This window comes from Micromys minutus (assembly GCF_963924665.1).
Source record: "Micromys minutus genome assembly, chromosome: 32".
Classification (NCBI taxonomy): Eukaryota; Metazoa; Chordata; class Mammalia; order Rodentia; family Muridae; genus Micromys; species Micromys minutus.
In genome coordinates this window covers 3,378,613-3,449,262 of record NC_137967.1, presented here as the reverse complement: position 1 = coordinate 3,449,262, position 70,650 = coordinate 3,378,613, and the positions used below count along the sequence as shown (strand labels likewise).

The 70,650-nt window shown below is 46.2% G+C and overlaps 3 protein-coding genes across 4 annotated transcripts; 2 read left to right on the top strand and 1 right to left on the bottom strand.

Annotated features, from left to right (window-relative positions):
- Positions 1 to 4,551: 4,551 nt before the first annotated feature.
- LOC308413755 (serum amyloid A-2 protein) lies at positions 4,552 to 6,320 on the top strand (the record flags this gene model as incomplete). The annotated part of the gene is made up of 3 exons (XM_080908798.1): positions 4,552 to 4,642; positions 5,669 to 5,807; positions 6,182 to 6,320. The coding sequence occupies 3 exons, from the start codon at positions 4,552 to 4,554 to the stop codon at positions 6,318 to 6,320; spliced, it is 369 nt and encodes a 122-aa protein (XP_080764924.1).
- A 5,210-nt stretch (positions 6,321 to 11,530) lies between these two features.
- HPS5 (HPS5 biogenesis of lysosomal organelles complex 2 subunit 2) lies at positions 11,531 to 43,574 on the bottom strand. 2 transcript variants are annotated; one of them, XM_080908499.1, is made up of 23 exons: positions 43,281 to 43,574; positions 39,781 to 39,953; positions 38,473 to 38,583; positions 38,312 to 38,376; positions 37,540 to 37,732; positions 36,112 to 36,245; positions 33,727 to 33,939; positions 33,397 to 33,468; positions 28,956 to 29,044; positions 27,672 to 27,850; positions 26,949 to 27,107; positions 25,919 to 26,105; positions 25,155 to 25,281; positions 23,611 to 23,760; positions 23,115 to 23,186; positions 22,293 to 22,840; positions 19,575 to 19,695; positions 19,238 to 19,393; positions 18,358 to 18,477; positions 17,491 to 17,604; positions 15,212 to 15,318; positions 13,685 to 13,955; positions 11,531 to 12,232 (listed from the first exon to the last, which is right to left on the bottom strand). In XM_080908499.1, the coding sequence occupies exons 2-23, from the start codon at positions 39,886 to 39,888 to the stop codon at positions 12,172 to 12,174; spliced, it is 3,357 nt and encodes a 1,118-aa protein (XP_080764625.1). In that variant the 5' UTR covers positions 39,889 to 39,953; positions 43,281 to 43,574; the 3' UTR covers positions 11,531 to 12,171. The 2 variants fall into 2 exon arrangements, with proteins under 2 accessions (XP_080764625.1, XP_080764626.1); XM_080908500.1 differs by lacking the exons at positions 37,540 to 37,732; positions 39,781 to 39,953; positions 43,281 to 43,574 and having other exon boundaries at positions 38,473 to 38,513.
- A 404-nt stretch (positions 43,575 to 43,978) lies between these two features.
- On the top strand, positions 43,979 to 63,782 carry GTF2H1 (general transcription factor IIH subunit 1). Its single transcript, XM_080908545.1, has 15 exons — positions 43,979 to 44,141; positions 50,385 to 50,553; positions 51,737 to 51,929; positions 52,651 to 52,813; positions 54,424 to 54,517; positions 55,621 to 55,770; positions 55,887 to 55,966; positions 56,868 to 56,995; positions 57,096 to 57,180; positions 58,363 to 58,451; positions 59,153 to 59,270; positions 59,653 to 59,743; positions 60,334 to 60,449; positions 61,972 to 62,064; positions 62,860 to 63,782. Exons 2-15 carry the CDS (start codon positions 50,400 to 50,402, stop codon positions 62,944 to 62,946), a joined length of 1,641 nt encoding a protein of 546 aa, XP_080764671.1. The 5' UTR covers positions 43,979 to 44,141; positions 50,385 to 50,399; the 3' UTR covers positions 62,947 to 63,782.
- The last annotated feature ends 6,868 nt before the right edge of the window (positions 63,783 to 70,650 follow it).

The following is a 70,650-nucleotide window of genomic DNA, read 5'->3' as shown; positions in this document are numbered from 1 at the left end:
ATTAAACAAAAACTGGGTCCCATTCTCTTGAACTCTTCCTGAGATATCATCTTTTTTCTCTTGGACATGGTGTGGTTTCCACAGAGTCCATGCGGGTCAGAGCTGGAGTAATTTAGGTCTCTGAGCCCAGGCAGTTTCCACCTCGAGACTACGTACTAAGTCCAGACATCTGGATCTCAGGCTCTATACTGGGGACTCAGTCAGGGTCATGACCTCTCCTGAGAAGAGCTTCCAGTATTTTGTAACAGGACTTTCTCTTAGATCGGTGTGTTGAGGTGACATGGGACAATGTCCAGGCTTCTGCTACTAGATGCTAGCAATGTTGTGACCCATGGCTTTCTCCCAAACCAAATCATCTACCCTGGAGTTCCCATAAACCCTTTCCAAGGGGCAGATCAGTTACCAGAAAGATCATGGTATGTCCTGGGCGCTGGCTATTGAGAAGCCATCCAGCCCTCTCCAGCTTCCCCATCAGGGTGGAGGGTGGAGGCAGATAATGTTATACCTGAGTAACCGAATCATCCTTAGGAGGAATAACTTGGCTATGACTCCATTCATTTACTCACAAGGAAAGTTCCCTTCTCCTGGAGAAAACCTGAGTTGTGTGTGCAGTAGAGATCTTGAAAGTGGATCTGAGTGCTAGAGAGATGGCTCAGTGGTTAAGAACACGGCTGCTCTTCCAGAGGTCCTGAGTTCAAACCCCAGCACCCACATGGTGGCTCACAACCATCTTTAATGGGATCTGACACCCTCTTCTGGTGTGTGTGAACACAGGCACAGTGTACTCATACACATAAAATAAATAAATCTTTTAAAATATGAAGTCTGTGTGCGTGTGTGTGTTTCATTCGGGAGCATAGACCACTGAGAAGGGCAGTAACCCTGCGCTGGGATCCACTAAAATATAATACAGCACCTAGACCTGTTGACCAGCCTTTCCTCAGCCTCTGGTAACCACATCTACTCCCTACTTCCATGGCTTTAGTGTCTTTACACTGTGCACACGGATGAGATCTCTTGATAACTGTCTTTGTGAGTCTGGCTTGGATCTCACAGGCATGTTAGTTCTGTCTGTGGTGAGGTAATATTCCACTGGCTGTATTCAAACCATTTTTCATTATCCATTCCTCCACTAAGAGCACTTGAGATGTTTTTAATCATAAATTTAAACCATTTCTAATAGATCAGGACCGCCACCAAACCCAAGCACTGTTGCTGATGCCAAGAAGTGCTTACTGGCAGGAACCAGCTATAGATGCCTCCTCAGAGGCTCTGCCAGAGTCATACAGATACAGAGGAGGATGCTTGCAGCTAACCATCAGACTGAACCCAGGCTCCCCAATGAAGGAGCTAGAGAAAGGACTGAAGGAGCTGAAAGGTTTGCAACCCCATGGGAAGAACAACATTATCAACTAACCAAACCCTCCACAGCTCCCAGAGACTAAAACACCAACCACTGAGCACACACAGAGACCCATGGCTCCAGGTGCATAGGTAGGAGAGGATGGCAGTGTCTGGCATCAGTGGGAGGAGAGGCCTTTGGTCCAGTGAAAGTGCGTTTTCCCAGTGTAGGGGAATGCCAAGGCGCTGAGGTGGGAGAGGGTGTGTGTGAGAGGGAGAACCTTCATGGAAGCAGGTAGAGGGGAAAGGGGATTTCCAAAAAAATAATCTGGAAACAAATAACTACATATTAACAGTACCTGCTCTCTTATCTATTTAGCCAGTGCAGAACTTCTAGTTCTAGGTATCTCCATCCTGCTGAAGAGCTGGAAACTCCCAGGCTATGCTTACCACGTCCCTTCCTCCTTCACACGCCTCTCCTTTGACCGTAAGGAACAACAGGACATGTGGCAGAGGCGGGGTGCTGTGTTATGTGATCCACACGGATCATTTGTCAAAAGTCGGCCTGGCTACTGTGTGTGCTCTGGCTGCACTCACCAATGCAAATAGGTCCTCCACGGGGTCAAAGGAGGACTCACAAACACAAAGGGGAGGAGCCACAGGTCCACAGGAGCTAGCTCCCATCTCACAATGCTTCTCTCTTGTCTTTTTCCTCTGTTCTAAAAGAAAAACCGGTTCCCGCTGTACTGTGGTAACCCCACACACAGTAGTGCAGGGCTCCCAGTGCTCCCGGTGCTCCTGGTGCTCCCAATGCTCCCAGTGCTCCTGGTGCTCCCGGTACTCCCGGTGCTCCTAGTGCTCTCGGTGCTCCTAGTGCTCCCGGTGCTCCCAAACTTAGTGTTTATGTTGTGCCTTCTCTTTAGTCACCAATCATTGCTAGCATCCCTCTAGGTCCCAAAATCCTCACTCACGCTTAACGGACCCTTTGACCATTGCATGACTTTATTAATTCAGGAGTTTACCCAGCAGCTATGCCCACCTCCCGAGTCTTTACTCCTCACCATAGCAGCTGAAGGACCTCAAGGGGGAAAAACTCCAGTGCCTAGTCACACTGTAAATTCATGACATTAAACTGCCCCCACAGACCTACCAGGGGTCACAGCTCATAGCTCATTCATCTCCCATCCTCCATCTCTAACTACTCTTCCCTTATTCTTTCCTGACAGGCCAATACTCTTTGACCTTTCTCTCAGCAGACGGTTGTGCTTCCTATTTCAGTGGGGAGAAGGAAGCCATCAGAAATCGCAAAGGCTTCCACCACCACAAGCACCAGCCTGCCCGTGTTTCCTCCCAGGCCCCGCCCACACCACTCCCTCAGGCCCACCCTACCCTGCTGTGGGTGTGGGTTTGGTTCACAGAGGTGAGTGACCCAGTATTCAAGAATGTAGTCAACAGGAGGCATTACAGTCTGTTGGATACTCAAGCATGGTTTCATGTCACAAGGAAAGGCTCCACAAATCAACAGCCCACTTGTATCTGGTGTGAGGATTGAATCACCTCCAGCTTTGGACCCTGGTACACAGGCACCTCTGTGCGACAAACACTGAATAGTCACTTCGCTCTCTCAGTTTCAACAGCAACAAACTCTACATATGCATTTTCTCTTGGACATCTCTGAAATGTATATACATTGGCTGATATTAAAATTGTTTTAAGGACTGGAGAGATGGCTCAGCGGTTAAGAACACTGGCTGCTCTTCTAAAGGTCCTGAGTTCAAATCCCAGCAACCACATGGTGGCTCACAACCATCTGTAATGGAATCTGATGCCCCCTTCTGGTGTGTCTGAACACAGTAACAGTGTACGTATATATAATAAATAAATCATTAAAAAAATTGTTTTAAACTCAGCCAGATATGGTGGCTCGTGAATTTAATACCAGTAGAAGCAGAAACAGAAAGATCTCTGCAAGTATGAGGACAACTGGGTCTACAAAGAGAATTCCAAGACAGCCGAGGCTGTTACACAGAGAAACTGTTTCAAAAAACTAACTAAATGAATGAATAAATAATATGTTTGTTTAGTAGTTGTAGGAATTTGTGAGAATGGTTATGTAATTGGAAGATGGGTTTAGCCCACCTCCATGTTAGTGTGGATTTACACAAAACTTTTCCTAATGAGCTCATTGCTCCATAATGAGATAGTTGGTGTTTTAGTCATTTTATTGTATAAAAATCCAAAACTAACGTACGATAAAAGGGCAACACAGAGACAGACAGAGAGAAACAGACAGACAGACAGACAGAAACATATGTTATAAAATGTCTGTGTTCAAAACAAGCAAATAAACAAGCAAAAAAAAAAAAAAAAGAAAAGAAAAGAAAAGAAAAGCCTACATGACAACCTGAAGCAAGACAGGAAAAGCAGCTTTGTCTGCAGTAAGGATTCTGCTTTCTCAGGAGCCCTGAACCTCTCCTGAGATGTACACTGCCTTCCCCTTGGCACCATTTTCCCCTAAGTACTGACCTATTGAGTCTACTATGCCCCAGAAGAATGCCAGGAACACAGAAAACAGTTGTGTTCACGTTGCACAATTAGGGGAAACACCCTGAAGATGAAGCGCTCACTGGGCACTGGGAAGATTTCTGTCCCAATCTTTACAAGAAATGACCTGCTGGAAGTTTCCCAAGTGTCATGAGCCTCTCCATGCCCCTCACCACAACGGGGAGACTCAGCATAAATACCTGCCTCCTCTCACCTACACACAGACCACCAGCTCTGCCCACAGACAGCAGGTGAGCAACAGATAATGCACAGAAACGAATGATTCCTGGTTATAGCCAGTGTGCTTTCCTCTCAGTGGAGCCTCCTGGCTTCTGTGCACTTGTGGGGTTTGTGCCAGGCTGAGGGGACACATGGGGAATGCTTCCTGCTGAATCAGAGGCTCCTGGAGGAGCTGGCAGCCTGTGTGGTCCCTGCCCTCCAGCATCCTCAGTACTGCCTGGCTGCTTCCTAGACAGTTAGTTGAGCTGGCGGGATGGACCAGAGCTGGGGCCTTGAGCTTCTGAAGAGGGTCCAGCTGAGGTGTGAGGAGGCCCTGCCAGGACACATGAGCAGCAGTGAGAGAAATGACCAGTCCTGTGAGGATGGAGGCCGGGGGATAGCCAGTCTGTGAGCGTCTCCTCCAGCCTCTCCTTTCATTTCAACAGGATGAAGCTGCTCACCAGCCTGTTTCTCTGCTTCCTGCTCCTGGGAGTCTGCAATGGAGGGTTTTTCTCATTTTTTGGTGAGGCTTTCCAAGGTAAGCTGACAGGGCCACCACCACAAGGAGAGTCCTGAACATTTAGGAGGGTGGGACTCACTGTTCTTCTGGCTGAAAGGACCCAGGATTCCTGCAAGTCTTCCTGGTGCATTGCGTGCAGGAGGCAGAACAGGGTCACGGCCCAGATGTGCTCGATGCCAGTCTGCTCTGGCTGACAGCCAGCCTGGAAGTACCTAAACTGATTTGTGAAGAATGTGGGTAGCTGGTGGCATCACCTAGAGATCTGTAAGAGCTCAGAGCTCAGATGGTATTCCCCGCACTTAGAGTCTCAACTGGCCTTGTTCATGGCCTGGCATGTGACGCTCAAGTGTCCCCTCTGAAGATCAGAATTTGCACCCACAGCTGAGATCATGGCTCCAAAGCTTCTGCAAGACAGCACAGGGCCATGCAGTCTACTCAGAGGACAGAGTCAGCAGTGTCATGGTGCTGTGCATATTGTCAGGATAGATTCTTGGGGACCAGAGCAGATGCTTCCTGTGTGCAGCCCTCCTCTCCCTTTGGTCATTGAATTGACTTGATGGGGCTTCCTAGATTTGGTGAGCTACATCCACAAAACTGTTCCTTGTATGGAGACAGTATGATCCCAGGGGACATTTCCATGGCTGAATATCTATTAGGTAACTCTACTATAGGAATGTGAGGTAGGGTCTGTGGTAAAAGCTGGAATGCAAGGAAGTGGTTACACTGTGGTAAAGAGCCCCCCATCCCCCAATGCTGACGCTGACAGGTGTGACATGTAATGACCTGCCCTGCCTCTCTGGTTTGCTTCCCACCCAGGTGAGCAGCACTGTGGGCAGAAAAACAAACACAGGCCAGGTGGATGCCCTCATGGCTCTCCTAAGTTACTGGGAGAAGCCAGAGGAGACCAGGCAACGTTCTTCCCAGTTCCTGCTCTCAGGCTGCTCTGAGCACAGTCTCAAGCCAAGAGGACTTTCAATGCCGTCATCCTCTCAAGGGCATGGGCAGTGTCCTTAGGTTCATGCTCCTGTGGTCTTTCCCACGCAGGTGCTGGGGACATGTGGCGAGCCTACAATGACATGAAGGATGCCAACTGGAAAGAGTCAGACAAATACTTCCATGCTCGGGGGAACTACGATGCTGCCCAAAGGGGTCCTGGAGGAGTCTGGGCAGCTGAGACAATCAGGTAACACAGTTGGCTCAGAGGCAGGCCTTGACTCTTCTGGGGAAAGCCATGCAGGCGAGCTCTAGAGAAGACCATGGCTCATGAGGCTAGTGTCTCCTTATGCCCAGTGTATGCCCTGGGCTGTCTGCAGAGCCAGCACACAGCCATTCCCTGTGAGCATGCTCCCAAAGACAGACAGGAAGTGATGTCAGCCCTGTGTTTCTGGCTGTGGTCATCTAGTGTGAGGTAACCCCCTGGGTGACCACTGTCTCAGCTTCTCCTTCCTGACACTTTCTGGTTCCTCCTGAAGCCATCTGTTGCAAAAGGGGGAGCAGGGAGGGTAGGCTGTGTCCACAAGCTTGGTGAGCGATCTCCTGTGTGTCTGCTTCTCCTAGTGATGCGAGAGAGAATATACAGAAACTCTTCGGCAGTGGACACGAGGACACCATGGCTGACCAGGAGGCCAACAGACATGGCCGCAGTGGCAAGGACCCCAATTACTACCGACCCCCTGGCCTGCCAGACAAATACTGAACATCCTCCTCTTAGCTCAGGAGGCTGTGAGGCCTGTGGACAGGTTCTGGGGTTCCTCCTACCTAGGGCACCAGAGTTGCTTTTTGGGAAAACAGTATATATCTCCCCTGTGCATCAAACAAGTATTTCAGAACCGTGTTACTCTTGCAATTGTAACGACTTGCTTGAGGAGAGGGTAATAAACAGGAACTTGGAAGTGGAGTTGAGCCTGTGTATCTGTCACTGAAGGAGGTTTCTGGGGACCCTCGTGGCCGACTTGAGTCTTTCAGAATCTGACGTGGATCATCACTCCAGCCTGTTCTCTGGGACCCTGTGCCCGTGGCTGTTTGTTGTTCTTTGGGGCCTTTCCCTGTGCAGGCCCTCAGTCCCTGTTGCATGTCTACCACCTGTTCTGGTTCCCCAGCCTTAGTTCTCAGTGGTGCTGTGTCTATAGACCAGGGACACACCCATGGCAGGGTTTGTTCCTGGGTGTGCTGTAGAGGTATTTGTGATTTTGTTCATCTCTCTGCAACACTTACAGTTCTGGACCATACACCTTCTCCATCCTAAGAATTCCTGAGGAGGACTTTCCTCATATCTTAGGATTGCTCTTGCTGTGAGGGAACAGTGACCAAAGCGACTTGTAGAGCCAAGGGTTAATTTGACTTACACATGTCTATTCACTAGTGGGAAAGTTTAGGCAGGACCTTAAGGTCAGGAAGTTGAGACTGAAGCTGATGCAGATGTCACAGAGGAGTGCTACTTACTGCCCGTATCCTCATGGGCTACTCATTCTGCTTGTAATAGAACCAGGGACCACCAGCCAGGGGTGATACCACCCACTGTAGCCTGGGCCCAGAGCAGTCAGCATCCAAGAAAAAATGAGATGATTGACCTATCTCTGCATTGTTTGATGTTCCAGGATATGGGAGGGGACAGGAAAAGGGTGCTCACTCTCTGGAACAGAAGAAGAGCTTTAAATGGGGAGAGAGACCTATGATGGGGACCAGAAAAGGGTCAGTGACCAGGATATTGAATAAATAAATAAATAAATAAATAAATGAATAAATAAATAAATAAATAAATAAAAATTTCAACAACAAAATTTTGCCTTATGGGCCTACATGTGTCAGGAAGGAGGAAGTTGGTTAATTCAGGTTCTTTCTTAGTCAATGACCCTGTTTTCTGTCACACTGAAGCAACACCAGCCAGCACACTTCTCCTTGACTTACAGAGTCTATAGAAATATCTCAGACCAAGCTCTGTCAGGAGATAAACAACTCAGAATCCCAAATTCTGAGATAACCGTATGTCACCACACCAGGTGATTTTTAAATAATTTTATATGTGTATGTTGTTGGAGAGTATTCTGTGCCGGCTACTTTTATGTGGATTCGGCACAAGCTTGTTATCTGAAAGGATGGATACTTGATGGAAACCTTGCCTTAGTGAGACCTGACTGTAAAGCATTTTCCTAAGTAGCAATAGAAGGTGGTGACTGAGGAATCCTGGGTAATAGAAGGTGGTGACTGAGGAATCCTGGGTAATAGAAGGTGGTGACTGAGGAATCCTGGGTAATAGAAGGTGGTGACTGAGGAATCCTGGGTAATAGAAGGTGGTGACTGAGGAATCCTGGGTAATAGAAGGTGGTGACTGAGGAATCCTGGGTAATAGAAGGTGGTGACTGAGGAATCCTGGGTAATAGAAGGTGGTGACTGAGGAATCCTGGGTAGGCCACTGCAGCCCTGGCTGTCTTGGAATTCAGTATGTAATGCAGGCTGGTCTCAAACTTACAGAGATCTGCCTCCTTCTGCCTCTTAGGTACTGAGATTAAAGGCTGCACCACAATCCCTGGCTCATGGTAAAGCTCATGGTCGTCCTTCTGTAGACATGACTTCATCACCAATCTCCTCCCCTTAGGAGTCCTCCCCATCCCACTGGGCAGGTAAACAGCAGTCATCAACTTGTTTGCCTTGAGCCCTGGGCCCTGCGTTATCCAGCTGATTTGCCAGCAGAGGGCGCACTAAGGACAGGCAGAAGGAGACTCACTGTGTACTTTCTGGATGGTGTTGCTGGAACACCCCAGAGTCCCTCATCCTAGATTTGTAGAAAGAACAAAATCAAAGTCTGCTGCACAGATTCGGTGGTCACCCAGCACGGTTCCCAAGGCATTCAGAGTTACCTATCTTACCTTCCCATGGCTGGCTCTCCCTGCCACAGCAAGGCTAGTGCCCTGTGCAGAGGTTGCTGGAACCCTGACTGTTACTGGGTTTAGCTGCATGCTCAGGCACCAGACACTTGACTGACACCCCAGTGAGGGGTCTCCAGTGTGTTGCCTTTGTCTCATGACTCTAACAAGCTTTACCTTCTGACCAGCGGCCTACAGCCACATGCTTGGGACCCTCATCCTCCTGAGGCTTCCCCAAGTCCTGGCTGCTTGGTCTGCCCTGCAGCTGCTCATGTCCTGTCTGGGATTCCTCCCAGTGTAAGTCCTGTCTGCTTCCTCCCTCCTGTCCCTTCACTAACAGGAGGAGTTTCCAGAGCTACCACTTCCCTTGGTCATTGGGAAGCTGGACCCACAGTGTCTCAGCCACTGATAAGATCTCAGGCACTCAAGATCCCCTTGGGTCTTGTCAGAAGTACAAAAACTCGGTCTCCTCACCAGATCTGCTGTCTCACTTAGGGTCACCTAACTTGTGGGTCCCATGAAAACCAGAAATGTGGGTGACTTAGAACAGAAAGTATTTAGACTGTCCAGCCTGAGAAAACAGATTGATAAGCCAAGAGCAGTTGCCTTTCCCAAGCAGGGGTGCACATGGGGCTTCCTAAAGCACAAAGGACATCCACTGAGCCCCAAGGCACTCCCCAACTCCTTCTGATGGGCTCCACAAGGACGCACACACCCATGAAGTGGGAAAGTTTGCACAGCAGCAGGGTTGGAGATACTGTCGACTCAGACCTGGCTACCTAGATGGCCCGAGGAATGCAGACACTTGACAGTGTTCTTGAGAACGAATCTTACCATGTAGCCCAGGCTGGCATGGAATTCATGGTGATATCCCTGCCTCAGGTCCCTACCTAAGTGTGAAGTTTAGAAGCTTGTGCCACCAAACCCCTCCAACATGAATCTTTAGATTGACACTAAGTAGAGTTGCTTGTGATGGTTTTGACTGGGCAAGTCCTCTGCAGTGAAAACATGGTGGTGCTGAACCTCTTTGAAGAACTACCAAGCAGGCCTTTTACATTTCCTTGCTAGGGCAATCTAGGTGAAGCCCAGATTTACCTGTGACCTTGTTGTAAGAGAGATTTCAATTCTCAATAGAGAACCCAGGAGAGAATCCTGACAGAGTGTGAGCTGGTGGCTTTCGAGGTAAAGGACTTGTCAGAGTCGACTAGGAATCTACCCAGGGATGTCAATGTGCTTAACGCACAGAAGCCCTAGAGGACTCGGCTGAGGTCCAGGGCTGGCATCACCGGACCAGGATTCGAGCCGAGCATCTCCTACCAACATCTCCAAGGTTGTCACTCCTCAGGTCCTGGGTTTACTATAAACTAGCCTAATCATAGGAAGCTTCCAGGGAAACTCGTTCAATTTCCAGTACCAACAATCTGGCTCCAAACCTCCTGGAACTCGAGTTACAGGATATCCTGAGGATCCTTTGTACCCCACAAATCCCGTAACACAGATGCTCATGCAGACAAATTACTCAGCCACGTTAATAGTTAATATGTATCTTAAAAAGAAAAAAAAAACCCACCTACGCTGTCTGTGGCGCATACCTTTCTTTCCAGCACTCCGGACTCAGAGGTAAGTGGGTCTTTTTGAGTGAGGACAAGACCAGCCTGGTCTACAGAGCTAGCTCAGGACAGCCAGAGCCACACAGAGAATCTGTCTCCATAAAGCGGCCCTGCAACAGTACTGTGGACTGAGGAACGGTACAGGATGTAAACAGGTGAAAACAAGTTAAATAAGCCCCGAGCACATCTTCCAAGTCAGGACAGCATCAGAGCTGCGTGGGGTGACAGTCCCGTGGCCAGGCTGACACCAAGCTGCCATTCATGTGCAGAGACTGTCTGCTGGCAGAAAGGAGGGCCTTCAAAAGGCCCTGCACTGCCCCAGCGTGTTGGCAGGAAGTAGTGGGGTTGTCCATTAGTAGTAGCAAGAGATAGAAGGGGAGATGACTGAGGAGAGGAGCCCCGGCAGACAGAGGCCTCATCCAATCTCAGCAGAAGGGAGGCTGGGGAAACAGGAGGAACAGGGACAACAAACAAGGCTTTATACAATGGCAAGTCTCACACGTGTAGGACGTCACCCTGAGTTACTCATTTCAGGGTTCCCTAAACACACTTTCTATTGGTCTGGTTACTGCTAGGGCAGGCAATTATACCCCAAACCCCAACGGGAGCCGATATGACCCATCTACCTGTTCTGCGACTATCACCTCTCACTCACGGACGGTGGGTGAAGGCTGTCACACTCAGTGTGAAAACAAGGTGCCAGGCCCTAGGGTAGAGTTACCTTTTAACCCACAAAAATCGGAAACGTAAGCCCGGAACTTCTCAGAAAGCGACAGTGATATTTGAAAAACACCGCCTCATGTTTAGGCTGTTCAAATGGGAATGTTGGGCTGAAGGGGATTTTCCTTTCTGTTGCCTTGGAAGATAAGTCAGGGTGTTGGCTGGGGACACTGTCTGGGAAAAGCACTGTGGCAGCTGCGGTGGGAAGGACTGCCACACTCCCCTGAGCTCCCACCCTGTGAAGCCTGCCGTGCCCAAGACCACGGGGTAATCGCGTCGAATGTGTGGCTTCTCTGATTTGTTATAAACTGGGAAAAAGAAACAGGTCACTCAGTGTATCCAACACTACCCCACAATGGACTTACCTAATACACCCCTTCAAACTGCTCCCAAATAAGTCTCACGCCCATGTTCTGTGTAAAGAAAACCTTCGTTTATTACCAGTATGATAGTGCAAACCCAGTTGCACGGCTTGACCAGTGAAGTCATTTGTTATCATTTATATTAGTATGTGGCTTTCTCTCACTATGGCTTTTTAAAAGTACATTTAAAAAATGTGTGTGACGGCACACACCCTTAATCTTAACAAGTAGATCCTTAAAGTCGAGACGGCCTGGTGTACCTACACGTTCCAGGCTGAGGGTCACAAATTAAGACCCCGTTTCCACAAAAAAAAAAAAAAAAAAAAAAAAAAAAAGGAAGAAAGGAATGAAGGAAAAAGTGCATGACTCAATAAAAAATAAAAATAAAAGAGAGGAAGAGTGTGTGGATCACCAACTCTTTAACAATTACAGTAACATATTTCCAGGGATTAGTTAATATATAGGTTCAGATTAGAAAATATCAAATAAATACTGAAAGGACACTTTAAACTGAGCTCAGACACAATGGTATTTAAAACTCCACTCTGGGTCTTCAGTGTTCATTACACATGCCATCAAGAATGCTGTCACTGCCCCAGGTCCTAACTCAGAAAACCGTGGCCACTTCACACAAGCTGACAGGAAAAAGCACTGAGCTCCAGGTTAGAGCATTTTCTGTCTTCTGACAAGCTCCGCATCCTCCCATCTGCCAGGAGAAAGCAATTCCCTGACTCACTGTGGGCACAGTAACACCACACAGCAGGGAGCACCTCTGTGTTGCCTCCAGCGAGAGACAGCCCTCTGCCTTCAAAAGCATCTTTGGATGAGAAATTCGAGGTCACAGCCACAAAAGCCAGCCAAGGCGGTGATGGGAATCAGCAGCTGCATGGCACATTCTGGTCACGGCATGGTCTGGGGTGTCCTCTCCTTCTGCAGTAATGCCCTCTGAAGGTTCTAGAGCAGGATTCCACTTGGTCAAGGCAGATGTCATACTAGGCCTGCTGCGACCACAGGAACCTGTCACACTTCTCAAGCATGCCCTGTATCAGCGCCCTGAAACCCCAGAAACAAACACGCAAAGTCAGTGTCCTCAGTCATTCTTAATAGCAAATTAAAAAGTCTGCAAACTTAAGACGATTCAAATACTGGTTCTGTGATCAGATGCTACAGGCTGAAACCAGTACAGAGGGTGGGACATCGAGACTCAGGGAACTAAAACGCTGGTCAAACAATGATGAGGCCTCAGGTTCAATGCCCGGTGTTGGGGGCGCGGGGGGGGGGGAATCAACAGAATGGACCAGCAACCTAGAATGGAAGAAAATATACGCACACCCTGCCCGGTAACAGGTATTTATACTTCAAAAAATGGTGGAGTTCCACACTAAAATATCAACCTGACTGTAAAACGGTCAACGAACTTCTCCAAAGATGATAACCAGTAAGCACAAATGTTCATTCCGCATCAATAGTCATTAAGAAAATGCAAACCAGTTAAGCAGCTCTAATGCAAATTTTTAAACTTTTAAATTTAAGTAAATATTCCCAAGTCCAAAACATTCTGAAAGCTGAAATACTTCTGCTCTCAGGTGTATTAGATATGGGATCATCTAGCTAGCCTGCTCTCAGGTGTATTAGATATGGGATCATCTAGCTAGCCTGCTCTCAGGTGTATTAGATATGGGATCATCTAGCTAGCCTGCTCTCAGGTGTATTAGATATGGGATCATCTAGCTAGCCTGTTCTCAGTCTACTTAGAGAAGGCATCTGGGATGTTCAAACACAACAGAAATAGAATGTGGTTGCCAGGGTATGGGACAGAAGGCCCATCCCATAGTTCACAGAAGAGAACACCGTGGAGATTGGACACACAGGCCTGCAGCTGCTGACCCTCCCATCTCAGTGTCCCCAGGGCTGAGATCACAGGTGTGCCAGCATGCTTGGCTGGCTTCTTTGTTTCCATCAACTACTTTACCACGAATGGAAGAAAAACTGGACACACACATACATACATACACACACACACACACACACAGACACACACACACACACACACACACACACACACACACACACACACACACACCTGCTTTGTTTTGTAACTGTATGTTGAACCTAGGGCTTCATGAATGACAAGTAAGCCTTCTGCTATGGAGTTACAGCCCCAGCCATTTTTCACTAAGTCACCCTGCATGGCTTAGAACTCGTGGCTCTGCTACCTTTGCCATCTATGAAGCCGGAGCTCACAGGCTCAACACCAAAGAACTGAGGCCCACAATACTGAGGCCCTCACACTGACTGACCTGCATCGTACCTGGATCATGATCATTAGTAAACGGCACCTCGGCCTCCTCTTTTACACTGCACTCAGCAGATGTATCTGTTTTCTCATGTGCTAGGGAGTCACCAGACTACGTGATCTCTGCACTCCCGTCTATCTCCCTCTGCAAGCCTGTGAGAGTCCATGTGCCCAGGCATCACAGAGCCTGCAGGGCGGGCTGGTATTACCTCTGCCTTCTCTCGGCAATTCTCAGGATGTCACAGGTTCTGGTAAACTTTTCTGACAATTCAAGGGCCAGACCACACTCCTGTAGCAGTGACCAGGCCTTATCTGGGCCCATGGCCTTAGCTAACAGGAGTGCCACATTCTCCACATTGATGGGGGCAGGCCCGTCACTGAGGCTCCCGTTTAGTGACTCCTGAGGAGCTGGCCTTGTGTTCTTGGTCTGTAGTAGATGTAGGAGAAGCTTCCATTCCTCCAAGGTCTCGGGGATCCACCCTGTACACCAAAACAAGCAACAGCGGGTTGGCCACAAAACACGCAGGCTCCATGCATGAAGCATCGGAACCGTAAGAACACTTAAAGCAAACACACTAAGAACAGTCTCTTCACTTCGGCACAGACCTCCGGAACACACACACACACACACACACACACACCGTCAATCTTGTACCAATCAGGTTAGTAAAGGCCTTAAATATATAAACGGATCATTACTGACAGGCCATGTTAAGTATACTAAGGAAAAGAATGAACTAGAGAACTGAGGGCGTCATCCAGAGCATCTGACAAAGGTTCTGTGACAAAGCAACATCTGAGCAAAAGCTAAAGAACGGGCCAGGCAGAGGGCACATGCTTGCGTCCTGCATGACATCCAAACGTGGAGTGGGGGTAAGCAGCGTAAGAGGATTAGACTTAAGACTCAGGAGACTCGGAAGTCAGTGGTGGCAGATGCTCTGAATCCCAGCACTCAGGGGGCAAATAGATCTCTGAGTTCAAGGACAGCCTGGTCTACTGAGCAAGTTCCAGGGCAACCAGGGATGTTACACAGAGAAGCCCTGTCTCAAACAAAACAAAACAAAACAGCCTAGGGTGCGTACGGCAGCGCAGTAGGAATGATACATCACGTCGGGCCACAGGACCAGCTAACTGTGTGAGCTGTGTATGGGTGCAGTGCAAGGGCTTCAGGGAGGGCACCATACTACTCAACTGTTCTAAGATTTACTTCACTGGGGTGTGTGCGTGCGTGTGTGTGTGTGTGTGTGTATACACATGCATTTTTGTGAAAACATGTGCATGGGTGTCCACAGAGGCCAGAAAGGGAGTTAAGAGTTCCTGGAGCTAGAGCTGTAGGCAAGTATGATCCACCCAACATGGGGTGATGGGAACCGAACTCTGGTCTTCCGCAAGAACATCAAGTGTTCTTTCCTGCTGGGCCACCTTGCCGGTCCGTTTGTTTAAGAATCATTCTGGCAGCTGAAACAAAAAGAGCTTTAAAATGGACAAGCATGAAGGCTCACTATGCAGACATGAGAGTGTCTTTCCCAAGCGTTTGTTGTCTCATTTACAACAGCACATGGAAACATGTTTAAGTGGTTGCTAAATAGGAAAAATGCCATAATACGTCAAAGAGCAGGTAAAGCCCCCACAATTATCACGGTTAGGCAGATGAACACTAGAACGTTCAGACTTTTGCGGAAAGTCGGGAGACACTTCCAGAACGGCACGCTGAGTGAGCCGTGGGGTTTACATACCACTGTCTCCTTCCATCAGGCCTATGTCATCCAGACACACGATGTTGGTGACAGCCTCCCGCCTCCTCTCGAGCTCCAGACAGAGGGTGAGATATCCAGGCCAGAAACTGAAGGGACGGAGGTTGATGAAAGAAGGAAGGACAGTGAGCGTGGGGAACGACACACGTGCTCGTTAAAGCTTACAGTAAACGTCAGTAAAAACTAAAACCCAGGCTTCACCTGCCGTTTGGAGATAAGTCTCTTTTCCATGTATATGGCATTTTGCCTACATATATGTCTGTGCACCATATGCATACCTACTGCCCAAGAAGGGGGTAAAATAGGTACCAGACCCCCTCAAACTGCAGTTTAGACAGTTGTGAGTTGCCATGTGAATGCTGGAAATTGAACCTGGGTCCTCTAGAGAGTACTCTCAATCCCTGAGCCATCGCTCCAGCCCTGAGATTTGTCTCTATAGTATATGTATAAATGTGTGTGTGTGTGTGTGTGTGTGTGTGTGTGTATACACATATATAATGTACATGCCTGGTACCCACAAAGGCCAGAAGAGGGCGTCAGACCCCCTGAGACTGAAATCACATCAGCTGTGAACTGCCGTGTAGATGCTTGAACTCGGGTCTTTTGTAATATAAGGATCGTGGAACACGGCAGGTTATATGGAGGTTAGTGGTGGGAAGTGAACTCTTATAAGCTTAGAGTGTCACCTCTGCCCAACTCTAGTGCTTTAAAGACTTGTTATAAATGTAAAGTTCTATATCTTTCATCTGGGAACTAAGGTGGGGTAGAAACGATTAAGTAAGTATTAATTAAATAATTAGTACAACAAGAATTGAAATTTGGTTGCGCTGAGAATCAAATCTGGATCCTCTGGAAAAGTAGCCAGTGCTCTTAACCCCTGAACCAGCCCCCTGCCTTTTTAAGTTTAAACATTCAAAACAAAATCAGATGTGTCTCCAAATCTCATCTCATGGACTTTTCCTTGGTACTGACCCCGCTCACCAATCCAGCATCCTGTAATGATTAACACAACCCTTTCTGCAGCCTTCGCTCTTTCCTGTATGACACTAGATATAATCTCCAAAGAGATGGCTTTGCAGGTCGGGACACTTGCTCTCCAGCTTGACAACCTGAATTCGATCTCTAGGACCAACTAGAAGACTGTTCTCCGACCCCCACACAGATGACAGGACAAGCCCATGTCCTCTCCCCGCCTGCCACCTGTCAGCCTCATCCCTCAAATCAACGAACACGTGAGTACCACATCGTGGCCACTGCATGGATTCCATCTAAGGGAAAAGGAAGACAAAGGTCCCTCTAAGACACTGATTCCGGCGGAGCAGAAGCCAAGATCAGAGTCAGCGACTAATCCCCGCACCTCTAGGGCTGACTCCCAACCTCACTTCCCCCTGAGCCCTGGAAATCTTTTAGCTACTCTAACTAGCATGAAAATGATATGTAACAACCTGAACACTGGCTGCAGCAACTCTGCAAAGGGAAACAGAGCCCACAAGAGCCATTCTCTCCTTAAATACAAAATACAAGAAAAATCAGAACAGATTTCAAAGGAAGCTCATGTTTACTCTCACTTAACACATCGGGATGAAGAGACAGCTTGGAGTTCAGACTACTAGCTGCTTTTACAGAGGACCGGGGTACCATGTTCAATGCCTATGTCATGGTTTACAACTCTGTAAGACCTGATGCCCACTTCTGCTCATTCATGCAGGCAAAAGACAAGACACAAATAAAAATGTTAGTACTTTTATAAAGCTGCATTTACATTTCAGTATTAAACTGAATGCTTGCATAGTGAAGCATGCAACCGCAGGACTTGAACTAGAGGGTTATTTGTGAATTCCAATCTCCACCCCAGTGTCTACAAACACCCTCACTCACCCACCCCAGTGTCTGTAAACACCCTCACTCACCCACCCCAGTGTCTACAAACACCCTCACTCACCCACCCCAATGTCTACAAACACCCTCACTCACCCACCCCAGTGTCTGTAAACACCCTCACTCACCCACCCCAGTGTCTGTAAACACCCTCACTCACCCACCCCAGTGTCTGTAAACACCCTCAGTCACCCACCCCAGTGTCTGTAAACACCCTCACTCACCCACCCCAGTGTCTGTAAACACCCTCAGTCACCCACCCCAGTGTCTGTAAACACCCTCATTCACCCACCCCAGTGTCTGTAAACACCCTCACTCACCCACCCCAGTGTCTGTAAACACCCTCACTCACCCACACAGTGTTTATAAACTTGCTCACTCACCCGTAAGACCTACAGATGTCAATCATTTTCTCTTTGGTTGTAAAGTCTGCAGGAAGTTTAATCAGAAGAAGAATCAGCTGACTGTAACCCCAAGAGAGCAAGTGTGAGTGGGGCCTATGAGATGAAAACATACAGCCAATTACACAGGAAATAAACCCTAGGTGTTTTAGAATCATCTACTAGGTAAGACCTCAGCTGAAGCACATTCCATTATGCCAATGTATTTGTATTTTGCTCTTAAAAATTAAAAAATAGGTAATTTTCTCATAACTTGTTCATCTCGGAGTGAAACAGTGTCAGGTGCCTGCCCAGTATGTCAATCAAAGCCGTGAGCGCATAACTCTCGGCCACTGTGTGTCTCCCGAGGCTTTTTGCCGAGTGAAGAAATGAGACAGGCCTCTGGCCAGGCACTGCTCTTCCCAGGGAAGGTCCAGGGGCCGTCTCCGAGCCACGCACTGCTGGGGTCTGTTTTTGTTTCTTTCAGATTCTGTTTTTTTTCAAATCCTACTGGTACATTTATAAACTAACTAACATGTCTTTTGAAAGAAACATACACACACACACACACACACACACACACACACACACACATTTTCTTTCCTTTAAGATAGGCTAAGCCAGGGTTCACTGTGGGTCTACAAAAGAGCCGCAGGCAGGCCAGTTTAATTCTTTGAAGTTATGTGCGAATTTTTACATGAATGTGCTCTTTCCCGAGTGGAATCATGGGATTCTTACAGGGTAAGCTCACAAGTGCTCAGAACCGCTAGGATTTACCAGGAAATGCGATCTCATTACTCCTGCTACATGGTTAAGGTTTTCTTCTGCTGTTCCTAAAGTGAGCCTGAACGCTCTAAGTGAGATGCTCACCTGGGACGTCCTTCATCATCTGCTGTACTTGTGCTTGGTGGAGCATCATGGGACACTGCCAAAAGCAGCCATTCAAGTCTTAAAGATTCTGGTTGGAGAAGGAACTCAAGGAAAGATGGCCTGGAAAAAACAAACCACTGAGTAATCCTCACGAGAGCAAACAGTGTGGGGATGTAAAGACAACAAGAGGTAGCCTGACGGCTCCTAAACCGCACGCACGCACGCACCCACGCACGCACGCACGCATGAGGTAGGAATGCTGCGGAGAGCAGGCTAGGGGGCGTGAGCACCAAGTCAGTGTGGCAATCGGACAGGACAAGTTTCTGGTGTAATAACAAGATGGGAGTGTACTGCTATGGCGAGAAGAAATGATGGCCCAGCCTGGGACATGAAAAGCAGGAAGAGGCCCACTGAGGAGAGATGGGCCACCACAGTGACAAGCTCTCACTGGCAGGGCGAGGAGAAGCTTGTCTGCGTCTGCTGAAGCCCTGCCATGCCGAGAATTCATTTTCTATTGAGATTATTTTACTTTATGTATGTGTCTCCCACCTGCATGTGCACCACACGTACGCAGTACCCTTGGGTCACTCAGGTCTATAACTGGGTTATACATGCTTGTGAGCTGTCATGTGGGTGCTGGGAATAGAACCGGGGTCCTCTGCAAGAGCAGCAAGTGCTCCTAACTGCTGAGCCATCTCTCCAGCACGAAGGACTTAACTTTCCACAGAGACCTGACTCTCTCAGAGAGGAGGTGGAGTATGTGTGCGTCTGTGGTGTGTGCTGTGGGGAACGGGATTAAAACCGCCCCAATCCTCGTCTTCCGGAGCAGCGGACAATGGAAATGTGACAACTGGCACCGAGACCTCATGCGCCCTCTCACCACTGGTCCTCGGGCCTGGACTTCACCAGACTGTCCAGATAGGCCAGAAGCTGAGCGGGATGATGCCGGCACAGCTGCGTGACGTCGGAAGGCGAGATGGACGGGTAAAACTTGATGAAGGCTCGAAGGGCAGACTCCCCAAATCTATCGTACAACCTGCACTTGGAAACAGAGCACATCAGGCCCAGGTTCAATGCCATGAAACGGCTTGGTTACACGTAGGACTCATTAGAAATAAATCCAAATGTTCTAACAGAAAGAGTGCAGGATACGCAAAGGGGTCAAACAAAAACACTGCTGATGCTTTAGTTCCCACGAACAACACAGGACAACCTACCGGGAGGCGAATGCAATCAACAAGGGGCTATCGGAAGGAACGGAGGCGTCCAGCAACTGGAGCCCCGTGGGCAGGTCTCCTTCGTCCAGCTCCGCATAGGTAGGGTCAGAACTTGCCATTTCTGAAAAGTAAAGCATGGTCACCTCTCTGCTGCAAACACTCACAGGCACGTCCTTTCCACAGCCTTTACCACAGCCTGCCACCCAGCAGCGCGAGACCCCAACATTGGCTTAAGCACTGCAGGAGACAGAAACAAAACCTACCAAGATATAAGCTCAACTTTTAAAGACCATAAAGTTAAACTGGGAAAGAAAACTCAGTAGAATTTGTATTTGTGTGTGTGTGTGTGTGTGTCTGTGTTTCTCACAAAGCTGGAACTACGTCTGTCGTGTGGCCTGGGGACACCACCGCTGGGTATTCATCCTGAGGATCCCAAGTCAACAACACACCAAAGGTACCTGCAGTGTTCACAACAGCTAAGAAACCGAACAAGCTCGTTCCATCAGAGGACGAGCGGATAAAAACGATACGGTACAGATAGAAGATAGAATGTGTGTGATTTTCATAAGATTTCAGAAGATCCTCATAAAGAAAAATGAAACCATGACATGTGTGGGAAAATGGATGAAACTGGGAATCATGTTAAGCAAAACAAGCCAGACTCACAAAGACTCGGAAAAGCTATGTTTTCTATTGCAGGTGCCGAGAAAGTAAGAGAACAGAAGAGAACTGGGGGGAAAGGCATCAGCTGAAGAGAGGGGAAAGAAGGCAGGGGACAAGGAAAAATATGTAGCGTACAAAGATGCCATAACGAAACCCCTGACTTTCTGTTAGTCTAAAAAGAACTCTACTGACTGTCCGTGTGTGTTTGCATGTATGGAGGCAGGAGTAGCTGCAGCATCATGGGTGTGCAGATAAGAAGACAGCTTTGTGGAGAGCGTTCTCATTTCCAGCCTTGCACAACAAATACTTCTACCCTCTGAGCCATCTCTCTGATCCCCAAAATTAATTAAAGACGAACAAAACAATACGTCTCGTACTTGAAACATCTAAAAGCCAGTCTTCAGTTGCCACTTAAAAAGAAGCAGCTGCCCCCTCACAGCTTCCCATTTGACCGTGTCAGGCAAGAACGTAAAGGGGACGAGGAAGGCTTCATGCTGTACCCCCAAACTTCAGTCACCCTGTGTGCCCTAGCCTGTAGCAGCACAGAAAGCACCACAGCGCTCAGACTTTCCTGCCAGTTTCTAGGCATCAAGGTCGAGCACAGTCACAGGAGAAGGAAAGGACAAGTCAAGCTAAAAACAGTCAGACACTCTTATTTCACATGAGACACTTAGGCTTCTAAGCTGCTGTACGTGAGCTGAAGCAGGACTCTGACTGCAGATGCAGTTTCTAGGAAGCCAAAAGGCCTTTAACTTAGATAATATGGGAGACTGTTTACCTGAGGCACTTACACTTTTGGGCAGTGGAAAATAAAGTCTCACTTGCAGGAGACAACATGGCATCTGTTACTCAAGCAGAACTCTGAGGGAAAAACACCACTTCAAAATCAAAGAACAACCCATGTGACCGTGTCGGGGATGGCAGCTAGCGTGAGCGGCAGCCAAGCCTGAGCAGACACTCCTGGATGGCCAACATAAGAGCAGGACAATTCCAGTTCCTCTGCAGTGAGGCAGTGCTGGTGAAGGGATTCTCGCCACTGGGATGTGAAACAGCCACCACCACGCAACGCCCACCACCTGTTCTCCCCGGACACAGCAGCCCACCTTGGCCTCGAGCCTTGGGGAAGGAGAAAGCTGATACAAAAGGCACTTCAAGAGCAGGATTCTGCAGAGAGCTATCCGCAGAAGAACTAAGATATGTTCTGAACGATGCAGTGCAGGTTAGCCTGCCTGCCCAGCCACTGCCTCCGCCTCCATCTACAAAACAGCGAGCCTTCAGCTCCGAGTCAGTCCACGGCACGCAGTATGGCAGTAACACCGTGTTAGCAAGTCACTGAAGGCTTTTCTTACCTTCCCCGTCTGCACTCAGAAGCAGTTTACTTTAACCCCACTGTTCTAACACTGCCATGCCATTTTCTGAATGCCACTTTAAGAAAATGACGTTACGAGTAACAAAGTCAATGTTTGAAGAAATTCTAAAGCTTAATTTAGTAGAAAACAGGACCACTTGGATGGCTCAGTGGAAAAAGATGCTTTACTACCAAGTCTGTCACCTGAGCCCAGTCCTAAGGACACACAGGGTGGAAGGAGAGAACTAACTCCAAAGGTGTCCTCTGACAACTGTGCCATGACACACACATGTATGCAGGTACACAAGTGAATGCACATGAGCTTGAGGACACATGCAGACACATGGACACACACACACACACACACACACACACACACACACACACACACACACAGAAAGTGGAGGGCCAGAGAGATGGCTCAGTAGGTAAATGCACTTGCTGCTCTTGAAGAGGACATAGGTTTGGTTCCTTCCTGTCCATCTTCCAGAGCAGGACCTCACCCGCCTCTAAGGGATGTGATGCTCACTGGTTTAATCACTTGTGTGCGTACGGCACACATATATAGACAGGCACACAGACGACATGTATGTACTTTACGAGAGTGAGTAGAAAACGGAAGGGAGACTGGCCAGACAGGAGAGGTTCTATCCAGGGCACCCACGTTATAAAACACCTCCACGTTTGTAACGCCACCTGACAGTTACCTTTTAGTCCTTCCAGAAATGTGTCCCAAACGCAAGGGCTGCCGTAACTAAGCTTGACACTTTCCTTTGCTCTTTTCAAGTCCAGGAGAAAGAAATAGTTCTTTAGGAAGCGACAAGCCAGGACTTCCGGGGAGAGCGGCTGTAGAGCACAGCCCCCGTGCACACCTCTGCTCTCCAGCGCTGCGGTGAGCACCTTCAGCTCCAAGCACAGCGTTGTCAGCTCCACCAGGTCCTTCTGAAGGCTGCTCGCTATGGCAAATGGAGGACATGCCTGGAAACTGTCGGCTGAGGGCTCACCGAGGCTGCTTCCACAGCCACAGCTTAGCTGCCCTCCAGTTTCTCCAGTGCCTCCGCTCTCTTCACGCAACACCCTCTTTTCTGACTCGCCGAGGAGATGCGCGTCCAAGTCCGATTTCCCGGGTGGGTGACTGGCATTGTCAGCAAAGCCTTTCACGGCAAATGTTTTCTCTAACTGTGAAAGCCACTCCCGTAAAACCGTTCTCAGCAGCTTGGGTTCAAACAAGACCAGAGGGTCCAGTAACTTGGTCCTATATAAAAGAGATCAAGGTAAAGTTGCTTCATTTGTTCTTTTAAAACAATTTAGACAAACTTAACTGCTAGAGCATACTCATCTGGGAAAAACGCTGCTTTTGATCACTTTAAATGGCAATTATCCTGCAAGCCTACAAGACAGACAATGCTGACTCTGGAACATGTTACTGATTACCGAACACCCATTGCAAATGAGGCTGCCTCTGACCTAGACCAGTGCTGACGCAGCCCAAAGGCCAAGCTCACGCACTGCAGACCCTCCACACTCACATTGCTTCTGCCGTTGCTGCTGTGAGTTCTTGAAGCTTGTCTTCTTCAGGAGGTGGGTGAATTTCTTTCTCCCTAGAAAGACATGAGAAAGAAAGAATCCTAACACAGGCAACAGGGGCAACCAAAGCGTTCTGAGACGAGACTTCCGCTACCCACTAAACGGCAGGTGTGCTACATGTTATATGTCATGTTGACTTCAAGAGCCTGTCCCCAGCATCTTCATTATTAGTGGCACGTCCTAGAGCTGACAGGTCAGACAGCATTAAAGATGTAAAGTCACAATAGTCAGAGGAGCTCGGACACAACCTGATCTTAATCATCTCCTTCTAACCTTACACTCCTGTCATTCCAGGAAAGTGACAAAATGACAGAGAAGGAGAAAGGCCAGTGAGGTCCGAGACTGACGCCGCCAACAGTTATTAACCCTTTGTGAACCCCCGATGGCCTCTGCACGCGGGCCCTCGCCCTAGCTTCCTAGACTCAGACACAGGCTTACTCAGTGTCTTCCTCCGGAGCACAGGCGACTGCACTCACTTCCTCTTCATGAGCTTGCTCAGCGTCCTTGGACTCAAATGCCTCTCTCAGCTCTGGGTTTCCGTGAAGGGTGCCGATCTTCTCAGTAGTTTTACGCACAAAGCTAGACACACTGGAAGTCAAATATCGAAAGTCTAACATGAAATTATATCAATGCTGTCAAGGGCAGCACCTTGTTTCTGATGTTTCTATGTTTGCATTGGTACTAGTAAGTCCGCGTCAACTTAGTAACAAGACAGACTCTGCAAATAACAATTTCTCTAATCAATCACATTTCACACTATGATAAAGTGAGTCATAGTGTGCTTATAGAACTTTCCTTACACTGGCTGGTAGTGGCACATGCCTTTAATCCCAGCCTTTAGTCAGGGGGCAGAGGCAGGCAGATCTCTGTGAGTTTGAGACCACGCAGACCTTGGTCTACAGAGCAAGTTCCAGGACAGCCAAGGCTAGACATAGAAACCCTGTCTCAAAAACAAAACGACAACAGCAGCAGCAGCAGCAACCCACTGTCCTGAGACCAGTGAGTCACTGCTGAAGGGACGGTCTCTAATCTAGTTGTCCCTGCAATGTCATCTACAACTCAGGCAAGGTAAACATGTGACCACAGCCACTTCCGAGTCAGAGAGCAAGAATTACTTCATGGAACTTAGCTGCCAACTTCTCACAACAGAAACAGAAGGGCAGACAAAAACCATGTGTATCCAGTAGGACTCAGGCAAGTAGCTGAGCAGAAGATACGTCTTCTCAGGGCCAAACTGGACACAAAATTCAGAAATCTCCTTTCTCCAGGTAGTAGTCTGTACTTTCAACCCAGCATTCGAAAAGCAGAGGCAGGTGGATCTGCCGGGCCTTTCTACAATGGAGTTGCGGGTCAGCTAGAGCTACATAGTGAAGAAGCCTCAAGAAGGGGAAAATCCTCCAGTTCTGACCCGAGTGAGAAAGATCAGGGAGTGAAGGGCCAGCAGGACACACCAGCAGGGCAAAGTCCTTATGCCCTCTCCCGGCACTCACACGAGGCTCACGCACCTGCAGCTCCAGTTCCAGAGGCTCCACCACGGGTGTGCTCCCACAGGCACCGCACACACATGGTGCACACAAAACTCACACGGATACAAATAGATAAATCTTCACATACACACAGACTAATGGGCCAGCAAGAGCTGAAGAGGTAACGGCATCGGCCACCAAGCCTGACAAGATGAGTGAGATCCCTGAGTGATGGGACTCCGTCCTCCACATGGACACTACGGCATTCACCAGAGATGAGACTCGGGCATTTCATTTCGCTGTGTCTGCGGTGGAAGTGGGGGCTTACCTACAACTTAAATACTCAGCTCGGCAAACGAAGAGGAACACTCTGCTCCCCAGGTTAAAAGGAGAAAGCAATAGTTTCTACTCACAGCTTGTTAGGGAAATAACTTCAGAGGCCCTTGCTTCTCAGTATGTCAGGGGACAACTAGAGCCCGTGAGACATGGGCTTAACGGACAAGATGGACTGCTCACCTGTCTTTCACAGCCTGAAGAGACACGAGGGGAGATGGAGAGCGGAACGGCAGTGGGATGCTGAAGGGCAGGAAAGCTTCACTCTTCTCTGTCTCGGACATCACCGGACTGTGGGAAACACTGTCCGCTGAACAGGAGGGAGAGCAAACATCTAATCACATGCAAGATTTCTTTCAAAAACTAAACAAATTCAGAAATGGAGAAACCAAAGAAAATGGAGGATTCGATACCAAAATCATAACTGACTCAGATACAAATGAGCACAGAAGACAGGTTTATGGGATGCATGGGTGGTCCACATCAAACACCGAGCCAGGTACCTTCATCCAACGACTAACCCTGAGTCCCCACAAGCCACAAAGGTAGTTTAGAGTTTCTACTAATCTCTTCTCAACAGTTCAGTCACGGGAGTGCCGGAACATTGAAAAGGAAAGGCAATGGCTCCCAAACCTGGAGCCATCTTTCATTCCTGGTGGAAAATAACGTGGTTAGTGAGGATTAAAAAAAAAAAAAAATCTTCATTATTTTGGCTAATGATCTGTCTTAACCTGTCGAGCATTTTTGATGCATGACCCAAATTAGGCTCTTTACAAATGTGAGTTCAAACAAGAGGTTAAAAGACAACTCAGATATCACCATCTTCTAGTGAGCAGCAGGTCTACAGGCCGCCAGTCTGTAACATGTTAACTTCACTCAGACCTGACGGAAACTCTTCGCATTAGATTATCCTGTCCACCCACAGAGACAAGAGACACACGCATCACCTTCATTTCTGTCTGCAGCACAGCCCTGCTCTGGCTGCTCCTCTCCCGGGTGTGGTGCAAATTCTTTCAGTCTCTCATCTTCCGAGAAGGTCTGGCTATGCAGGGAACAGGAATCTTCGTCGGACTGACTGCCTCTTCTGCTACTGATGACACGGTAGATACCAGAGTCCAAGATGCTAAAACTTTCCTAGAAATGAAGAGAATCCCCCAAACCAAAGTTCTCCTGTGCAGCACGGCTCTGCTTTCCCAAATGACACCAGTGAGAGGAGTCTGGGCACCCTCCACATTGCTCGGCCTGCCCTGCCTTTGGAAAGCAGGCAGTGAGGAAGGGTGTTGGAATGAGACAGTCCTGACACCTCGGGTGACATAAAATATCTGAGCTCACAAACTGAAGACAACCTCACCCAGGAGGAAACTACGTGAAGAGCGTTTGGGAACAGCATGTGGTAAAACAGTGACATGAGCAGACGTAGCTTCAAGGCACACCTGATTTTCCTTCACTGTCCATCATGGAAGAAAACTCCCCTGCTGCATGTTGGATTCTGAATGTGTTCAGATACTGATGCTCAATCTAGGGTGCTACCAGGAGACGGTAAGCCTCTGAAGAGGAGCTCAGTGAAAAATGAGCAATACCAACCGACCACGTACTAAACTGTCTCAAGCCACGTGCCAAAATAACCCTTCCCCTCTTACACACTATTTAGTTTATGACAAACAGGAAAAACCCTGACATCTTCATGCCACTATTGCCCCAAAAAACTACTACAAGGAAAGTGAAAAGATCCTTGGACTCACGTCGCTGTGAGATCCAAAACACTCTTAAATGCGTCACTAAACCAGCAAATGGCTCAGTGGGAGAAGGTGCCCACCGCCAAGTGAGAAGACCCGAGCTCAACCCTCGGAGCCTCCACGGAAGCAGGAGCGACGTGACTGCTGACAGCGACCCCAGTCTCCATCCGTGTCCGCTGGCCTGAGCTGCTCCCCTCCTACCACACACCCCAAATACACACGTTAAAGAGAAGGCACTTACATGTGACGAAATGGAGCTTCTTCTACTGCTGCAAGCTGAGTCCAAAGGCTCGAACTTTAATATCAACTCATCCAGCTGAGAAATTAGTTCACTGGAGGCTGTAAGGTCCAGCTGAGACCTCAAATGCTCCAATTTATCTGCAGACAGTGTTTTTCTTCCCTAACAAAAGGATAAGAAAACCGTGTTTGTAACTGCATCTATATCCCAACAGCCAAAGCACTAAAGGTGCTCTCACAAGAAGAAACCTTCACAGATGCTCGAGAGGCCAAGTAAGAATTTAATTCTACATTGAGTGACTACATGTACAATCAGCCCTCTTAAGACAAGCTCTACGGTTTAAATATATTTCTAAGTCAACCTGATTCTTGTTGTGTTTTTCAAACACAGGTTTCTCTGTGTAGCCCTGTCTGTCTGGGAACTCACTTTGTTGACCAGACTAGCCTCAGACTCACATAGATCCACCTACGTCTGCTTCTTAAGTGCTAGGTATAAAGATGTGTGTGACTACGCCCTGCTCTGACACTTTCTTAAAACCAAACCCACACCATCTTTATTACTCTTCAAGCACCCCGTACATCTGCCGTGCTTTCTTTGGAGACTTGACCTCTACATGTGTAAGTCATATAGAAAGATTAATCAAGACAAGCAACTTTCTAACAATCCCAAAAGCTTGGACAGCTTCACCAACCCATAATTGACATTCACAAGTGAACTCTAACTCACTCTGCTGGTAATAAGAGAATTTTGGAAGAGACAGCACGTGCGAGCAGCCAGGTCCCAAAGGCCTCTCCTTAACAGGCGTTCCACACAGCGCTCCACAGACAACAGGGAAAGATGTGAGATTTTCCCATTAAAGTGCAAACAGAACAATTCATTCTTGTGGACAGCTACATCTTGAATATCTAAAAACAACAAGGGTGAAAAAAAACCACAAGGGTGAACAGACAAGATTTTAAATCAATCAAACACCCCTAACTGTTTTTGTAAGGTCCCATCTGAGATGCAGCTTACATAAGGACTCTTACCTACAATGTACCCAGCCCCACACTTGATTCCCAGCAGGAAAGTCCTACCATTTTGACATGGGTTACAATCATCTTTATAAAGTGGATAAGATCTGGCTCACTGAAATTTATCTCTTTTTCTACTTAAACTTCAATGAAGAAATCAGATTTTTTTCTAAAATTAGAAAAAACCCCACAGTTCTCTGATCTAAAAATCTGAAGTGTAATACACTATTTCCTGTGACAAGGAATGGGGAGTGAAAAAGGAGGTAATCTGCTTTGGGCTAGAGAACATTCCAGAGAGTTACAACCTGGTGTTCACATGAACAGATTTTAACAAATATATAAGTGAGTTTATATACCTTTAAAATATAGTAAATAAATTAATCACATACGAAGAGGGGTCTGTCTTGACTGAACACCTTGAAAGAATTTAACAAACTAGTTTGCAAGGTGCATCTTCAATTGGGGGAAAAAACTTACAGGAAATCAATGAGGATCAATGCCCACCCTCTCCTTAGGAAACCAATGTGGATCAATGCCCACCCTCTCCTTAGGAAATCAATGTGGATCAATGCCCACCCTCTCCTTAGGAAATCAATGTGGATCAATGCCCACCCTCTCCTTAGGAAATCAATGTGGATCAATGCCCACCCTCTCCTTAGGAAATCAATGAGGATCAATGACCACCCTCTCCTTAGGAAATCAATGTGGATCAATGCCCACCCTCTCCTTAGGAAACCAATGTGGATCAATGCCCACCCTCTCCTTTCTCTTTCAAAAAACCCCAAAAGCCAACGTAAGGAACCATCTCAGCAGAAGTGCCAAACTTCGCATGGGTCTGGTTTTAACCAGAAGTACCGGGTCTGATTTTTCTCTGTGTTACTCACACACAATTGTTCCCTGCATTTTCAACTTCTTTCATTATAAAAGAATCATCATACAATTAATTTTCACACATAATTATGACACTAAGTCACCTAAGAAACTAAATTATAATTACCCTTGACTTCACTCCAAAGAAGAACTTGAACATTCTGAGGAATGAAAATATAAATTCCCTTTTCTGTCCAAGTCAGCACACAGTGTTCACTGAAAAGAAAATAAAGGAAGTCAACTAACCAAAATGACAGCAATAAACAAATCCCTCCGGTTTACTAGTGCACAGAACTTTATGATTCCCTGGACTCAGTTTCTCATTGGCTACTAAAGTAAGAGAAAATACATCTGAACAAACCTTACCATCTCCTTTCTAAGCCAAATAAAAATCGCAGCATCAAATGGCACCAAACAGGAAAATTTAGACACAAACAAACAGTTTCTGGAAAAAGAAAGGCTGGTGTCTGGAGAAGGAAACAGCCTTTAAGAGGGACTTCTGTGACAGAGCACAGACACTCATTCAAACAGCCAGGTGACTTTCTGTGAATCACCCCAGGGGTCCCCATCAGGAAAGGTAACATCCTGCCTTCTTGGTGTGTAGATGACAGAGGCTGGGAACACCTGCGCAACGCCACGCCAGGAGTGTTACGGAGGCTCCAGCCATATTCCTAACGCCCCGTCAAGGTACAAGTATCACCTTGTCAGGGAACAAAGCACCATGCCAGGGCCGTTCAGCATGAGGGCAGAAGGCCTCACACTTAGACTGAGGAGTGCAGTTCCTAAGCTGGAGCTTCCCTCTGAACCCCACAGAACCTTTCTCCCTCCTGTGTCCCCAGAAACTCACTCCCTGTTTCCTGGAGTCCTGATTATTCCAATGCACTGAATTCTCAAAAAGTGATGGGCCCCTAACCATCACAACCAACAATCCTTTCTTTACCATTCCCCACTTCCTTGACACCAGGCAAAGACTCACCCTTGCTCATGGTCCTCTCTTCCTACACATCCCTGGTCCTCCCCTCACCTCTCATTTCCTGCCATCTTTCTCTTCCAAGTGTGAATGTATCTCATGTCTGTCAGTCACTGGGTTGTGGCTACAGGTTTCACAGTGCACACACACATCTCCTTTCTCACAGTGCACACACATCCCCTTTCCCACAGTGCACACACATCTCCTTTCTCACAGTGCACACACATCTCCTTTCTCACAGTGCACACACATCTCCTTTCTCACAGTGCACACACATCTCCTTTATCACAGTAAACACACATCTCCTTTCCCACAGTGCACACACATCTTGCACACACATCTCCTTTCTCACAGTGCACACACATCTCCTTTCTCACAGTGCACACACATCTCCTTTCCCACAGTGCACACACATCTCCTTTCTCACAGTGCACACACATCCCCTTTCTCACAGTGCACACACATCCCCTTTCTCACAGCACACACACAACCCTTTTCTCACAGTAAACACACATCTCCTTTCTCACAGTGCACACACATCTCCTTTCTCACAGTGTACACACATCTCCTTTCTCACAGTGCACACACATCCCCTTTCTCACAGCACACACACAACCCTTTTCTCACAGTAAACACACATCCTCTTTCTCACAGTGCACACACATCTCCTTTCTCACAGTGCACACACATCTCCTTTCTCACTGTGCACACATCTCCCCTTTCTCCCGGTCAGAGCCCTGCCCAGCAGCAAACCTCCTACTCTAGGCATCACAAGGAATCAGCAGATCTGCTTCCTCCGGAAGCAAATATCTCTACAAGTCTATAACCCCGAGAACTCAGAGCTTCCTTTGTATATACCCCAGGGCAGTACTAAAACTGGCTCACGTGGATCTGAGAGCCACAGCGATAGTCACGGCATTGGAGTGCTTGTGTACATATTAAACATTCTGTCAATGTCAAGATCTCTCTCCCTAGGAAAGCAATCTACGTGTCAAAGGTGAAGGAACTGATAAAAGTTCAAATTCAAAATCACTAAAATCGAAAAAATACCATTAGAGCCAAACAATCACTGAGTAAAGATAAATATAATTGTGAGTTTGATATTCAACTTGTAAAATTTATTATTTTAATTCCAATTTTTGTTTGTTTTTGTTTTGGGGACAAAGTTTCTGTGTAGTCCTGGATGTCCTGGAACTGAGAGATCTGCTGGTCTCTGTCTCCTAAATGCTGGAATTAAAGGCATGTGCCACCACAAGAAGCTGAAAATTCTATTTTTATTTATTTTGTATCCCTGTGTGCAGGCATGCACGTACCATGAGCATCTGTGGAGATCAGAAGACAGCTTGCAAGACTCTGTTCTCCTCTTTGACCAGACTCAGGCCTTTATGCTTGGCCACAGGTGCCTTTATGCACTGAGCCATTTTAGACACCCAGTTTACAAAATGCCTTAGAAATAACGATCCAGGGACCGAGGGAGGGCTCAGCAGTTAAGAACACTGGCTGCTCTTCCAGAAGCCCCAGGTTCAATTCCCAGTTCACAGGAGCTCACAGCTGTCTCTTACCTCAGTTCCAGGGGATGACACCCTCACACAGACACATATGCAGACAAAACGCAAAAATACACTTAAAAAAATAAGAAAAGAAAAAACGGATGGAAGGAAGGAAGAGAAAAATAACTCAGAGGCTGGAAAGATGGCTCAGTGGATAAGAGCATTCTGTTCTTCCAGAGGTCCCAAATCAGTTCCCAGGACCCATGCCTGGCAGCTTATAACTGCCACCACCTCTAGCAACAGGAGATACAGCAAATACAGCACACAGTCTGCTGACTTCCTCCAGGACCACTACACTCGGGGAGTGTGTGTGTGTGTGTGTGTGTGTGTGTGTGTGTGTGTGTGTGTGTGTGTGTGAGCGCGTGCATCATCTAAGTGAAATGAACATTAAAGAAAGAACAGCCTGGATGAAATGAAGAAGAGACGGAGACGCGACCCATGCTTATACCTCACACATTCTTCATGCTGTCAGCCCCTCGCTGATGAACTGTGACGCCAACGCTGTAAGAATTATTTAAGAAGTCAAATAAAAAGCCAAAGAAACTGGGCAAGACAGCACATGCCTCTGATCACGGCACAAAGGAGACGAAGGCAATCTTAAGCAGTAACAAGAACGAAGTCAGTGAAAGAAAGGGACACATATACACTGTGACATGGGTGTGCATTATTTTAACCTTTGGGGAAAATAAGATCTTTACTAGATTATTCTCAATCCACAAACCCTCTACACAATAAGTCTATAACCAGCAGACAAAGATGTAAACTGCCCATCCAGAAAAGATAAATCAGACCCAGAGAAACCCTTAGAAATGATCATGACAACCTCATCAAGCTAGAGATGCACCGAGAGAAACATACACATCGGCCTCCATGTTGCCTCCAGAATCCCTACCTAAAGCCTCCTCTTCAGCTCCTCCAGCCTCTTTCCCCGCCTACCTCTCCACTGTCCAATCAGGTATCACCTTGACATAAACCTACAAGCAACCACTGAAGCGATGCTAAATCGTTTCTCACTGTGAAGAGGAGCTCAAGCTCAAACCCTCTACATGCAGGACAAGCAGCTGACAGAGGGGAGGGCCACTCTGTGCTGTTCAGTATTTGACTCTGCACTAGTGCAGTGAGGTGGGCTAACCCCTAAGTGAGAAGGAGCTGAGCCAGCCTGGCAATAAACTCTCCTGCTGGTTCAGAAAGAGATCTCTTCGTTTCTCTTACACACCGAATGCTATGTTGACAGAGTCATCTCCAGGCATCCAACGATAGCTTAACAAGATCAACCTTTAAAAGCTGGAAATGAAGCTAGAGGTACAGCTAGCTCAGTGGTTAAAGGCACTAACAGGTCTTCCAGAGGACCCCGGTTCAACTCCTAGCACCTACTTATTGGCTCACAATTGTCTGTGACTCCAGCTCCAGGAGGTCTGATGCTCTCCCATGCCAGTCATGCAAATGGTGTTCAGACATATATGCAGGCAAGACATTCACACGTATAAAATAAGACAAGTTGAAACATTAAAAGAATATACACACACACACACACACACACACACATACACTTAACTTTAAAGTTGAGAATAGTCTAGCTACTTGGGAGACTAAGAAAGGATTACTCAGTCCCAAGAATTTAAGGTTAGCCTGAGCAACACAGCAAGAGTCTGTCTTGATTTCAGCTCAGTGGTGCACTGCTTGCCTAGCATGGATAAGACTCCCAGTTTGATTCCCAGCAACGACAACAACAAATTTAAACTGACCCCTGGAGTTTACTTAGGGGTAGAGGAATAACTTCGCTACATAAGGCCCTGCATCCAAACTCTAGCATCATTTTTTTAAATTGAAAACTAAGCCAGGTGGTGCATGCTATTAATCCTAGCACTCGGGAGGCAGAAGCAGGTGGATTTCTGAGTTCGAGGCCAGCTTGGTCTACAAAATGAATTCCAGGACAGCCAGGTCTACATAGAGACCCTTTTCTTAAAAAGCAAACAACAAAAGTTGAAAACTAAATATAAATGCAAATCATCTCTGAATGAAGAGAAAGGGGCAAGGGAGAAACTTACCTAAGATGCAAGAGTTTGGGGAATGACAAAGACTGGGCGGATCCAAGTGTATGATCATACTGAGGCTCCGATCTAGAAGGCAAACACACTGCTACCGATTTAATCACAACTTAAAAGCATACCTTCTGCAATAGAAAGGGTCAACTTGACAAATTCTCACCACTACTTATTCATGTTACTCTAATCACTTGGAAGATAGTGGTTCTGGTTTCTCTGAATCTTTTAATAAAAATTCTACCTCACTCTTAAAAGGTAGCATCAAATCTTGACCATCCCACAATACCACAGATTTTAACCCAATGTCTCCAGGAAGTCCCAAGTGGTGTCTACCTTGCAGTGATCACAGGGAGGGGCGGCACTGACAGGAGCTTCTTGAACTGGTGTGTACTGAGCACTTCCCCATCAAAGCTCACTTCCCACATCCTGGAGCCTGGGCGGGCGCAGTAGACCAGAGGCTGCTGGGCCCCAGCACACCTTCCAGGAAAGAAGCAAGCCCCATATTCTCCATCTCTTTCCTTATTTCCAATTTTCCAGAACTTTTCCCTAATTTCCAGAAACAAAGACAGGGCTTACTTACAGAAAAGAAACATTAAAGCACTCACAGCCTGGCTATACAGCCCCACCCACAACGCACCATCCCTCTTTCTGCTCCTACTACACTAGGAAACAATGGCATGGGTGGGTCCACCCCTGGCTGGTTACCAGTGACCGAGTTGACCACGCTGGAACAGGAAGCCAAGCGCTTCACACCTCTACTGTTCACTAGCCACAGAAAGAGGAAGGCCTGTTTTAGATCCATTACTGCTAAAACCACCGTTCACCAGGACTCAACCGACTGCTTTCCACAACACTAGTAAATGATTCTGGACATTCTGTGCAAGCTGTTCTTTTCCAACTGGTCCAAGGGCCTCTCCCACCTCAAAGATCCAATGAACTCTTCCTTTTCCTAAACTCCATCCAGTTCCTTTGAAATTCTGTGTCTTGGGACATTCCATTCTCTTAGCAGGACAGCTAGGTGTGAGAGCTTCACGGGGCCAAGGGGGAAACAGCCAGCTTGCTTTTCTAAGAACTCCTCTTACTTATTCTGTTTGTTACCTGTCTGTTTGGTTTTTGGTTTTCTGCAGCCCAGGCTAACCTAGAACTTATTATGTAAGCCGGGCTGGACTTGAACTCTCAGGAGTTCTCTTGCCTCAACCTCCCAAATGCTGAGACGCGGACTTTACTGGCAGTTGCCTCCCCATCACCCTTACACCTCCCCAACCTTCACATCTCCTCTCCTACCTGATCCCTTCCCCATCTCTTAGACATGCAGTTAAACAAATGCATATACAAGCTTGTTATATATACACATCTATATAGAGTTGCAGAATCTACAAGACAGAGAACCTACAGGGTTGGTTCCTTCCCCCCCTCTAACAGTGCCCCAGTTCCAGGTCCTTTGTATGTGTGTTTTTATTCAAATGCAGATTCTGCATATGAAAGAAAATGTGATAACTGTCTCCCAAAGAGTCTTCTTCAAGTGGTGGCTGCACCATTCTTTGAGAAATGCTGTTACCCGTGTCTTATACTCAGCTTTCACAGAAAGCGCCACATTACACACTGTGTCTACTTAAATGGTGGATTATGAATTTTCTCCTTATCAGTTGTATTCCTACTACAGTGTTTCGTATGGAAAACACTCAAGACAGGGTCTCACTATGCAGCCCAGGCTAGCTCCAAACTCAGTCCACTAGTCCCCACCTCGTCCTCAAGTGCTGGGACTGCAGGCAAGCGCCAGCTCACTCAGTTCAGTGTGAGTCTGCTAGGAATCACAAATATTCTCCCACTGTTTGCTTTGTAAAAATGCTTTGAAATAGCCAGGCGTGGGGGCACACGCCTTTGCTCACTTGGGAGGTGAGGCGGGCAGGGGCGGGGACAGGAGGAAGCTCTAAGGGGCGGGACAGGAGGAAGCTCTAAGTGTGTTGTATTTGCTGCTTATCTCTTACATTGTCACAATAACCTTCTGTGTCCATCATTTCAGATGCCGGAGTTACAGAACGTGCCACCAAGGCTAACTTAGGAGTCCCAACTACAGAATGCTGTTTTTTGGAACAGAATGGAGGTCAAAACTAAACAAACGAACCTGTGTGAGCTTTTCGGTTATTGTGCTGTCCATGGCCCCAACCTGAATGCAGCCAACCTCGGACAGTTTACGTGCTGTTTCCACAGCGGGTTCTACGCTACAGCAGTTCAACTCCGGCTGCTCCCCCATAAAATGCACTTAAGGCCTGGTTTGTGGTAGAACGCTCACGTTTTAGAGCAAGCTTGAAGTTTTGCAAAACAAATCTTTAAAGAAGGGGCAGTCAGAGCCAGCATGAAACAAAGTCCACGGGCCACTCCCAAGTACGGAGTGGCTGACAAGATAATACTCATTTAAGCAGTACCTCGCACACACCTCGTCACAGTCCTGGGCCGTCCCTGCACCTGCATCTCCACCCTTCAGACTTTAGTGCAGCCTCAGACTACACCCTGAAGCAGGTGCTCAGGCTCTCCCGTACTCAGGTGAGGCCACTAGGTAAGGTTCACTGAAGGCTTGTCCTAGCCACCCACAGAGAGAGCGAGGTCTTCTCTACTGAGGTCAATTTGCATTAAAATGGTTCCCCATTAACATCTACAAGATTATTCAAAGGGGTTTGGCTCTGGGACAGCTAAAGGTTGTAGTCAGCTAATAGATACCTCTCAGTGTCACACAGGAAGGACCGAGTCAGTGAAGACACAAGCAATCTTCCATCCAGATAGTCTAACTGGACAACACACGAATCGACCGTTATTATTGTCTGGACAGGAAACATCACAAAGGCAGCAGCTGCCTAAAAGGGATGTGAGAAGGAAATACATTTAAAACACACACAATCTTTTCTGCCTGACCTGTTGAAATGAGCCAAAATACACCAGGAGAGGCAGCACACACTTGTATTCCCAGTACTCAGGAAACCGAGCAGAGGACTCCTGGGAGATCAAAGCCAGTGTGCTGTGATTAACAAAAACCAAAAACACAGGGTAGGGTGGAGCACACCTTTAACCCTGCACTTGGGAGCAGAGGCAAGCTGATCCTTTGAGGCCAGCCTGGGCTACATAGTAAGTTCCAGAAAAAATCAGGGCTAAGAGATCTGGAGTGATGGCTAAGTAAGGCTAACAGAGTGTCTGTTCCAAGAGCCTACATAGTTCTTCACAACTGTCCATAACTCCAGTGTCAAAATGTGCAAAACAAAGAAATACATTTGATAAAATATTCACGCATATACAATAAATTAAATAAATGTAAAAACATGTGAAATAAAATAAGTCAGGACTTAATTTGTCTACAAGAATATAAGTTTCCATCACTTAAACTTTGTGAGACTGGACATGGTGGCACACACCTTTAATCCCAGCACTCAGAAGAGGCTGGAGGATCTCTAGGAACTCCAGGCCAGCCTGATCTATGTAGCAAGTTCCAGGACTTCAGGGAGAGTCCCTGTCTCAATAAAGGAAGGAAGGAAGGAAGGAAGGAAGGAAGGAAGGAAGGAAGGAAGAAAACTATGAAATAATTTGATATCCAACTACAATTATTTCTCAAAGTTCTGTTTGTAACTATGTTTATGAAGTTGGAATGAAGGAAATGTATTGTATCTAATACACACAAGAGGGTCTCACCTATCAACAGCATTTCTCCTTCTGAGGAGGGTTGCAATTCTACTTTTCTTTTTGGTTTTTCAAGACAGGGTTTCTCAGTGGAGCCCTGGCTGTCCTGGAATTCACTCTGTAGTCCACCAGGCAGACCTGGAACTCAGAGACCCGCCTGCCTCTGGCTCCTAAGTGCTGGGATTAAAGGCGTGCTCCACCATGTCCAGCTTACCTGTGCTCTGAACCAAACTTGTATCACAAATCAAATAACTTTGGTGAGTCATTATGGACAAACCAGAACATTCTGGAATGTCCATTAGAGTAACTTAGACAACACACGCCATGTTTCTTCTCCCAGGAGTCTACACTACAGCAAGTCAACACCATGGATTCGCCAAGGCTTCTGTGAAATACAGCAGCCAAACCTGTGTCCTTCATTCGAAGCTCCAGTTAACCCTGACACCTCAGGTCACACAAGGAGCTGGAGCCTTTCCTCACCTTTGCTTGCTTCAAAGTGTTCAGTTTGATGGCAGACACTTTGCCCACATTGTCACCTACAAAGACTCTCAGAACAGCTGTGTCCCAACAGAGGGCAGTAACTTGTCGGCCTTTGTGTTCTGAGGACACATGAATTCGATCTGGTTTCCCACGACGCTCTTGATTTAATTCCCAAACAACTACAAGGCCTTGACTGTAGACAAGTTACAAGCAAATCAAGTTACCACAAAAAAACTTACGGCAATGACAAAAAAGAAAACTTAACTGCAAGATAATATTAGTCATATTAAAGACTCTTATTCTTAGGGGAAAGAGTTATAAATCAAAGTGTTCACTTCCTTGTTTTGGCCATCAAATCAATAAATTAGGAGGACCTACATATTCGAAATTCTATGTTCCCATTCTCTCTCTCAGTGAGACTGGAGATAGTACAGGCTTAAGCATGAAGATTAGAAGGAGGTCCTGAGAGGGCAACAAGACGGGTCCCCATCTGTCCCTCAGGGAGAGGTGACTCTTCCCTTTCTCTTTAGGCTTTTTAGACGTTGCCTCAGGTCAGCATTTCCCACAAACACCAGGATGACCAACTGCCCCTCTCTGATGATTTGGAACCCCAGGATGTGACTGGGACAGTGCCAGGTAAGAGGAGATGGCTGGTCGCCCTGGCAAGCACACACACACACACACACACACACACACACACACACACACACACACACACACACACACGTCAGCGTCGCGCACATTTGAAAGGTCCGCTTTAAGCGTTTCTTACCTGGTAGCTACAGCAACATAGTCATCATCATGAGCGCAGCAGGCAATCTGGGAGACTGCCCCTTCCTAGAACAGCAGACAAAGAACACTTTGTTTCCATTCTTTTACTCTAAATGACTGACCACAGTGGGGGGAAAAATGGGTGAACATCCTTTATCTTACCCTGTGGGAGAGAAACAGCCTCTGCTTCCAGCCGTCTTTCTGAATGAGATTGAGTCCTCCTCCGGAGCTGCCTAACGCCAGCCATTTCCGAGACACGGCTATGCTGGTACACTAAGAGGAGACAGCTGTGAGACCAGCTGTGCACTGGGGACGCATCTCATTACAGGACACCTGTCTGGATGCACAAGCACCTAGGCTGCATTCCCAACACTTAAATTACCTATCCACTGGAAATAAGTACTGCAGGTCTGCGCCCACCTCCTGCTCCCTCTCCCCTGACCACAGGGACACAATGTAACAGCTCTCCGTTATAACCCTAGAGTATGAAATATGCCCCAGAGATTTTAAACTTCTAGCTGCATCTCTAAAAGCTGAATAGGTTCAATTGTATAAATGTGGTTTTCCTTTGCTACAACCAGTTATTAAAGGGTCATAATTTGACCAGGTCGTTCGAGGTTACCACCAACGTTCTGCCCACGCTGTACACATCTGTGCCAAATGTGGCAGCAGACTGATCAAAAACCATCCCAACTCTCTTTAGCTTTTGTAGGTTCCTTTGCTGGCAGCACTGGCCAAGGGCCTCAGTCCCAGCCAACAGACTCAGCTTGCTAAAACTTCCTGGGAAGCACTGTCCTCTGTAATGAAAGGCAGAGTCAAGACGATGTCCAAACCTTTGTTCCTGGCCCCTCATTCCTGCTAGAGTTGTTAAGGTAGACAGGATATTACAGTACTATGACTGTATTAAGCTGGCATATGTGATGGTAGAAGAAAGATGGGAGAATCCTGTGTCCCCAGTTTCCTTCCTTCCCTTTCCTCACTACAGCCCAGACTTGGAAACTCACTGTGCAGCCTAGGCTGGCCCAGCTCTCACAGTGGCATGCCTGCCTCGCCCCTCTCAGTGCTGGGACTGCAGGCCTGATGCCTGTCCTCTGAGAAAAAGGATATAACAGCTAGGCTAGTGCCAACAGTGGCCAAGGCCAATATCGGAAGTGTTTTCAGCTGCAAGTCACAGCACACCTTACTGTCACAACACTAATTAATCAATAATGTAGTCATGTGAGAATTCTCAGTGCTTGTGAAGAAACTCCCAAGAAAACAACTTGTGACCTCCCTCAGTTTCCTCAAAGTACAGATTTATTCCGGGAATGTGTTTTCACAATCCTCCCAGGTGCAGTTGTTTCCATGTGAGGCACAACAGGCAGGAGCCCGAGAACCCACAAAACAAGGGGCTAGTGCAGGGCAAGAAGAGCAGAGCACGACACATGGACGTGAAGACATAAGTCAGGGCTACAAGAGACGGAAGCTCACCTTCAGACGACTGGAGTCCAGCCGCAGGGCTGTAAGCAATGGATCCATGGACTCAAACTCTGCAAGAACATGGCTGTAGACTTCTGGTATCACTGGTACAAAAGTCATTTAGCCAGAAAGATGAAGGGTGTTCTATAAGAGACACAGGATTTCTCTCTGTGGGGGGAGGGGACCTGCAAAAATACAATTTTAAAATTCTAACATAGAATAATGCACTATTTCCATGTAAAGTACAGAAGGCAGAAGCCCCAAGAGCCCACAAAACAAGGAACTAGTGTATATTCTAAATTTAATCCCTAGATCACACCTGGTAGGAAAATTAACTTGCAAATGTTCTCTGAATCACACCCACACACGCACGCGCGAGCGCGCACACACACACATAAGTTCAGTGGCATTCACATTCATATGCACACCCTAAATCTTAATTAATTAATTAAGAATAAAGGCTTTCACAAAAGAAACCACAGAGGAATGAGTTAAACAAAGAATGTAAGACAGTAAACGCCAAGTGAAACATTTTATCCCTTCAGCTACTCTCAAGTACATGTTTATTGGGAGGCAGGGTGGTCAAATGTCACCAATTTTCATGAAAAAGGTGCAAAGAAGTTGGTGATCTTGCTGGTCTTTGTCAGACTCACAGATGTTCAAGTCATCTTTCGTATGAGCAAAAACCATACGCTTGCCATCCAGGGAGCCTTGGCAGGGCACATGACAAACAAGGCACTTGGTGTTCGGTCCAGCTTTTTCCGTGGCCATGATGCTAGGACCAGCGGGCTTCAAGCTGAGGTTCCCTTATCCCATCATCTACTCCACAGACGGACTCGTCACAAGGGCTGGGATGCTATAGGATGGCACCACTCAAGGCACACGAGTCTTGGTTTAACTCTGTGAACGCAGGAAGCCTTATAATCCAATCACTTCAGTGACCAGAAGCCTGCCATCTTTTGAACTTTGAGCACAGCTCGAAAGAACTGGACCCAGGAAGGTCTTGCCCTCAATGGCAAGGAACAGATCGGAGTCGACCATAGCCCATATCAAGCTGCTTCACACCTTCTACTCATTAATTTTACTTCCCAGTCTTCTGCTACCAAGTTGGTGAAGAGGAGAAGGAGGAGGAGGAGGAGCAGGGACACAGCACAGTGGGTAAAGAGCTTGATGTATAAACATGGGGTCTGTGTTTGCACCTCCAACAGCCACAGAAAAGCCAGGCTTGGAAGGACATCAAGGAAGACATGTGACGATCTCCTTCCTGGTCTCCACATGCACATGGGCATAGGTGCCTCTTCCCTGTCCCCACACACACACATCTACCACATGCACACACAGATAAAACAATTAAAAGTTCTAAAGCAAACAGATACCATGAAAGAAATTCAGAAGCATCTGATTTCATTTTTTTTCTAAGATTTGTGTTATTGACACTGTTTTAGAAGCACAATCATTCAGCAAATATTCACTGAGTATCGTTCATGTGCTGGGCATTGTTCTAGAGATAGCAACAGAGGACAAAACAGAGCCCTAATCTTCTCAGAGCACACCTTCCAGTGGTAAAGCACACAGAAACATGTGGAGGTTTGTTTTTCTTATTGTTGTGGTGTTAGAGAGCAAAACCCTGGGCATGTGTTCTATCTCTGAATGTGTCCCTGCCCTTCATTGTGACTTTTTTTATTATATACATATAACACAGCTTTATTCTCTGCTAGTAGTAATATATTCTTAGTACAACTTGACCTGTGTAAGAAGTGTATTCCAAAACAAGTCAAAAATGAAACAAAAATCTTAGCATGACTACATTCAAAATATTTAGCAACTCCTTGTCCAAGAAAACTATTTCTTGGTCACTGATTTTACTGAGTAGTTGGTAAAATAATAAGCATAGTCATGAGGATGTGATAAGTAAAAGAATTCCAGAAGGGCTGGAGGGATGGCCCAGTGGTTAGAACACCGACTGCTCTTCCAGAAGTCCTGAGTTCAAATCCCAGCAACCACATGGTGGCTCACAACCATCTGTGATGGGATCTGATGCCCTCTTCTGGTGTGTCTGAGGACAGCGACAGTGTGCTCATATATAAGAAATAAATCTTAAAAAAAAAAATTCCGGAAATCAATTCTAGTCAAAAAGAAAGTCCCAAATACCACACACACACACAAACACACACACACACACACACACACACACAATTTTCATGAAAGAGAACAGTGAGTCAAAGAAAACTTCCTGAAAGAAGAACCTCTGCCCCCAGGTCAGCTTTCATCAGGAAGAAAGGGGAAAAGGTAGCAGGCAGAGCTGAAACAGCAGAAACAGCCAAGTGCTGAATGTGGTCTGAGAATCAGTCCTCAGAGTTTAGTCCTCGGTTAAATATAAAATGCAAATTTGGGCTCAAGGTACAAGACACTTCTAACTCTAAACCAAGGAACCTAAACTCAAGTTGGTAGGTCAGAGAGAGAAGGGTTTCGTGCCGAGAGTTTGTACAAATCCTGTAGGTATGGGCAGATGCTAGGAGACACAGATTTTAAGTAAGGGGTAATAAATCAGTGAAGGTCTAGCCTTCCCACTACCCAGGAAATCTGTGGGAAGAAAGCCTCTCTACTGACATTCAGAATAGAGGAGACTTAAAACTGACTTCTAACTAGTAGTAGCGAAAAGAAAGACTAGCTTCCTTTTCCATATACTGTGATCTCATCTCAACTTCCTTTTTAAGCTTCATTTCCCTTCTTACCCTTCTCCTGTTATTAAGCTATCCTTAATTCTTCCCTCCCTCTTTCCGTCCATAAATGTGAACTTCTGTAGTTTTAATGGTGCGGTTTATTAAATAGTCTCAAACTAATAAGCCCTGCTTTTCTACAAAGCTGAGTTTAAACATTACCTCTGCATGCTGTCAGGAAAAACAATTTAACGGTAGCCTCTTCGAAGATGGCAGATCAGTGGACATCTACCATCTTTTTAAAAGATTGGTTTTCCCAAGAGTCACAATGCTCACAAAGTCTTAAAATAGAATACACAAAAGAAAACGTAAAGGAAAAAGAAAAAAAAAAAAGGCCCAAGAGATAGTTTATTGCTACGCCTGGTGACCCGACTTAGGACCCAAGAGCTCACAGAAAGATGGAAGGAGAGAAACAATTACAAAAAAAAAAAAAAAAAAAAAATGCCACCTCCTCCCCCAATAATAAATGAAAGTGAAATACACGTAAGATCGTAATTTTTTTCACTTCCTAAGATTATTTTTATGATAATTCAAGACTGGTAGACAGTGACTGCTGTTCACAAAGCCAAAGCAAACCACAGTCTATCTAGTCATACAAGGAGTATGAAAGGAAAGACTCAAAAGACACAAAGTAACAAAAACTGAAGAAGTTATGCAAAGAGGACTTAATAGACTTTATTTCCAAAATAAAATCTTCCTTATCCAAGAAATAATGATCAGGAAACTCTACCTCAAAAAGCTTAACGACTCGCTCATACATTCATTCATTCATTCAACGTTCCGAGTGCCTACCTTGTCTTAAGCCTTGAAGGCTCTGCTGGAGATGAGAATGAGCAAAACAAGTCCCTGAACACAATAAGCTCCCGTCAATCACAACTAACTTTTAAACCGCCCTAACTTTAAACCGCAGCTGTCGCTCTGGAGGAGAAGTCCAGGAAGCAGGTTTTCCAAACCAGGCTCATAAAGCCGCAGGCTAACTAGCCGGCCTAGAGGCCCACGAAAGACTAGTGATCGCTTCCCTTAGCAGGCTCCACAGACACTCAACACGCCTTGACAGCGGAGCCTCAACTTCAGACTCGCTATCGCTCCGCCCCTCCCCTGCTGACGTCATCCAGAGGCGCCAGAGACCAGGGGAAAGCGCTGTTAACGGCACTTCCTTGTCACGTGACGGTCACGCCCCTCCCCGCGCGTGCTCCCTCCCCCTCCGGCCGCGGTCGCGATTTCGCTCCCTGCGGCCTGCAGTCAAGAGAGCCGCCTCGGACCAAGGACGCACCACCGATCCGGACCGGATGCTCTCTAGGGAGAAAGGCGAGCCAAACTGAATCCCAAAACTCTCCGCCACTCGAGACCGGAGAGGGGAAACAAAACAGGCGGGAATCGGTGGGGGAGGGCGGGAGCTAGCGGAAGGTGTCATGGCGGCCGCAGTGGTGGTCACGTGCCCCGGCGGCCCGCCCCGTCATTTCCGGTCACGTGCCTTCAGCGCCCTCGCAGCCAGCGATGGAGGCGAGACCCCCCGGCAACAGAGGCGGTGGCGACGGCTGTGGCCGCAGGGTTTCAGCCTCGTCCGTGCAGCGGCTGTGAGAAGCGCGGCGGAGCCAGATCGGACCGGACGCCGTTAACCCACCCCAGGCCGGAGACAGTAGCTCCCACCTTGTAAGTTCAGACCGAAGAATGGGGTTGGGCGGGCGGTGAGGGTCTGACAGGCCCCGGGGGGCGCGGGGCAGCGCGGATTAAGACTTTCGCCGTAGTAGTCTCCACGACCCTACGAGCTGGCTGTGAGGTTTGCCCTTCCTATCCTGAAATGGGAAGGAGGTGCCCTGACCCTTAATCCACTGCCTAAAGGCATTCCGTTCTTCGGCGGGGAGGGACTGGTAGGATCAGACTCACCTGAGAGCGAAGGAAGTGAGGGTTCTCCGAGACACCGAGGCCCTTCCCGTTAGGAAGTCTGCCCGGGCTAGTCTTTGGATTCCTGTAAAAGAAGCCCTCTCACCTTGGTGGCCTCGTGCATTTTGCTTCCACCTGTCATTCTGCTCTTCAAACTGTTATTAAAACTTGACCCACACGCCCAGTTTTAGTTATGACCAGTTTGACAGTAATGTAATGTAAAGTGGACACAATACATGGGAATATGTGATTATTTTCCTAAGTTCTCCAGTGTTCTTAGAAGCGAAGTTAACGTGAACTTGACGTTTACATGCCCGTTTTACCATCTGTAAAACAAGGGTGGGAGAGAGATGCTAAGACTTCTGCCCAGGGCTACAGTGAGATGGCTCAACTGATAAAGGTGCTTGCTGCCAAACCTGAGTTCCATCTCTGGGACCCACGTGGTGGAAAGAGAGAACCAGTTTCCGGAAGTTGTGTCCTCACATATACAGTTTAGTTTGGGGTTTTGTTTGGTTGGTTTTGATTTGGTTTTGGTTTTGGTTTGGCTTTCTGTCTTTTGCTGTTGCTCATTTGAAGATTTCAGTTTAAAATACGGTAAAACAGGTTTGTGAGTCAGGAATGCAACTCAAAGCTAAGCATTCTTGCTAGGCACCTATAAGATCCTGGGTTTTATTTCCAGAACTGACTGTAGGTACAGCTCAGTGTAGATTGGTTGGTAAGCATGCAGGCCTGGGTACGGAAAACTGGTTTGAAACACACTAAAGGCTTGGCTCCAATCAATATTCTCAATATCCGGACTTGTGACTTCCTTTTCCTTCCTTTCATTCCTCTCCAAACCCTCTACTCCTCCACACAGGTTTTCTCTGTGCAACAGCCCTTGACTGTCCTGGAACTTTTTTTGTAGGCCAGGCTGACCTTGAACTCACAGGGATCAATTGCCTCTCAAATGCTAAGATTAAAGGTGTGCACTACCACACCTAGCCCCAGGCTTGTGATTGCCTTTCTTTTTTTTTAAGTTGGTTAATTTTATTAATGTAGACAGTGTTCTGCCTGCCTGTATGTTTGGGTGAAGTTGTCAGATCTAGAACTGGAATTAGTTGTGAACTGCCATGAGGGTGCTGGAAATTGAACCTTGGGTCCTATGGGAGAGTAGCCAGTGCCCTTTACTGCTGAGTCATCTCTCCAGCCCCATTAGTTTCTCAAACATTTTAAAGAAGCCAAATATTTCTCCCATGAATTTTTGCCTGGAATTCCAACATAAAAAAGTGATGTGGAGACTGGGAGTTGCTGGCATGTGCCTTTAATCCCAGCACTGGGGTGGCAGAGGAAGGCTCATCCCTGGATTGAGTGAGCTCCAGAGCAAGCAGCAGTCAGCATGCTCCAGTGAAGCACAGTTTGGGTAGGTCTGCTTCCTCTCTTCTAAGGACACCACTAAGCTAAAATTTATCCACCTTAAAACTCTTTCTCTTGTTTCCTGTTTTGTTGTTGTTTGGGGGCTTTCTCTGCTTTAGGAGAAGGTTTCTGTGTGCAGCCTTGGCTCAGTCTTGACCTCAATCTGTAGACCAGACTCTCCTGGAACTCACCGGGATCCACCTGCCTCTGCCTTCCAAGTACTCCTTTCAGAGGTCATTTATTTCTATAATTCATTACCCTTTAGGATAAAGACCAGAACTAGAGTAGTACATTAAGAGACAGCAGTACAGGCAGTATAACCTCTAGTGACATCCTAGTGGCTTACGAAGACAACTCTAGAAAGAATTTCCAGCCTATTAGCGGGTTTTTTATGGGGGGGATTGTTTTTTGTGAGGGGGTTGAGGTGTGGGGGTCCCCCAGTTGAGCAAAAACTGGCCTTGAACTCATGGTAGCATCTGCCTCTACCTCCCAAGCTCTGGGATTGCCCAGCTTAAATCACTTCATCCAGACGGAGAGACCGTCTGCTGTGTTTACCTGACCAACTGAGCAGTTGTGACAGGTTGAATCTGAGTCTCTTGTAACTATAGCCGTCCAGATGTGGAAAAGCTGGGCTTGGTGGCACATACCATTAGTCCCTGCACTTTGGAGACAGAATCAGGTGAATCTCTTGAGCTTCAGGTTAGCCTGGTCCACAAAGTAAGTTCCAAGCTAGCTAAGGCAACATGGTGAGACCTTATTTTAGAAAAGAAAAGTAATTAAGTGATTACAGAGGTGTTCTGGGTTCTTTAAAAATACTTGGAAGATTGTTACAGTCAAAAAGAAAAAGTCCGCTAAAAGTAGTAAAAACTTTGGGTGTGGTGGTGGGTGCCTTTAGATCCCAGCATTATTCAGGATGCAGTCTTTATTAGTGGACAGGGGCTTATTTCCTTTACAGTGCACTCACTATTTTCCTTAGAGCTTTAGTGTGGAACAATAACAGCAGTAACAGTACATTTCCGTTTCCTTTTCATTCTTGTTTGTGTGTGTGTGGGTGGGTGTCCCATACACCGCTATGTGCCTGGTGCCTGAGAAGACCAGAAAGGAGTATCAGACCCCCTGGAACTGGGGTTCCAGCCTCCATATGGGTGTTGGCAATGAAACCCAGAGCCTCATCAAGAAAAGTGCTCTTAAGTGATAAGCCATCTATCCAGCCCCATTTTGACTCTTTTTAATATACTTTTCAAGGTTTTATTCCCGGTATTATTGCACTGATAAAACATTTTGGATTGCTTGATAGCAAGTAGCATTCTAGAGCTCTTTTTACTGTTTTATTTAAGGTAGAGTCTTAGCATATATCTTAGACTGCCCTTGAACTTGGCACTTCTGCCTGCTGCCTTTGATATCCTAGTCAGATCCATGTTTTGTGCCAGTACATAAAGGTCACTTTTGCAAACCTCCTTTCCAGGAGGTGAGAGTAAAAAGGAGTTTATCTTTCTATATTCTTTTGGTAAAGAAAGATAGGTAAAGCGAATTCAGAAACAGTAAACAAAGGTTTCTGTCCAGCTGTTGTAAAGTTTTCCTAACATTTCTTTCTAGGGCAGGATCCAACTTGGGGAATCTTTGTGAGAAATATTCTGGTCTATGAATGAAAAGCTATAGTATCTTTTAGTTCAGTTGAAAATAAATGTGCAAATAATTCCTGTATCTTGGCGAGACCAAATTCCTTTAGTAAAGATTTTATTTAGATATATAGTTGTATTAGACACTTCTGAAGGCTGTGTTGCGTTACTGGGTGCTATATTGTAATGAACACAACACACTGAGTCTTGACCTTTGTGAGGCTTACAAAGGGAGACATACAAGTTTTTTTCACATATATGTTTAAATGCTGGGAGATAAGATACAATGTATCTGATCCAATTGTGTTAGTATGATAGATTTCCTACTATGTTTTCCGGTTTATCAGAAACCTCTGGAAGTTAAAAGAACTATTGGGCTGCTGGTTTCAAGAAACATGTAATAGCAGTGTTAATGAATGTTTCCATTGAACAGTGCCTATTCCAAGGATTTGCTAAGTGCTAGCCTTCACTCTTTGGCTCCATCCCTAAGAGAAACTTGGTACTGTGAACCCAAACTGCATCTGCTATACAGATCTCAAATACCTCTCTAACTTGACTCTGAGACTTTAAAACAAATAATGGTTTGTCTTTGTAAAGTTTTTAGTTATACCATTACATGGTTAAATATTAAGAGATATGTTATGTATAACACGTTTACATATTTTCCTGAAAAGCATTATATTTTTTAATTTTGTAAATTTACTTACAAGTGAGTTTTTTTGGAGAAAAAATTTCCTTTATTATTATTATTAAATGATTTTTTTCCTTTTATTGAAGACAGGTTTTTTTCCTTCACATATAGTATATTCTTAAAAAGTTTTTCCTCCCCTCTGTCCTTCCACCTCTCGTCCAGAACACTCCCTTTCTGTCTCTCATCAGAAAACAGACAGACTTCTAAGGGATAATAGTAAAAAAAATACAAGATAAAACTAACAGAAGGAAAATAGCACACGTTCACACACTCAGGAATTTCATGAAAACACCAAACTGGAAGGCATAATATATTCAGAGGACCTGGTACAGACCTGAGAAGGTCCTGTGCGTGCCGCCTCAGAGAGAACTACTTAAGAAATAAGTACATGCTATGAAGAGAGCATTAGAAAACATTAATGACTTCAGATGTTAAAATCCACTGTAAAAAAATGACTGAGAACCAGTTGAGGGGAGAGAAAATAAAATGTCTGAGAACAAAGACGTACACATGCAACTTTAGGCGAGGCTGTGACTAAAAGAATGCATTCATGCCTTTCCTAGGGCATCTTATTGTTTAAAGAAGTCTTGTGACAGATAATTCATAAAATCATTGACCAGATGAAATTTAAAGTAGCCTACAGCAATATTTTTCATAAAAGAAACACTATATTCTACTGGGAAGAACCCAAGGAAACCCCTCCGAGGAATCTGAAAATCACAGAAACCATTGTCAAGTGGCTCCAATGGATCTCTTAGCGTTCCCAAGTTTGTTCTCTCTACAGTTAACAAAGATAGTACAGAAACTTGGGAAGCAAATTATTTGAGACAATTGACGGTTGTACTCACTGTTCAATATTTTTAAAAAATTTAATGGAGGAGAGGGAGGATTAACCCAGGACCTAGAGAAGGTTGGGCCAGTATTCAGCCTCTAAGCTGCATCTCGGTCCTGCTCTAAATAAGTTTTATGGGAATCTTTTTTGAGTTATGTAGGAAGGGCCATGGTTAAGTACTAAAGGTCAGTTCTATGATGTGCTGAACTGTTCACTTCCCAGGTTCTGTCTTTACCTTCCCTGCTCAGAGCTGCTTCTGTTGTGTTCCTAGTCGGTTCATTGGAAGCCTGTGCTAATGGACACTTGGCTGGGCCATGGGAGATGGGAGGAGCAGCACGCCCTTAATCTCAGCAGTCTGGAGGCAGAGGCAGGCAGATCTCTGAGAGTTCAGGGCCACACAGAGAAACCGTCTCAAGGCTAGGGCGGGGGTATTTAACAGTTCCATAAATATTATAAAGCTAATATTTATAAATTAAATTCTTAAATTTTACTCTTGCAGAATTTTAAGTAACTAATGCTGTTTTCATTCTTACCCAAATGTAATTCTACATTTGGTTTTATAGAGAATCAATCAACTATTGGGAAGGATTTTTTTTCATCCCGTTGAACCAAGGTTTTCCTATATGTAACCCTGACTGTCATAAAACTCACTAAATAGAACAGACTATAACTTGCAGCTCTAGTTTTGCCTCCACCTCCTATGTGTTGGTCATTTATTCAGTCTGTGGATGCTGTGTGCACACAAAACATAGCTTGCCTGGAAACTCATGACAATTTGTCAGAAACAGGTCTCTGTTGTCATCTTATGGGATCCAGGGATTAAACTGAGGTCATCAGCTCATTCAGTGCAAAAATACAAATTTGTTGTAGATAATCAGAGAAGAAAAAAGTCAACTTGTTGCCTGTCCTTCTGTATCACACACTGGCTTTGAGCTCTGATCCTCCCGTCTTACACTCTAAGTGCTGTGATTACAGACATCAGCAGTGCACCATTCTGATTCCTACACTAGAGCTGAGGTAATACAAATCAGGAATTAGTTGCTTGAGAAAAGAAAGAATTGACTGTAAATAAGTCAGCATTCATAGGTAGTAGAAATGTTACAGAAATGTTTGATGTGGTTTGGGTTATGGTGTGTGGGCATACGCTGTTTTTAAAATAGTCGTTATACTTTTTGTTGGTTTGTTAATGATACTTTAAAAAGAATATTTCAGGTGTTTTGTCTGTATGTATGTGTACCACAAGCATGCTATGCCTGCAGAAGCCAGAAGAGGGTGTTTTCTTCCCTCAAACTTGAGTTGCAAATAGTTGTGAACTACCATATAGGTCCTAGAAATGGAGCCTGGGTCCTCAGAAAGAACAGCATGTGCATTTAACTACTAAGCCATCTCTGCAGCCCTGGACATCTGTGTTTGCTTATTTGTTTGAATCCCAGTTGATGTGTTGATTTCTTTCTCCTCCTCTCCCCCTCCCCCATTAGCACCTTACAGCCATCATGGCAACTTCATCAGAAGAAGTATTGCTGATTGTGAAGAAGGTTCGTCAGAAGAAGCAGGATGGTGCACTGTACCTCATGGCAGAAAGAATTGCTTGGGCACCTGAAGGCAAAGACAGATTTACAATCAGCCATATGTATGCAGATATTAAATGTAGGTCATACATACTACATCTAATGTTGGTTTTCTGTTTTATTTTGGAAAAACACATAGTGGTAGTTATAAAACAAGATCTTCAAATATACAACTGCATTGCAGATTTACATGGTGTAAACTAATTTGATCTAAACTATTGGTTTGGAAGCATCATCTTTAAGACTAAACTACCTGTGTAAGGTTTATAAGATATTTCGAGGCAAGCTGGGTAAGGTGGCACATTTCTGTAATCTCAACTTCATTTATAAGAAAATTCTATGTGTGGGCTGGAGAAATGGCTCAGCGGTTAAGGGCACTGACTGCTCTTCCAGAGGTCCTGAGTTCAAATCCCAGCAACCACATGGTGGCTCACAACCATCTATGATGAGATCTGATACCCTCTTCTGGTGTCTAAAGACAGCTACGGTGTACTTACATACATAAAATAATAAATAAATATTTTTTTAAAAAATTCTATGTGTGCTTCAAAAAGTAATGCTCCATTGGGTGGATATAGTCTATGCAACTAATCTCTATTGAAGGACAGATAGGATGTTATTTTAGAATTTGCTACTGCAAATACTTTCACATTATAAAGCTGCTGATATCTTCTTGAGGTTTTGTAGTTGGTTGATAGATGATGCCAGATTGTCCCTTCAACAAAATTTTGCATTTAGGCAAGTTATCTGATGTTTTGTTATATGGCCATTAACTGTTAAGGGGGGAGGGGAGCTCAGCTTTATAACAAAGTAGATGGGAAAAATACAGAACTTTTGGGGAGCACAATAGGGAGTATTGGGAGTCAGACCCAAGGTCTCTTGCAGGAGCCCAAAACGGCAAGGATGAGGCCGTGGTTGTACCCAGATGCATGTATAGTGGGAATTCAGAAAAGTACAGGTGTCTTTAAACATCAAAAGGTAAAGGTCATCTTAATCTACAAATAGAGTTTGAGAGCAGCCTGAACCATACAATAGGTTTCGTTTTGTCAATGTAACTTTTGACAGTGCCACACATGTCTATGGTGTTGTCTGATTACTCGCTCTTATTGCCACTTTTGTGGCAGCGTCTTCTGTATCCTGTGCTAGGCTTAAGCTTGTTATAGCCCAGGATGTCCTTGACATTGTGAGTGTCCTGCTCCAACTCCCAAGTGCAGGATTACGTTATAAATGTCCTTGCCTAATGAGCTTTATACTTCTCTTAGGCCAGAAAATCAGTCCAGAAGGAAAAGCTAAAATACAACTTCAGCTGGTCCTGCATGCAGGGGACACAACAAACTTCCATTTTTCCAATGAAAGCACAGCCGTGAAAGAGCGGGATGCAGTGAAGGACCTCCTCCAGCAGCTGCTGCCCAAGTTCAAGCGGAAAGCCAATAAGGAACTGGAGGAGAAGAACAGGTAAAGTCTAGTGGGCTTGGCAAGTCTCCTGTAGGAAGTGGGCTCTGCTCTCATTGCCTCTGACTCCCATTTTTACCACCTGGTCACTGTATGACGTTAGGCACACAAGACCATGTAACCCCAAAAGTTACTGCAATGGGGCTACCATTTGATTAGGGGGCCTGACATTACAAAGCTCTATGGTTCTGTGCTTTCTTTCTCTGGGTTTTTAATTGCAGAGAAGATACTAAACTATTAGAAGAATGTTTGTGAATAAGAAAAGAATCTGTAGTGTAGGGTTTCAGACTTTTGAGTGTCACCCTGCATTGCAGAGGGTCTCTCACAGGACTCCACCCTGTGAAAGATGGAGATGGAGAAGGGATTCCTAGTGAGAGAGACTATCTCACTAATAAATCTGTCTTGAGTCATTGTTACTTATAGTTCCTTGTGCTTGTCAAAATGATGAATGAATGCTGGGAACTCTGTCAGCCTTTATGTGTTGGAGAAAATAGTACTGTTCAGATTCAAAGTAGACTTCTATCGCAAGGATGCAGAGATGGACAGGACCAGTTCTTTGCCTGAGAACATTTAGTCTGCTTCTTCAGAGTGCCTTCCCTTTGTCTGTGCTCCATCTGTTACTCTAGAAATGGTTTAATGAAATAATTTTTGCAGCCCAGTCATCACAATGTGAGAGTAGTTGTGTGACTATCACGGGAGTTTAATTAAATTTACTCTATCACAGAATGCTCCAAGAAGATCCTGTTTTATTCCAACTCTATAAAGACCTTGTTGTGAGCCAAGTGATCAGTGCTGAGGAATTCTGGGCCAATCGTTTAAATGTGAATGCAACAGATAGTTCTGCATCCAGTCACAAGCAGGATGTTGGCATTTCTGCAGCGTTTCTGGTATGTGACCTTTCTAGATTTCTGAAGGGAAAACTATAAAGACTCCAGTGTTTTTATAACGGGGAAATTTAGGGATTGGGGGATTGACCCTATCTGCAATACAGGCCTTTCGGAAGGTGGGAGGATCAGTGATTCGAGGCCAGGGTCAGTAGCGTAGTTATTTTTCTACAGCTATAATGAAACATCCTGACTAAGGCAACTTATAAGAGTTGAGTTGAGCTTACAGTTCCAGGGGCTGTAGTTTCAGATGGCAGAGCAAAAACGTGGCAGCAGGCTGCTAGAACAACTGCCAGCTGCCATCTGTGGGATTAGTGTGAGCCAGCCACAGGGATTCCAGCAAAGCCATGACTCTGTTTTTATCATTATTATTATTATTATTATTGTAAGTACAGTGTAGCTGTCTTCAGACACACCAGAACAGGGCATCCGATCCCATTACAGATGGTTGTGAGCCACCGTGTGGTTGCTGGGATTTGAACTCAGGACCTGTGGAAGAACTGTCAGTGCTCTAACCACTGAGCCATCTCTCCAGCCCAAAGCCATACCTCTTGGTCCTCCCCAAACAACCACTACTTGGGAACCAAATAATCAAAGCCTGAGACTTGTGGGGCACATCTCATTCAGACCCCCACACTCAGCTGTGTGACAACATGTCTCAAAAGAAGAACACCTCTGGGGGTGGAGGTGCAACACAGACACGTGTCCATGGTGTGTGCGTGGTGTGCATATGGGGGTCAATAACTTGAGGTGTTTGTCCTTGGCTTCTGCTTTGTTTGAGTCAAGTGTCCTGTGGGTTTGGGGGTTTGTTTGACATTTTCAGCTGCATGTGCCAGGCCTGTACTCCACCTCCCATTTACATGTGGCTGTACTGGGGTTACACGTGTGTGCTGCAGCGTACAGCTTGTTTTAAGTAGGTTCTGGGCATTGATACTCAAATCTTCCCTTGCTTTACCCACTGAATTATCATCCCTAGCCAGAATGATTTCTCTTGAAAGTTTTGGCATTTTCTTTGAAGTAAATTAGTGAAACTCGTTGTCATCAAGCATGGTAGGGCAGGTCCTTTTAATCCTAGCACGTAGGAGGCAGAGCAGGTGGATCTTGAGTTCAGGGCCATCCTAGGCTACATAAAACTCCAGCCTAACCTAGCTATATAGAATCCCTGTCTCAAGAGACAAAGTGAAAACTATAAGTAGTTACATAAAGTCAGTAGTTTCTAGGTGATTAATAAATACTAACTTAAATTCATAATGCCTTCCCTAAGGAAACCAGTTAGCTAATAATATCCATTTAACTACTAGCCAAAGTTCACAGGTTTTGGCAAACATAAGAGTTCTGTTTTAAAGCTATAGTTGATTCTGATGTTAGCCACTGTTAAACATGTCTATTTGGTCATTTCATACTTCCAAAGAAGCAGACTTAAACGTCTCCTGACTGTGATAAACAACTCCAAGTTTCTTTGTATCCTGTCTCTGTGTGTGGTTAGCGAGGGGCCTGCTGTATCTGCAGTTTGCTCAGAAAGTCTGTGTCACCTCTGTTATCAGGAACTTAAACACACTCTCAGATAGCTAACAGATGTATGTAAGTACTTATGTGTGTGGTCTTTGTTTTAGGCTGATGTCCGGCCCCAAACAGATGGCTGTAATGGTCTGAGATATAATTTAACTTCTGATATCATTGAATCTATATTTAGGACCTATCCAGCAGGTAAGAGAAATCAGTTACTAATTTTTGACTTTAGTTGATAAAGGGTTTGGGTGAGTTCTATTTATTTATTATTAATGAAAAGTTTTATTCCTGATTAAATACAACAGAAGATGTAAAATTTTTTCGCAGCTCCCATTTACGGGTTCAGTAAATGCTGTATAGCCATTAGTTCATTTCATTAGGAAATTAATTTTTTATAGGAATAGAATGAGAAAAGTATCTACTCATTCAGTAAAACATTGAATAGGAAGGCAGGAATGGCAGCGTGTGCCTGTCCTTGTATATGGGAGGCAGAGCAGCAGGTCTGGTGCATGTGTCCCTCACATGGCTGTGATGGCTGTCGTTCTAATGAAATAACTGCTACAAACCCCGTAAGTGACTGGTTCTACCCTGCTCCACCTTCATCCCTCAGGTGACCTTCCCAGCCCATCCTGTGAGCCTGACGGTTTGTGATAGCCAATGTTTACTCTTCTCACTAAACATTGCTCCTGAGCCAGATACTGCTGTCCAACAAGACTTGCTTGCTACCATTAGAACAGTGGTAATACAATGACCCTTTACTGGAGTTCCTCATGTTGTGACCCCAACCATAAAATTACGTCACTGCTACTTCATAACTCATTTGCTACTGTGACTCTTGTATATGATATGCAGGCTGTCTCTGATACGAGACTCCCCAAAGGGGTCACAATCCACTGCTGTTCTAGAGTGTCAGCACAGTCTGTAGTGTTTGCTATTCTAATTTAATCACCAGAAATACCTTGTGAAGTGGGTACTGTTAATATTTCTCTAAGTGAGGAACCCAGGGGACAAAGAAAACAATGTGCTTCACAGTCACCTGAACAGTAAATGGCAGACCTAGAGTCTGAACACTGGTCACTAGTCAAGAAGCTTCTGGAGAGTGGAGCTGTAGCGTTATAGGTATTAAAAGTTTTAGTCTCCTGCCAGCTAACACTGCCTTGTAAATTTTTTATTTCATATTTATAATTCTATAGTGCGTAAGGAAAGGCTGTCATGAGAGCCTTATTTTTATCCAGTTAGTAAGAACTAGAAATGGGAACTCAGTGTATAAAATATCTTATGTGGACTTTTTCCTCCCACAGTAAAAATGAAATATGCAGAAACTGTACCACACAACATGACAGAAAAGGAATTCTGGACACGCTTTTTCCAGTCCCATTATTTTCACAGGGACCGACTAAATACAGGCTCGAAGGACCTTTTTGCAGAATGTGCCAAAATAGATGAGAAGGGTAAGTGGACACTCGCTCACCTGACGTTCTTGGCTGTTGGAGTTGTTCGTAATGTTTAAATACATCAGAAAGATGTGCCTTAAGCCCATGTTTTTATTGTTTTTTTTATTTCCTAGGATTAAAAACAATGGTTTCATTAGGAGTGAAAAACCCAATGCTAGATTTGACAGCGCTGGAAGATAAGCCGTTAGACGAGGTAAGGGTTAATAAAGGGACATAATGACAAAATTCTCTTCCTGGTTTTCAGTGTTACTTGTGTATATGCCCTAAATTAGATGCGAACCGGTAATATCCGAAAATAAGCAGGATATTGGTATGTTCTCATATGCTGTTTAGTGTGCCACAGGCCCTAGGTTTGAGTCCAGAACCGTAGTGCTAGGAATGAAACAACTCCAATGCTCACACACATACGTCATACATGCACTGAAATAAGTTACCATTGCCTTAGAGAACTGAGTTCTCTGGGAGTTGCTTTATTTATTTCGTGTACATGAGTACACTGTAGCTGTCTTCAGACACCAGAAGAGCGCATCAGATCCCATTACAGATGGTTGTGAGCCACCATGTGGTTGCTGGGATTTGAACTCAGGTGCTCTTCACCGCAAAACCATCTCTCCAGCCCTGTTTTTTGTGAAACTTGTCTGATGAGCTGTCAGAGCCAGTGTATGGGTGTGAACATGAGACACTCAGACAGCACTTTAACCACACATCCATTAGCAGAATGGTGGTAATGGGTTCCCTGCTTTGGACCTGTGATCACTGTAGCCACCATCCCTTAGCCAAGCTTGCTGTGCCAAGCATGAGGACTTCCTGTAGATAAGTCCCAGAATCCAATCAGAAAGCGGTTAGCTACACCCATAATACTGGTGCCAACTATACCAATGGGCACATCTTGCCAGGCTGTTAACTTTGAGACCAGATCTTTCCTGGTCTAATAGTCCACGCCAGATTTCTCATTGGGTAGTCCGTGCTGAATGGCAAGCAAGCCGTAGGATGTCACCTGTTTCCATATCCCAGTGCTGGGATTACAAGTATGTTCCATATTTAGGAATCCAGTCATGTGTTTCTTTTGTCCTTTACTAAATTTTTTCTCACAGGGCTATGGCATGTCCTCCGTGCCATCTACTTCCAATTCCAAATCCATGAAGGAGAATAGCAATGCTGCCATCATTAAAAGGTTTAACCACCACAGTGCCATGGTCCTGGCTGCTGGTCTCAGAAAACAGTTAAGTATGCATGTAGAAACTGTCACTGACCTTTTCAGGATGGCCGAGTGAAGGGTTCAGCCGAGCAGTTTAACAGGAGCTTGTTTTTCTATTCTTCAGACAAGCACAGAACGGACAGAACGGGGAGCCCAGCAATGTGGACGGAAGTTCTGGAGACACAGACTCTCAGCCTGCAGTCAAGAGGGTATGAGCATCAGAGCTACACCATGGGGGTTATGTGTCTGGGTGTGAAGTCTTGACGTTTGTTCCTAGGGGTGATTTTGGTTTCTTAACGGCGATGGCAGAGCTGCTGCCCTCAGTGGGACATGAAACTCAGACTAAAACAGCGAACGTCCCACTGACTCAGTTCTCTTCAGGATTTGTTCTGCTCCCCTCCCTGTGCACATGCACATCAACTGTGTGTGTGTGCGTACGAGAGAGAGACTATCTGTACTCTGGGGAACGTATTTAATAGACAATAGAGAGAGTTTTGTCTGTTTCTTTGTTCTAAAGTAAGTTAGCCTTCCCATTAAACTGGTGTTTTGTAGGTGAAAACATCTCACTAAAAAGTCATTTGGGAGAATGAAGAAATGTGGTTAGAAGTAGCTGCGTGCTCCTGACTTCATTCTTTCTCAGTCTCTTTCCCCATTCATAGAAAGCATACTTACTTAGAAGCCTGTGAGGCAAGCAGTCCATATGAAAAGTTTAAAGGTTTGCAGTCAGTCTTCCATTTCTACACATTTAAGGAAAGGAGGGGGCGGTGTGCAGAGATTTAGATACTAGAACCTATCACAGGAATGAAGTCACACAGCAACAAACAGTTGAAGACTGACATGTAGTGGGCTCTGTGCAGCTGTTGTTACTTTGTTACTGAAGAGTCACAGGGGGCTGGGCTCAGTTCTCCAGCAGCAGACAGTAGACTTATAAAAACAATGAGGACATGCAGATGAGCCTCATCTTAGTGTTTGATGCATTTCAGCATTCGGTATTTTCAGCTTGTTATGCATTATGTATGGACCAATTCAAAATAGAGAATATCTACATTTCCTCAAAAAGAGCTCAGAGCATCGAACCCGCAATCCTGCCCTTTAGCAGACAGACGGATCAAGAGTCTATGTCTCATAGACTGCAGATCACTCATCCATTAAAAAGAAGAAGCCCAAGTATGGTGGCCCATTGCTTTTATTGTAGCACTCAGGAGGCAGAGGCAGGTGGATCTCTTGAGTAGGGCTACACCGAGAAACTTTGTCTCAAACTAATTTTTTTATGTAATAACTGGTATAACCAAAAAGTAGGAACCAGTGCTGCTATCGGTGAAAACACTGGCTTAGCCATGCTCTGAAATTTCAGTCCGTTTCTAACAAAAACACCATGTCATTAATTGCAGGCAAAGTTACAGGAATCCATTGAATATGAAGACTTGGGAAACAACAATTCTGTGAAGACGATTGCACTGAATCTCAAGAAGTCAGACAGGTCAGTTTGGCTGACGGGGAGAGACACTTATGCCCGTCAGTGCAGAGTATACAAGTCTAAAGTCGGTTTGTTGCCATGAACGTGTGCAGTACACAAATTTCTTTACAAGTTTGCTTTGCGAAATGGAATAATTGTATGCAACTGTGCAGCACCGTGCTTGGCTTCTTTAATGTATGAGAATAGACTCTGGATCCTTCTGTCTGCTCAAGGCCAAGATTGCGGGTATACACTACCCTATCCGATGCTGTGAGCTCTTTTCTAAGGAGGATATCCTCAGCTGTACAGCAAATTGAAAGCTAGCCTGAGCTAATAAGACTCATTCAGAACTCCAACTCCCTGACACCAGGCATGCAAATGGTACAGATACGTGTACAGGGAAGAAGTAAAATAAACCTGGAATGCATCCTAGACTGCTGCTCATCCAGAGGCCCTGGGTTCAATCCCTGGTGCCCACATGGTGGCTCCTGTGAGCCATCTGTAGTGGATCCAATGCCCTGTTCTGGTGCGTCTGAGGACAGTGATGGTGTGCTTATATACATAAAATAAATAAATAGTTTTCTTAAAACTTTTAAGTGGGAAACTAAGTAGTTTTAAATTTCTTTAAGTGTAGTGTCACTTTTTGCTGTAAGGGAAAGTTTTGTTGGTGTTCAATAATTGAGAGACATATTAACCCTTTATGTTACCTCTGTGCTAATCTCCAGGTATTATCATGGTCCTACTCCAATTCAGTCACTACAGTATGCAACAAGTCAGGACATTATTAATTCCTTTCAAAGTATTAGACAAGAAATGGAGGCCTATACACCCAAGTTAACTCAGGTAGGTGCCTTCTATTGTTTTAAGGCCAGGATTCTTGTCACTGCTCCCTCTGGTTGTAAGCAGAGCCAGTTGAACTGTATAAATGAACATTACTTGCTTTTTATACTGGGTTTTGTGAGGCCATTTTTAGGAAAATTTATAATAATCGTGTCTGTGTAAAACTGGAACCCATACATTTGGAAACTGAGAGCCAGAGCAGTTGCAGAACTCGAAGCATACGGGACAGCTTGGTTCTGTCTACCGTGTAGGTGCCAGAGATTGAATCTGACTCAAGAGAAGTTCTTCGTTCTGGTTGCTGTGTATAGTGTATTTGCATAGAAGTCAAACACCCATTGAGGCAGATGCCAGAGGGAGCTAAGAGTCCCTGACACGTGTCTTGCAGGTCCTCTCAAGCAGTGCTGCTAGTAGCACCATCGCAGCCTTGTCACCTGGAGGAGCGCTCATGCAGGGAGGAGCACAGCAAGCCGTAAACCGTATGTGGTGGGCCACCGTCTCCCTTTTTCTCTTTGTTTCAGTTAGTGCTAAAGAAATGCTAAGGCTGTGCTGGCTTGTCCTTTTCTAATTATTAGATTTCATTATGGGGGTGAGGAGGTCATAGCATATGAGGTCAGAAAGCAGCGAGAGTCAGTTCTCTCCTGTGTCATTGCTGAGCTCGGGTCACCAGGCTTGGCATAGTATCTTTATCCACTGAGACACCTCGCCAGCACCGTGTTAATTCTTCTTTAGCAGGTTGGGATGGTTTAGGAAATTTGTGGGTGTGTGAGGGTGGGTTTGGAGATAACCTGGACCTCCTTCAGTGGGTGAGGGTGGGTTTGGGGATAACCTGGACCTCCTTCAGTGGGTGAGGGTGGGTTTGGGGATAACCTGGACCTCCTTCAGTGGGTGAGGGTGGGTTTGGGGATAACCTGGACCTCCTTCAGTGTGTGAGGGTGGGTTTGGGGATAACCTGGACCTCCTTCAGGCTTTGCGTGCACTGCACTGCTGGGCTTTGCACTCAGCACCGAGAGCGGTCACGTTAGGACTGGGAGTAGCTGTTGCCCTCAGACTTCTTCTTCTGTTGCAGAGATGGTGCCAAACGATATTCAGTCTGAATTGAAACACTTGTACGTGGCTGTTGGGGAACTTCTGCGGCATTTCTGGTCTTGCTTTCCTGTTAATACGCCATTCCTGGAAGAAAAGGTTAGAACTTGTTCTAAATACAGCCAGCTACTGTGGTAATGACCGCGAGGCAAACATGCATCACATGTGCCAGCTTCGTATGATGTTGGGCATTCATACATGGACGCCTCCCGGGGTCTCTGTGGAGAAGGTATTGATCGGAATACCCATTTTGTAGATTAGGAAATAGAGCCGTGGCAGTTTCATGACTCTGAGCATACAGTTTAGAACAGTCTACCTCTAGACCATGAACAATTGGAAAACAGACTCAGATGTTTATTTGATACATTTATTATTGATCAAACTCACGAATAAAAATAATTTTTTTTTAAATCACAAGTAGAAACTGACATTAAACAGCACTGGATTTTTTTCTTCTTTTTGTAGTTCTCTGGTTAACCCCAGAGATACAGACGTGCTACACAAGTGCTTTACCACACAATTGCATCCCAAGCTTTAGCATGAAATGTTTACAATGTAAAACTCCTGTTGCCTATTAAAAAGCAATTAACAAAGATATTTGTAGCATCAGTAGTAAGGCTACTTCCCTGTGTAAATTGCTCTTTGAGCAAACAGAAAGAAAAAGGTGGGACGGATGGTGAGGTGGTGCAGAGCACACTCAGCAGCAAACGCAGAAAAGAAAAAAGCTTTGTAAAAACTGTGGCGGCTGGGCCAGGTGGCTCACTGAACACCTTTAACCTCAGCACTTGGGAGACTAAGGCAGCCCGTAAGTCCAGGCCAGCCAGGGCTTCACAGGGAGACCCTGTGTAAAAAGTCATTACTTAGTGAACACGGCAGTCAGGACCTCACAGGCCGTGCTCCAGAGAAGACTGGAAACAAAGGCTGGACATCATACAGCCCGTGAGTGGTAGGTGTGAAGACCCATTCTGATTCCGTGCACCACCAAAGTGGAGAAGGAAGAGCAACTTTGTTAACTCAACTTTAGTGCAAGCCATGTGCAGGGTCCTGGGTTTGCTCCTTTACGAGGCGACAGAGTAGACGCAGGCAGTTCACACTCAGGTTGCAACTAAAGTGATCACTGGTGCCGAACTGTCAAGAGTCTGCTTTCCACAGGTTTTTTTAGCTTACAGTTCATTTAAAATTTTGCCTTAAAGTGATATAAATGTTTAGCTAGAGAAATTGTTCCCATGCCACCATGAAAGACTAAAAAGTAGAAAGGGCTCAAATACCGTAGGAGAGCTGACTGAGAAAGCTTGACTTGTTTGTACAAGTCGAACATTGTGTGGCCATTTAAAATTGTAACTAAGAAAAGCGCGTACTGAATAAAAGATGTTGGCCTTAGATGAAGAGAGATGTTAAAGTATGACATGGCCTCTTCGCGTGTGCTGTGCTCACATGGCCACAGCAGTGACTGAGACCGTTTCCTACTGCGTGAAAGGTGTTCTCATTAAAGTATAAACGTAAGCATGAGTGATGAGTAGTGACACACACACTCTAACATGTCAGCTCTTAAAGACAGTCTTTTGGTTCCTGCAGGCTCTTTGCAATTTCTCTATAATTGGTCGTTTCTCATCTTTTTTAGGTAGTGAAAATGAAGAGTAATTTGGAACGGTTCCAAGTTACAAAGCTCTGCCCATTCCAAGAAAAGATTCGGAGGCAGTATTTAAGCACAAACGTAAGCCCCAGTTGTCTGCCTCTTTCTGTTGAAGGATCAAATTAACTTTGTTCTCATACATATGACTACATGGTTCTTTCTTTTGTTCTGTATACTATTTGAATTTTAAAACGTGTCTTGCATTCAAAACAGTATATTCCCAGAAGTACTGTCTTGCCTATACAGCTGGGGTGGGGGCAGACTTAAATACCTCTCTTAGATCAAAATCACTGGTCTGCTAAAGGATTTTGAGCACCCCAAGTTTATCCCCCTTCTCCCAGAATGACAAATTTAAAAGACTTTACTGTAACCACATAAATACATCCCAAGGCTTCCTGACCTCAAGAGTTAGAGTGCTCCTGTGACTTACTTCGCTAGACCCTCGAAGGCAGACCTCTTCAAAGTAGTCAGCTTAGCATTGCATCTGCTGTGACAGTGAGTGCCTATGGTCCTGGCACTCAGGCAGAGGCAGGGAAACTGCTAAAAGTTCACAGAGAAAAGTGTCCTACTGCTGTCCTGGCCACCTTCAGCTGACCAGTGTGTAGATTGAGAAATGAACCTATTTGGCTCTCGTTGTACGAAAGTAGGCCTCGAGTGCATTGGTGACTTTCACGTTGTCGTGCTGGTCAGTGGCCAGGCATAGCATCACAGCCCAGACAGAGCAGGTGACTGTCCAGACCCTGCACTGCACCTTCCCCCTGCTTGTGTGCAGTGAGTAGTTGTGCCTTTGCTTGAGGGATGCTCTGGAAAGTGTGTGCCTGCTGTGGGCCGTGAAGGGCTAGCTTCCTGACTGCTCGCTGTCTCCCGTCCTTCCAGCTGGTGAGTCACATAGAGGAGATGCTGCAGACGGCCTACAACAAGCTCCACTCGTGGCAGTCCCGGCGCCTGATGAGGAAGACGTGAAGTGTTGGTGGTGCTTACAGGTTTTGTGGGTTGAAAAAAAACTGACCTGCAGCGACTCTGGAAACCTGGCTGAGGACAAGCAGATGCTCACACCGGGAAACGTCTGCAGCTCGCCGCCTCCCAGAGCCGATGTGTTGTACTTGCACATAACTGAAAGAAGGAAGGGATGGGATTCACCTGACTCTGGGGAGGTAAACTAAGGCAGAACCAAATGAGCTAAGTTGCAGATACATATGTGTGTGTACATGTGTTTAAAGACTGTTTACTGCAGTTACTCAGGAACTGCTTTTCATTCACGTTAAGCTGCTTTCAAAATTTAAGAAAAAAAATAATTAAAAAAAAAGACTTAAAGGGTGCATTGATAAAATCTAAGTTTTTTTTTCCAGTTTTGTTTTCTGGGTAAATTTTTTCCCTAAGTTTGTGGCACAGGGTAGCCCTAAGTATCCCCCTCAGTCCCACTCCGGGATCTCAAATGTTACTAAGTTCTAGTTGTTCCCACGTCGGCACGGTAAAGAAGTGCTTTGGGCAGAGGAGGCTGCCACTCAGCCCTCGGGAGCAGCGTCAGAACCACTGGGCTGTGTTTCCTACGGAAATAAGTCGCACTGAGGCCTGTGTGCCGAGTCCCCACGTACAGGCCACACGTCTGCCGGAGCCGGCGGGTCAGACATGTCAGACGGCAGTGATGCTGCATGTAATTCTTGGGTGCAAATGTATATTGCTGAGAATTTTTTAAAAGATGGCATGTGCTTTGAAAAGAAAAAAATTGCATTTTTAAGAATTTAAAAATCTTACAAGTGAGAAATATAAGAATTGCTTATTTTCACCGTTTAGAAGAAATAAAGGAAGTTTCTCATACCTGCTTCTCTTGTCTTGACTGCTGCTGTCGTGGTCACTGCAGAGCCTAAGTGTGACACTAACATTGGTGACACACACCTGTAGATGCTTGGAATCAACACTGCCACAGCCAAACCTCCTGTGCTGTTCTCCCTTAACTGGACATGCGCGCTGTGCTTTCTCGTTCTGAGGAACGTTGGTACACAGGTGCTGCCCAAGGACTGCCTCTTTTAAATATTTTGGTTTTTTAATGGTCTCACTGTGTAGTCCCAGCTGTTGTAGAATTTGCTATATGGACCAGTCTGTCCCTGTGACTCAGATTTGCCTGTTTCTACCTTCAGAGCACCGAGATTAAATCCTAAGCCAACACCGCCATCGTTCAGATCCCCACTGGTTATTTTTTGTTAATTCTTAACTCGGGGTCTCTCTGTATAGCCCCGGCTGCTACTAGTGTAGGCTGGCCTCAAACTCAGGAATTCACCTGCTTCTACCTCCAGAGTGCTGGGGCCAAAGTCCTGTGCCGCCACACCCAGCTTATCACGCTGATTGTAGTAGCTCGGTACAGCAGACCACATCCTCCATAAACCCCAAGCTGGTAAAGGAGGAGACCCAGCGCCTACACCTTCACAGTGTGCGTCTCCGTGTTACTAACAGTTTGCCCGGAGTAATCGCAGTAAGGCAGGGTAAAGGTGTGAAATGGTGTCTTTGGGAGAAGCAAGCATAGGCAAGACCGGAGAATTGTGGAGGGAGCGGTGCAGTGGTGGCACATAGAGCTCCTGACAGAGCGTTCCAGGACAGCCGGGACTACACAATGGGACTGTCCCGAACAAAGGTGCAGCAGTGCTCACAAAGGAGCCTGAGGACAAAAAGACAGGGTTAGGAGATGGGTAGACACTGCTGGAGGTTTTTGCCATGCAGGATAGAATGTTTCTGTGATCCCAGCTCTCCAGGTGGAAACAGGATCCAGAGCCCCGGGTCTGTCCGAGCCACACGGTAAAGCTCAACACCCCAGCTAAGCCTTGGAGGTTAGAGCTTTACAATGGAAGTCATCTGTTTTAGGGAGGAGCCCTTCCAAAAGACTCCCATCTGCTAGGGGAACAAGGAAGTTAGAAAATGGAGTCCTAGAAGCAGTGGAAAGGGGTCACTTCAGGCTGGGGATGTATATTGTATAGCACTTGCTGTCATGCAAGAGACCCTAGATTCAGTCCCACATACCACTGGCATAAATCCCAGGCCTGGTGGCCCAATAATACAAGCCCGTGAGAGGGTAAAGGCAGAAGGTCTTCCTTAGCTACACAGCAGTTCAAGGGCTACCTGAGACACTCTTCAAACACCCTCGTGACCATGCCTCAGAAGTGTGAAGGGAAGTGGGTCTTCTACTTACGCCTCTTAAACATTAAATAACTCAGCTTTGGGAACCTTTTAAAAGGGATGTTAGGGCTGGAGGTATGGCTCCAGCAGCAGAAAACATAATGTTCTTCCAGGGAGCCTGGGTTCAGTTCCCAGGGCCCAAACACCTCAGTTCAGCTCCAGAGGAATCCTATACCTGCATCTGTGCACCACGCACACACATAAGTTAAAATCTTTTTTTAGCCAGCACATGCCTTTAATCCTAACACTTGGGAGGCAGAGGCAGGCAGACCTCCGAGTTTAGGGTCAATCTGGTCTACAGTTGTCTGTATCCCGGGCTATCACAGAACTCACTATAGACCAGGCTGGCTTCCTCTGCCTCCCGGCTGCGGCTGGGATTCCAGCATGGGCCACCATCACCTGGCATAGTTAGCTTAGTTAGATGGTTGGTTGGTTAGTTAGTTGGTTTTAATACAAACTTTAGGAGCTGGAGGGTAGCTCAGCAGTTAAGAGCACTTGTTCTTTTGAGGACCCAGCACCCACATGGCAGTTCATTGGTAACTCCAGTACCAGAGGATCTAAACCCCCCTCTGTGAGCATTGCATATGGTGCGCACACATAAATCAGGCAACACAATGATAAAAATCCTTAAAACGTGTAACTTGTAAAATGGAGCTTAACCCCTGAAAAGCCCAATATCACCCCAGTTTCTGGCTGGTAATAGCAGTTAACAGAGCGTTCATAAACCAGCCCTGTCCAGAGCGCAGACTGGCGTATCTCACCTCCCGTTCAAAGCTAGTGAAACGGGAGCCATGAAGACTGTCCTTTAGACCAGGAGTGGTTTGGAGTTAAATAGCTCAGTAGCTAAGAGCACTGCTGCTCCGGCCAAGGACCCAAGTTTGATTCCCAGAAGCCACTTGGCAGCCCAGTCCCGAGGGGGGATGGGGGCCGGGGGAGGGAGGTCTCTGCACCAGCATGTTCATGGTGCATTCACATGTAGGCAAAATACTCATGCACATAAAACAGTTGTAAACTGAGGTAACTGAGTGACAGTTGGGAGTTACCAATGGTTTGAGAAGCTTCTGCAAAGAAGCTGACACAGCTGAGTTCATAAGGTCAGTCTGGAACCACACTACGTGACTTGGTGGCATTTCCTTCACCCGGGAAGGGTAATGGCTTGCTGGTTCCCCGGGAAGTACCTTCCTTGCTGCATATACGAGAGCCAGGTTGAAAAGCTGCCAGTTTTAAACTTAGATCCGCTGTCTCCGGTGTCGGATCTTGCCTGGGATTCCTCAGGGTTACCTCTGCCCTTTCCCAGTTTAGCTTGTTCAAGACTCAGCTGTTGGAGATCTGCAGGCCAGGGCAGTCCCAGTTATTTTCAGCCCTTAAACCGTCCAGAGCTGGGGCATTACCTTAACGTGATTAAGGAGTGATTAGCCTGTGTGCAATCCACCTCCCTGTTTGGATGTGGATTAAAGTCACCAGAGAGACTGGGAACCTTGCCACCTAATGGCTCTCAAACTTGATGGTCACAAAACTCTTGTTTTAGTTCGGTCTGTCACCTACTTGTGACAGACTAAGTTAAGGTCCAGCCCCTTGCCAGGTATGGTGGCACACCTGTAACTCTAGCACTAGGGAGGCAGAGGCAGAAGAGACACTGCCAGGCCAGACACTGCCAGGCCAGACAGCCTAATCTTTATCGTGAGTGCTGAGCTGCCCAGGGCCATATGGCAACATCTTGTCTTTAAAAATAGGAGCTCCTCCCACCCTCCCAAATCAGCCTCTCCAGCCACCTGGCTACCCTCCTTTGGAGTGGGGAAACTTGGAAGTACAGGTAAATTCTGTATAAAGGCTGGCTTACCTGTTAACACAGGGATAAACTGCAAACCTAAGTCCTAGTTCGCCAGTTACAGCAAACATGAGCAAGTCAGACGCCTCCGTGCTGGTGATAGTCAAGAGATGGACTCGCCCTCTTGTCAGGAATCAGTTCAGCGTCCCTGGGTGTCGGGAGACTCCAGGGGCCTTCGGTACTCAAAAACGCCTTCCTGTCTAGGAGCTAAGTAAAGAACAGCTGTGAAAACACTTTAAAAGCACTGGGCATGGAGGTGTATGCTTGGAATCCCAGCATCAGAGAGATGGGCAGGAGGGTCAGGAGTTCAAGACCACCCTCTGTGCTGGCTATGGTTTTTATGTCAACTTGACACAAGCCAGATTCATGTCGAAAAAGGGATCCTAAATCAAGAAAACGCCCCTTCTATATTGGCCTGTGATTAATTCTCTTTATTGGTGGTGGGAGACCCAGCTCACTGTGGGTGGCGCCACCCCTGGGTGGACCTGTTGCTATGAGACAACAGTCCTCCATGGCCTCTGCTTCGGTTCCTGCTTCCAGGTTCCTTCTCTACTTAAGTTCCTGTTTGACTTCCCTCATTGATAGACTGTTTTCCAGAAATGTAAGACAAAATAAACCCTTTCCTCCCCAAGTGGCTTTGGTCATGGTCTTTTATCACAATAGAAACCCAAACACTAGAAAACTACACTGTTATATAAATTTGGGTACAACCTAGATTACATGAGACCCTGTCTTTTAAAAGGGGAGGGGGGAGGCATGATCTTATTTGTTTATTTTTATTTTATTTTATTGGTTTTTTTGAAACAGGGTTTATGGTTGTCCTAGAACTCACTCTGTAGACCAGACTGGCAAACTCCCGGAGAGCCACTTGCTTCTGCATCCTGAATCCTGGAACTCAAGGTGTGCGCCACCAAGCCCAGCTGCATAGCTCGTTTTAAGATGTGAAGTATGTGGCATAGAAAAGATCTCTGATGCCGCCTCTAATGTTCCACACTTCCTTATAGGAAGTTCTCAGTACTTGACTCCTTTTTTCTAACCAGAAACCTGAGGTTTTCAGGCACAGAGACCCATGCCCATGGCCCCTTTAGACTCCGAAGAGGAATCCAATGGCAGCCCGACCTTTCCAAGCCAGACTCTTGTGAAGTTGGACCTATCCATTGACATTCCGTTTCTGGCACCTGCTGGAATTGGCGCCCAGGTCAAACACTTCCTTGGACTTTTGTTCGTACCAACAGATCCTTACTGTTGTTTAAACCCAGAGAGCAGAGAGAAGCTTGTTCGGCGGGCCTCCGGGAGTACTGAAGTCAGCCTTGGCTGCAGAGTGGACATTGGCATCACAGAGCTGTCCAGCAGGGCACAGACTCTGGACTCTGCTTATTTGGATTCCGATCCCAACTACTGTAGCTCACTGGCCTTGTGACCTCGAGCAGTTTACCCAGCCCGCCCATGCATACGTTTGTTCTACAGAAACCGTCTGATGGTCTCGAAGGGACAGGGCCTTCGCACTGTGACTCGCTGTTCACCAGAGGAACCTCGTGAGAGAAAAGCCCATCGTGACACCTGGCACTGGGGATGTGCCTTGGGTAGAATATTTGCCTGCAGGACTGGAGACCTTAGTTCACTCCCCAGCGATGATGAGGGAAGTGACGTTAACAGGAAAGCCACCTAGACGTACCTGGGTCTACAGGGCTTATGTTCGGGACCGTCACCACAGACTTCCGCTCACATACCCTGAGATCTAAATGTGGGGGGTTCTCGTGAAAACAGTAACGGGCAAGAAGAAATGTCTGGCAGAACAGTTTCCATTTTCCCAGTTAGATAAAAATCTACTGTAAAAAAGAAGAGTTTAGCCTCGAGGAGCTCAAACCGTAGAGCTGAAATCACCTGAGCTCGGGTCCCGATGCAGTGACTTGATCTGATGGTGCTTTGGCGTCCTCATCTGTAAAATGGGTGTGACAGCATTACTCACGGATTGACTGGGGAGATTAAATACGCTAGTGAATACGAGGCCCTTCGATTCGCTGTAGCCCCAAGTGAGAGGTCCCTAGTGTCCCGTTGCCGATTAGTCACGACCACCTCCCGGCTGCAGGGCGAAGCTCAGAAGCTCATTAGCTCCACCCGGGGCGATGTGAACTTTGATGGAGAGCTAACTTTTTTTTCTTGGCAAAATTATACATGTGCATAATTTAAAAGGTCAAAGTGACCAAAATGCACATGTGAAAACTTCATGTCTATTGACCTCCCGCTCCGCCACGCCACGTCACGCCATGCCCTTATCACTTCACAGTCAGCCACTTCCGCCTGCCAAGCCTCTGGGTGATTCTCCCTCTGTTTCCTTATCTCCTGAGGACCACAGCAGCTGGCCCTGAACTGGCTCTGCTCTTACACCCCACTTCCTTTCCCCTCTAGCCTCTCAAGAGTCACTTCACAGACTTTCGATAATGAACAGTGTGTACACTTTCCTTAGGCGGAGTAGAAAAAGGGTCCTGAGACCTTTAAACTGACTAACTCGAGGGCAGGATACCCTCCCGTCTCTGGTGCTCTGTTCCAGTCAGTCCCACACTCCAGAGTGGTGTGAAAGACCAGCATTACAGCAGGCCAGGGCACCTTCTCAACCTCTAGCTGCCCCTTTTCGTTTGAACGAGCTAGGTTTTTGGTTTGGGGTTGTGTTTTGGTTTTTTTTCTAGAGTTAAAAACAGATTTACTAAAGAGCAGGTTTGGAGGGGCTCCAAGATCCTTTAAAGATAACCGGAAACTCAGTGTCCAGGGCCAGATATGGCGGCTCACACCTGCAGTCTCAGCACTCAGGAGGCAGAGGCAGAGGAGAATCAGAAGTTCAAGGCTAGCCCTGGCTCTACATCAAGCTTAAGGGCCAGCCTCTGCCATGTTACACACCAACACACACACACACACACACCAACACATACACACATATATACACACACCTACACACACACACTCACCAACACACACATACACACCAACACACACACACCAACATACACACACACACCAACATACACACACACACCAACATACACACACCAACAATACACGAATATATACACACACCTACACACACACATACACATTCACCAACACACACACACACACAGCTCGGAGTCCACAGTAGGGTAGAGCTTAGTGGGTCAACACTGCTCTCCCACTCAGACTGTCCGCTGCCATTATTCTGGGGCTAGCCTCAGCTTTTCATCTGGGGAATAGAAACCTGAACGCTATCGTTCTAAGAGGATTGTGTATATACAATCCCCACAAGCTAATTGCCCTACATTGATATTACCAAAGCTCCTAGGGGCTCAGGTGCTAGAGAGCTTTCCTAACATGCAGGAAGCCCTGGGCTCAGTAGTGAGCGCCACACAAAGCAGGCGTGGTGGTATACAGCAGTAATCATGAGTGAAAGCTGGTGGGTCAGGAGTTCAAAGACATCCTCAGCTATGAAGCAAGTGAGGTCACCCTGGGGTACATGGGGCCACTTAAAAAAAAACAACAAACATTCTCATTGACTAGCTTATGGTTCTGAGCGCCTCACCAACCCAGTGTTTGCTAAAGATGTAGGCACAATTCAGCACTAAGAACTGTAAATGCGCTTTCCAATCTGCCATCCATCATGGGTGGAGCCTCCGCCATCGTGGGTGGAGCCTCCGCCATCG

What these genes read in the sequence shown, in the direction of transcription:
- HPS5 (XM_080908499.1), bottom strand. Translation starts at nt 39,888, where the DNA reads ATGACTTTTGTACCAGTGATACCAGAAGTCTACAGCCATGTTCTTGCA. An exon ending in CCTGATGGAAGGAGACAGTG is followed by an intron (nt 13,956 to 15,211) that starts GTATGTAAACCC and finishes TTTGGTGTACAG; the next exon opens with GGTGGATCCCCGAGACCTTG. An exon ending in ATTGCCGAGAGAAGGCAGAG is followed by an intron (nt 12,233 to 13,684) that starts GTAATACCAGCC and finishes CTGGGGTTTCAG; the next exon opens with GGCGCTGATACAGGGCATGC.
- GTF2H1 (XM_080908545.1), top strand. Translation starts at nt 50,400, where the DNA reads ATGGCAACTTCATCAGAAGAAGTATTGCTGATTGTGAAGAAGGTTCGT. An exon ending in ATTTAGGACCTATCCAGCAG is followed by an intron (nt 54,518 to 55,620) that starts GTAAGAGAAATC and finishes TTCCTCCCACAG; the next exon opens with TAAAAATGAAATATGCAGAA. An exon ending in AAGATAAGCCGTTAGACGAG is followed by an intron (nt 55,967 to 56,867) that starts GTAAGGGTTAAT and finishes TTTTTCTCACAG; the next exon opens with GGCTATGGCATGTCCTCCGT.